At 32.9% G+C, this 72,089-nt stretch overlaps 2 protein-coding genes and 1 long non-coding RNA gene across 3 annotated transcripts in view; 1 reads left to right on the forward strand and 2 right to left on the reverse strand.

The window, feature by feature from the left end:
• Positions 1-41,385: 41,385 nt before the first annotated feature.
• Positions 41,386-44,120, reverse strand: LOC128235298 (acetylcholine receptor subunit delta-like). The gene is made up of 2 exons (XM_052950114.1): positions 43,428-44,120; positions 41,386-42,914 (listed from the first exon to the last, which is right to left on the reverse strand). Exons 1-2 carry the CDS (start codon positions 43,437-43,439, stop codon positions 42,288-42,290), a joined length of 639 nt encoding a protein of 212 aa, XP_052806074.1. The 5' UTR covers positions 43,440-44,120; the 3' UTR covers positions 41,386-42,287.
• A 2,035-nt stretch (positions 44,121-46,155) lies between these two features.
• LOC128235299 (uncharacterized) lies at positions 46,156-56,821 on the reverse strand. The gene is made up of 3 exons (XR_008261180.1): positions 56,626-56,821; positions 48,952-49,199; positions 46,156-46,712 (listed from the first exon to the last, which is right to left on the reverse strand). It is a non-coding gene; the product is annotated as an uncharacterized LOC128235299 (long non-coding RNA).
• Positions 56,822-71,475: 14,654 nt separating this feature from the next.
• The window catches only part of LOC128235094 (uncharacterized), a 1,603-nt gene continuing 989 nt past the window's right edge, over positions 71,476-72,089 (forward strand). The window contains exons 1-2 of the mRNA XM_052949824.1: positions 71,476-71,789; positions 72,046-72,089. The exon at positions 72,046-72,089 is cut by the window's right edge and continues 989 nt beyond it. Coding sequence (XP_052805784.1) covers positions 71,570-71,789; positions 72,046-72,089 — 264 coding nt within the window. The 5' untranslated portion in view covers positions 71,476-71,569. The remainder of the gene's footprint in view (positions 71,790-72,045) is intronic.

Here is a 72,089-nt window from a genome sequence, read left to right on the forward strand (position 1 = left end):
TTACACATATAAGGGAAATACTAGACATGAACTGACAAATACAACCTTTGGGTAACATCGTTGCGACCTTTGGGAGACATTGAAAATTTTCACCAGAAGGTCATTTCTTCTTCTCGCTTATAGTCAATGCGCGTTTAATAATAATATATTATTGTTAACGTATTTTTTATGTAACATGTTTTATTATCCCAGTTGTTATTTGATAAATATATTTGAGTTTTGTTTTGTTTTTGAACCAACGTTCTGATGAAGTGGCTACACGCGTTTTGATTCGGACGGAGAATTGATTTTTGCTTTTTTTAATTTGCTAGATATCACACCTTATTAATTCTTTACTTAGGACTTTTAAATAAGGCATCGTTTATTGTTACAAACAAATATGAATAGCATGGTACTTCAAATTAAATTTCTTTGACGCGTACCAAATAAGACGTTTTCAAATACATATACAATCGAAATCCGTTGTCTCGATATATCAGGGAAATATGATAATGATTATAATACCAATCAATCAAATTTAATCGATCAGCGCCTCGGCTTAGCCAAGCAAACAAATCAAGGTGTGAACACTGACATCGAGTAATACAAACAAAACAAAATGTTAAATGTTAACTAGAGACGGCAAAATGACATCGAGCGTTGAGAAATATTTAACCTCAAAATATCAAGCTAACCGATCGAATCTAACCGACGAGGATATCGAGCCTTGCGATATCGAGACACCGAGTTTCGACTGTAATCGAATATGAATTCATTGGCATCAGTGGCCGATCTGCCGAGATGAAAACCTATCATATTTATCATTTTGTCACTTCCGATTGCACTTAAGTTTGGGTCGCAATTTTTACACCTTACTTAATATATTGCTTAACGCTATGCCTCTATAATTTTTATATGCACTCGCGTTACCACGCGTTCTGTTATGTTATATATTGGTGTTATTATTACCCTCTCCTAATGACTCCGGGTATTCTGCGTTATCTAACACTATGTTTTACAATTTGAGCAAATTTGGCGGAACTAATTTCAAATGAATTCTTAAAATAAAACGCCATTAACATATTGATGCCGGGGCTCTTTCGATATAGAAGATATAAAATTCTTAAGTTCTGTTTCCGAGATTATCCCATCTAGCGACTCATACGCCTTAAAGGGCACTTTTTGTTTTAATTTTTCGCAGCACCAAAAGGTTTCAAAAATGCTTATACAACTCATCTATAGATAAGCCTTCTGAGCTGAGTATACTTTTCTTGTACTGAGTTTTCATTTTTTTCCCCAAACTGTTTTGTTTTTGTTATTGCCATGTTAGCAATTCTACACCCTCAATTTATGTTATTATTATTATTATTATTATTATTATTATTATTATTATTATTATTATTATTATTAAACGCGGTTAATCGTTACTGTGCGACTGAAGTAAATTTAAGAATGAATTACGTTTATCGTTATCACACGCAATGTGTATACTGGGGATATCCAATTGATCAAGTACTTGAATTCCTGTTTGTAAACAAATACCTTATAAACATATTGTTATTGCCGAGTGGTCATAGAATTGTGTGGAAGGAAGTATTTCAAAGTTGCTCAAAAGAGAGAAATATCGATAGTTAATGAAAATATAATCTACCGGGTTATTTGCTTTAGTTTTATTGAAAATAAAGTCGCTTATTTTACTATCCTTACTAGTAACGTTTTTACGTGGTTGTCTGAACATTTATCTTTATGTAGGAACATTTGTCAACATTTGTTCGAATTGCTCGTTGTCTATATTATTATCAGTTTCAGTTTCAGTTTATTGGCAATATCAGCAAATACATGCTTTTGGCCAAAATTAACATCAAATATCACATAGATGGCCACAAAAAAAAGAAATGAGAAAATTATCAACATACAAACATATGAGTATTTGATAACTATAATTTTAGGCTACACATGGTTACTCACACATGCTCACATTCACACATATAAAATACATACATATATTAATACAATCAAAAATCAAAAATGCAACTGTATGTAATCAAAACTTATGAAGCCAATTTCATCCGCCATGCGGCCGTTTAAATTGCAATTTAATGCAAGTATATAATCAGTGCTATATATTTCGATTTCCTGTTAAGTTTTACAATTTGTATGCCTTTCAATATTCGTAATATTATCTTTAACACTATCCTTAAAATAAATGGAGAAACATCCACTATAACGATTTTTGTTTGTATTTTTATTGGAGGTACACCATTTGTGATAAAATAGCAACAGATAAACATGTAAAAATGGAATATAAGACTGATTGTATGTTGTTTGTTTTAATCATATAACTTGCAGTGCGTTTTTCAATTAATTATTTGAATAAGACTTCTAAGCTTGTTCGGTCAGAAAACAATCAGAGTCAATTATTGATTAACAAAGACATCAAAACAATCTTGAAAAACTGCAAACTTTCCATTAGATTTTTTTTAACGAAGCCGGGCATTAATTTGTGTCATTATAACTTCTTTAATTATAAACAATGCGAGAGATTTGAGTAAAAACGCTTAAACCAAGCTGACTTAAAATAGACCGCTTGTGAAAATACCCATCACAAGACGATAGGCGGATTCGAAATAACAAGACCGACCAATCAACGATCCGAATCCGCTACAGAGATAAGCACCCTCTATTGAAAAATGTACTGGACGCGTGGCTTCTGTAAACACCAACGGGGTTTAATGGTCTTATCCGATAAATCAATACTCAACCATATGCTACAAATGCATTTGCGTTTACGTTTGGAGAGGAATTATAAGCAAGATATTAGTATGATTTTTTTTTCAATTGCTAAAGTGAATTTGATGTTATATTTAAGATATTTAGGACATTTGGTATATTTATAAATATAGACATAATTCAAAATAAAATCCTTAAACGTTGTTAATGTCATTTCTGCACACGTTTTTGTTTTTGATTCTAAAAATTGATATGGTTTCCGTTAATGTAGGTCTAATACATTTGACTTAAACATAAAATATTACAATGAGGCATTCATTTAGATAACGCTACAAAACAATTATGTTTTATTTAATATCATTGTAATGTCCCAAGGCCTATGTCAAGCCTTCTGTAAGTGACAATTGATCCCCGACCCGAAACTCGTGTGAATAACTTCTCGGTATTGATCTTTATTTCAATTGTCTTGTGTTCCCTATTTTTACATAACATTTATTCAGCATCAAATGGTGTAAAAATAAGCACTAGTAACTCTGCAATATATGGTGAACTAGGACGGTACCCTCTGTATTTTACTAGACATGTATTGAAAAATATAGAATTGTAAAATATTTTCTTAAACGGATTAATTTAAAACAGACAGTTCCTTTTTATACAAAACATTGCAAAGCCTTCGATACGATGCGGAAAATAACGCAAATTCAAACAAGTGGTGTTCTAATGTACGCACACATATCCGGAGTCGATTTATATTGATTATTTTATTCCTTTTTTAGAAGAAGATTAATCGACTCATTTATTGGACATTGGAAAACTTATATAAACTCATTAAGTTCATTAGTGTTATACAGAGAACTACAATTCACTATTCATATGTCATCGTATATAGATAAATTGTATAGCTATAGACTTAGGAATATTATTGCTAGATTTAGATTGTCTTCTCATATGTTAAATATTGAAAAAGGCAGATATGTTAATATTGAAAGAAATCAACGTAAATGTATTTTATGTGTTCATAATGATATCGAAGACGAATATCACTTTGTTTTGATTTGTCCGAAATATAATGGCATAAGGAAAAACAAATATAACTAAATTTTAATATGCAAGACCAAGCATGTTTAAATTCATTCAATTATTAAACTCGGAAAACGCTGCATGTCTACGAAAACTAGCTTTGTATTCCAAACATACTTTTAAGCTACGATATACTGCTTTGAATAATAATGCTTAATTTTTAACATGTTGAAATCATTGATAGTTTATATATGTATAATGCACTCTCGCATCTATCAACTATTGCCATGCAATGTGTTATATTGTTGTAACAACGATGAACTGTAAATGTTAAAGTTAACAATAAATGTTCTGTTCTGGTCAATGATATATAACGTTCAAAGACAAAATGCAAAAACATATGAAACAAATCATCGTGATATCATTATAACCATCATGCACGCTGAATTGTGTGATTAACTTGGTTGATATTTTCCTTTTACTCTTTTATTCTTTCGATTTTTGAGTAATTTCTAAAAATTCTGTCAATGATAAAAAATCATTTAAAACGTGTTATACATTAAACTATATATAGTTTGATTGTTTATGTGTGTGTATTCTATATTTCTGTTTTGTATTCATATAATATAACGATGAGCTTTTTATGTTTAAGTAAAAAATAAACTTTCTGTTCTGATCTTTTCTATCAATAGAGAAGTATACTATACATCATAGTATCAAATTCTTAACATAATAATGTTCTCGATCGTAACAAAGATGCATACTATAAATATTTACTAACTTGGCATATTTTTTTCCGCTGTCTGAGGAAAAAGGGTAATACATTTTGTTTTGTTGGCCAAAAGCAAAAATATGGTTTACAGCAATGATTTCGTAGATTATGATGTTTTTGACATACAAAATGATATTCATCTCGATGACATTCATATTACAAAAGCTACATATTCTATATTTTCTTGGAAAGTGATGCTGTCTTCCTGTTTCGATTAAAAGGTCATGTGAGGAAATGTTGTAACGACCGTTCTATATTTATTCATGTGCATACTATTTAGATATTTTCATGCTTGAGTTCATTTTTATACCAGCGATATGTTTCTAGTCTGTTCGATTACATTAATATTTGCATTCCATATATGTCAATTATTCTTTGTCGTATTATTTCGATCAAAATCATAATTGAATGTAAAATATAGGGATGGCAACGAGTAGTAAAGTTAATACTCGAGTACTCGGACGATCGTTCGATCTAGTACCCGGGTACTCGATTACTCGGAAAAATTGAATATGTGTTCGCAAAGACAAGATTGTGTATACATGTATCGTTAATGACGTATATTGCGCGTTGGTCGTATTATTGGTCATTTTCACCTTTAAAGTAAACTTTCATTACGTATTTTAACAAAAAATGATATAAAAAGAAAACAAATGTTGTTTCAGGCTTTTAATTTGTCTTATTCGTTTCATTTTATACAAGTATATGCACCGCAGAAATGAACAACAATCAGAATTACAATGAACGAAAATTAATAGCATACATAAAAATAGTGAACGAAATTCAATACGAAGTTCAGTTGTTTAGTTGTTCACTCTACAATTTTTTTTAAATGATAGTTTTTTGTACTGTGTCATTGTTGTTTACCTCATTAATATTCATAATTCTTGATTTAAAATATCAACCAATCAATTGTGATAATCATTGCAAAAATAGTTAAAATACGCCCATTAAGAAATCAATTCTCGTAACATTCGATACTCTTTCGCTCGTTAGCGTCCATTGTTTGGTGAAAGGTCTCTAATTGGTATACAATAGAATTGTGTAGGTGAAAGTACCTCTATCAAAACTTCGCTAATTGACATCAGTGCTAATTTGAAATAGAGGTCCTTTGTTAAAACTATCACAACAATTGTCAAATAATTGACTGAGGTCAATTGTGTACACAGCGGGGATTAGAGGGACCGTAAATTGTCCTCTTGGCAAATAACCAGATCTGATATTTTGTCTGTAAATCGTGAATTTGGTGATTTTTATAGATTTGTTCCCGAGTACTCGAGTAGTGATTTGGTACTCGAGTACTCGGACGTTCGATCGAGTACTCAAGTCCTCGGGTACTCGTTGCCATCCCTAGTAAAATATCAACAAATCGTAGACTTGCCTTTTTGAAATTGATTTTAAATAGTTTTATTAAGACTGCTCCAAGTCAATCTTTTAAGAAATATTTGAGAATTAAAGTTCGAAAAATAACAATGAGGGTTATTTCTCTATAGTTCTTTGGGTCGTCTTCATTGCTCCCTTTAAATGCAGGTACTAATAATCTTCCCTAAATGGATCTGGGATATTCTCCTGTGATAAAGATGCGATTTAATAGTTTCAATAGAAACGATGATATATCTGTAAATATGGTTTTATAGATTTCAGCATTACAGCTTCCTTAATCTGCCAAAATGACCTTTTTATCAAGATTGTCATCGCAAATGTTTGCTCTTAATTTTGAGTTGTTAGTATAATCTTAAGTACTATATAGTGTTTTGAAATTATCCTATAAATCAGACGCATTTTGATTCTCAGATTTTGGTTGACTTTTTTATATTCGTTTTGATTTAATTTCTAAAATTCGTTAAGGTTTATTTTGCTCAGGCTCTCACGGCTTCTTTTGAAAGCGATTTTCTAGAAGTTGTATCATTTTGTTTTTTGGCAAACCGACACAAAGATGAATTTGAATTATCTGCATGAACGAATTTGTTGAACCCTCAATGTTTAATTAGAATCTAATTGTTCTACAAATCAAGACAATTGGTTACATTTGAATGACAAACTACTTTTAAGTTCTTCAATTTTGGATGGATTCCATTAAATTGTATTATCTTTATTGATATTATTACTCTTACTATTATTTTTGGCATTATTTTTCCCCAGCTGCTTTTTACAAGCGAAAACGATCCATGATTGATTCGAAAATTCGGTTGGATCTTGTATTTGAAAGTCTGAAACAGAAAATATATTTTGAAGCTGAAGTATTTAATAATCCAATACGCCTGATTGATTCTTTTTGAATAAAATGTATATTTGCCCATACCTGATCGGTGTGCAGTCGACATATAACAAAAATATCAAATTTGGAATGACATTACTCGATGAAGCGTTTACCTTGTGTAACTAGCACATAATCTTTTGAATCACGTGGTGGAATATAAGCACAATCTGACAGCTGATTACCCGTCGAATGTTAGATAATCTATGATTTAGAGCTACTGCCATCCGCTGTAACCAAACATTTATTAAGTTGGTAATCCTTTTCAAAACCGAAAACAATCAAATTGATCATATCGTAATAGTTTACAGTTACTTTATCGGTTTTTTTCTCAGCAATTTCAAAATATTTGCTAAATGATTTGTGATGATAATATTCATTTCACGCGTTTCGTTAGTATAGCGTGAAATATTTGTCTTGGCGAAATGATAGTATTTGAATACAGTAGTGGTCAGTCTTGCACGAGGATTTCGTGCTATATTGGTATATTAGCGTGAAGAGTCATTCTACCAGTCGACTTCATTCAGTTCACTTCGTAGCCTAAATTTTCACTTCAATATTTTTAGTGATTTTGTTTCACTGTTTTATATCCATATTTGAAACCAGACAAATGAATGAGGTTCGACATTCATACGTTGTGGATGGACACTTGGCAAACGAACACAGGTTTCCAGAGTTAACCGTCTCTGGTTTTGCCTGGCCGGTCGGTTGTACTGCATAGGACTTTGCCAGTGAATTTTATTGTGTTGTGCTCTACATAAATACATGTGCTCGTTTTATACTTACTTAACCTGGCTTCACGTCATCTAATCGTAAATCGTAAATGATTCTCAAATTGACAAAATGTGGTCTACAATACAATGTTTACGTTTTCTAAAATAAAGACGGGAACCAAGATTAGCAGAGCGTATTCATAAGACGTCAAAATTACGCGGTGTACTTAAGTTATAATATAATATAACGTACTTTTCTTTATATTTCATCATAATAGTGTTAGAGGCTTTTATACATGTTAGCATATGCACAAACCCTTAAATCTCTGACTGGTAAATACCAGCTAACGTTTTACGGGCGTCAACATCACCTCTATCTAGTAGTTTAAGCTCCCAACAAAATTCCCCACACTGGTATAGAAACATCTGCGGTACAAGACCATTTATGTATTTTTATTCAAATAGTAAATCTACCCAAAGCGCCTTCATTGGTTGGGATCAGGTTTGAGCACTAGATTTCCGCTACGTGCCTTTGTCCGGTCTTCGGGTGCCACATCGCGTCTTTATAATAGCATGAAACCCATCCAGAGTCAACAAACTGGCTTATAATAGAAAAATACGTGGTTCTCTAAGCTGGCCCTTGTTTGCTGATATAAGATGGTAGTTCAAGTTGTCCCCTTCGTACCAGTATCCGGTCTTAAAAAGTCAAATCACATCGTTCTAGTATTATGAACCATATTATTCATAACATATACTATTATATTATATTAATAACGAATGTTAAGTAATTCACCATTCATCAGCCTTCATGAAATATTTCCTAATTTGCTGTTACGGTAATATTATTTATTAATACCTTGGATATATGTTATATTTCGACGTAACCCGCATAGTTATTTGTTTTAAGCTGCGTTATTTATTGTTTTCATTTTTATCCGTTATCCTTCGTTGGTTAAAATAGGGCCTATATAAGGTTCATGTCGCTCACACATGGAGTGAACCTCAGTTACAGTGATTTATAAGTTGACTGCATTTTTAAAAGTTTCTGTAGATGCCTCACTGTCATGCGATACACAATTAGTCATAACTGATATCGAAGAATGAATTTGAATTTAGCAACTAAGCACTCAAGTTGATGGAAAGAAGATATTAATTATAACTGTTTTTTAAGTATAGTCGACTCAGGTTATTGCAGATGTACGTGTATTACGTATTAAGTATGAGTAACTACGTTTATTGTCTTCGAATGAACATTTACATGTTAAAATATTATTTTGGGATACAATATTTGATCTTGAGGATTTGGGGAAAACTAGTTAGATATGCCGCTTGTAAACCATACACCATCAGATTAAAATGTTTGTTTTTGGTGAGGAGGTTTAACCCTGAACTGATTTTGGTTTATCAGTACATGATAACACATTTCGACGTATTTTATGATTTTTGCCGTCCATTTGAAAAATAGATTATATTTGCTTAACAGATTTCCGCTTTTATGTCGGAATAATTGATTACAAGACGTTTTTTCGGGTTATGTTTTATTTAAAGTGTTTCGTCTGAAATTTTTATCTAGTAGTAACCCAGAGCATTTTTATCTAGACATGAAGAAAACGTCTTGTTGTTATCGAAAACATGTACCTTACTTTAATATATGAACTCATAGTGGATTCGTCATTTTCATGTTATTCTAAAATGTAATCAATGCATCAATATAAATGTTAATCAATACAAATAAAACATTAAAACAATTCTATATCATTATCTGATATTCACTATCAACTAATGATAGATGACTTCTCTTAAATTCTAAATGTTGGTCAGTTATAAATAGGCAGGAAACTTGAAGCAGGAAACGACATGTAATATGTAAACCTATTTGTACCAGCATCTAAGGATTAAGGAGATATGGCGAAGTTACTGTTTAAACTGCATATATAGATAGCAGATATTTGTTTATCTACTTTGCAGAACATGTGTATCCCCTTGAGAACGAATTATTCTTAATAAGCTTAAAACAACCTTATCTATAAGAACAGAGTGATGGTTTTATGCGTTAGATTTTAATTGTTAAACCTTTGATGGATGAGAATAAATGAAACCCAAATTTCTAATTACATGACCAAAACAAATCCGATAATCCATTCAAATTATCGCAGAAAAAATATCATACGCCAAGAAATTGATTTTGTTGATCACTGAATACATGTATATATGTACTGTTATCACATAATTGCTTTATAAATCAATATACTTTTGTGTCTTAGCCATCATTAGATAGTTTGTAAATGGTCAAAGGCAAACATGCCGATTCGCCAATAAACTCTTGAAACTCTTAATCACGAAACTCTTAAACATCAATTAAAATTATAGAATTTTTGCTATAATCCCTTTAAACATTGATTTTGTTTTTGAACGACATTCATCAAATTGATATTTCATATTCAGGAAAATTTATAAACTCTTTAGTTGACCAAGGGTCCATTCTGGGACACCTCATGTTTTATATATATAAATATATATACATCATAGGCATTCCCTTTGAAATACAAAATCTGATTGTCTTGTATATGGATTGTGTCTTACCTTATCATAATAATTAACGTAAATGCACAAAAAATAAATGTACGTAGAAACTATTCTTGCACAGCATATCAGAGTGGTGCGTATCGGAAATAAAAGCTATCACGTGTGAATGAAAATAACTAGACTTTAACTAACAGGTCCAAACAAGTATATTGCTTAGCAGCACAGATTTAACGTTTTTTACAACCTTTTTTATTTTTTGTACAGAAATGAGCAGAATTTTTCGTAGTACTAAATATCTGCAAACCAGCGATAAAAGACTGCTGATAAAAGACCGCAGATTTTCATAGTTCCGTTCTTAAATTTATATTTAAAGCTAAAAGTGTTACTAACTGTTTACAACAAATGCATAAAACATCATACTTCGAACTTAAATAAAAAAAAATCTGGGACCAATTTCTGTCTGAATTCTTATATGCCTTGTTTACATGCATTTTCACATAATTTGGCTCGTTCTAAAACAGTTGTCACAACGTTCAATCTGTGAAATAACAGCTTTAAAACGCGAATAAGAATTGTTTGAAAAAATAAAACGGATTCAATATATAAACCATTGGTAGTATCAAACAGCTGCATTTGAATATTAATCCTTACTAAATCGTCACACTAGCTATTTTTGAGAAATCATTACTAGATCTTATACTGCAGCATAGGACATCGTCTCTAAACGAAGAAGAAATCGCTCATTTTAGGCATACAAAACGATAGAAGAAACACATGCTTGTAGAATAAACGTTTAGAACTTTTACGAATAGATAAACATAAATCTAAAAACATGTAAGAATTGCTTTACAACATCAGATGCAAATAAAAAATTGGATTTTTTGTGTAAATTATGTTAGATACATATTAACAGATAACCTTTAATTGTATTTACGATGTCATAGTTGTTTTAATTGATCGATATACTGTCTTAAATACATTGTATGTGTTCCTTAATTTACTGTAAATAGTTTATAAACATTTTTATGTGATAACATGATGGTATCGATGGATCGATACAAAATGGTGTAATCTGTGAGTGTGCATGTGCGCGTGTGCGAGCGTGTGATACACGCGGGCATTCATATTTCTTATAAATGATTGATTTGTTTAATTGAAGTAGCCGGGAAAGCTGCGTTATTGACCGATAGTATTGATAATTCTGATTTGGCGGTCACAATGGACTGCATATGCAACAAAATCAAGTATCAGTGTGACGTTATATCTATTTTTTAGAACTGCACAAGTTGAGCTCACTATGGCAGAACCAATTTTATATATACTACTCGTATCAGATGATGCTTAAAATTAAATATAAGTTAATTAAAATGTTCCTCATACAAAACGTATTGTCATTCAGGAACGGATGTTGTATATTGAGCAGAAATAATAGCCTAAAATCATAGTAAAACTTCAAAAAATCAATCTTTAAAAATGTATATTGATTGAGATAATGAAAAACGAATAATAAAACACTGTGTGCAACTGTTTGCAGTCTTTTGCAATGGAAAAGCTAAAGTATATTTTGTCAAACTATCTTTAATTGGTGCAATATTTAGGATATATTCAAGGAGCTTGAAATACCAAAACATATAGTCCTCGACGTTTTGCTGAACCAGTGTTGAATGGTCCATTGTGAAGAAATTAAAGTTTACTGATAAGTAAATTAACAGTTTTCGCAATCATTGTAAAATAAGTAAGACTCATATATTAAACAGTGAAGGCGTGTGACGTTGGAACTGAAATATACGGATTTCAAAACAATGTTTTAAGAAACGCAACATTTTGTGTTGTTTACCATTATTTTGATTCCTTTGATGATAAAATTTCAGCCAACTTATATACAAATCAAGAACACTACCAGGCGGTCGGTCTTAAAGCTAGTTCTGCATTAGCTAGACTTAGCTAACTTAATTTGTAGCCTAATTGTTTGTTTGATATTTTGTGTATATGTATTGTAAAACACATTTGAACATATATTGCCATATGACAAGAGTGCTATATAAATCAGGTATAATAATAATAATAATAATAATAATAATAATAATAATAATAATAATAATAATAATAATAATAATAATAATAGTTGACTATCAATCAACTAGTGATTGATGAAATCCGATCAGGCGTTAACGTTCAATGCTGCTCATCTCTTTAACACAAAAGTATGTTTGGTACCATTGTCGATAAAACATATATTAAGTAATTTAGTTTCATCCTAGATTTCTTACAGGTAACCAATGGTTTCTACAAAACTTTGAAATGATGTACTGACTACTGAATGTAATATAATTATGTGCTTACTATCATGATACGAAATTATGTTAAATAAAACCAGTATCTCTATACGATGTTGATCTTAATGTGCGATTGCCTGTAATTATACATTTGGCTTCATTTAGTAAGAAACCATAGGCATAAGTATTCGTATATATTTTTAAGATTAATGCCGTTTGACTTCACGAAACTGTATTCATTTTATTGCATGTAATATTTTGTTTATTCCATGTTATACACGATTGGTGTAAGAATAATATTTGTCAACATTTGTTCAAATTGCTCGTTGTTTATATAATTAACAAAATTTAAGAAGTCAATTTTATACGCCATGCGGCCGTTAAAATAGCCATTTAATGCAACTATGCCAGCAGTGCTATATATTTCGATTCCCTGTTCAATAAGATCGAATAAATATATTTAAAATTGTTTTAAAATAGTGGAATTACTTGGTGGTAAATATAGACTGCATATATATAAATCTTCGAATGCTGAAAGGACACCTAAACATATTTTAGTCTACAAAACAACATTTTTATGTATTTCAATAATTGTAATATGTTCTCTAAAACTATCCTTAAAATAATTGGAGATACCTCCCATTATAACGATATTTTCTTGTATTTTTATATTTAGTACCAAAGAAAGGCTCATAATGAAAATTTCCTATGTCTAAATTTATAGTATGTTTTTCTGATAGGCATGTCTCTGTTAAAATTACTATATCATATTCACATATAATGTTCACAAATTTAGTATCGCCAAGTTTTCTACGAAGTCCATTTATATTTCACGATCGACTGCAATTACAAGTACTACTAAATTGGGAGCTATGTTTTGTTATATTAACAATTACGGATAATCATTAAGTCGTAATTATATAAAAAAAATAACTTTTGAAATTATCACTTGACCTTTGAAACTGTGCAGATAATAAATGTTTTGCAAATCAATAATTAACTTACGACGTAAAGTAATCTTGAATAAGCATACACATAACGCACAATGACTATTGGTCGAAAGAAGATATGACCTTCTGGTGAAAATTTTCAATGTCTCCCAAAGGTCGCAAAGATGTTACCCAAAGGTCGGATTTGACCAAATACTTTGGACACTATTTACAAGCATTTTTAGTATTTTCTTACTGTGGCTCTACATCTGTTATTGAAAGTGTCATGTGGGTGATATTTCGTTTCTCATACATGCAAAATATTCACGTAATAAAAATATAAACCCATCCAGATGAAAACAATAAACAAGCAATCTTGATACTAATTTAGTACGAATATCTTAGGTTGTACCGAGTACTCTCGAGATTGCTCACCATTTGACATTTGTATTAATTCTTTTATTTGGAGAAACATTCAGCGCATTATTTTTATGTGATCATCAATACGCCTTATCAAAATACCTTCAGATTTATACCTGTCCATACAAGTAAAACGCTTATTAGATGAGTTTGACATACATATATGTAGCATAATGCAAATGTTACGAAAGCTGAATTGGAGATGTTAATCCAACGTGCTCATGATCAATGCGTATTATGTTGGTTTGAAGATGCTAATAATAGCAGAAAGTTAAAATCGTATGCAGTTATGAGGAAAAGTTATATATATATGAACCCAATCTTAACTATATTAATATTATGAAGTATAGAATAGCATTACCACGATTCAGGTGTTCTAAACATAAACTTATCATTAAAGAAGGTATATACAGAGGCATCGATTGAGCAGAAAGACTGTGCACAAAGTGTAATATGCGTACTTTATGAAATATGTGCTGAAATATTTGTATTTAAATGTGCTATGTAAACTTTTTATACGCAATAAGGCCAGAGTTTTTTTTATTTTTTTCAAAATTTTCAAAGAAAGTTTTCAAAGTTAAGCGCCATGAGGAGGGAATAAAATTAAGAAAAAGATGTCGAAAAATGAGCGTCGAGAAAAAATAAATAAAAAAAAGATTGATTTTTCGTATTTTTTTTCTTTTTTTCGGAAACATTTAAAGAATGTATGTTTTGAAGTTGTGCACTCTTGTTTCGCACTCCATACTGCCTGTTGTATAATAGATCTGTATAATAATGTCAAAACAAGAAGTCGTTTTCACAAGTAGCCTCAATCATGCACCATTGAATTGTAACCAGCCCCTCCCCCAACCCAGGTCTTGAGAATTGCGGAGACTTTGACTTTCAGTCCAGCTAATCCTTGGTAAAACCCTGTCCTGCGTAGAGACAGGCGACAATCTACTGGTCAAATCCACGCCAAATCCCCTGCACCCTGAGGTAAGGCCCATTCCCCCACTATTTTCGGCGCAAAATCAAAACCACCGCATTCTCTCAGCACTGCGGGGCCACCTGGAAGGTAAATAACCGCCCATTTCTCTCGTTATCCCCTTTATACCCCCGGACCTAGGGGCCGTGGTTACAATTGACTGGTGCATAACCTGGTTCATAATGCACGTTTAAGGAACTTATTTCAACATTAATTTTGGATATTCATTTTACTTCCTAAACGCCACAAGTCAACTGATTCACACCACATGTAAATATATTCTTCAACTGTAACTCCACAGTATTTAACACTGCACTTTTAAATAAAAATTAGTAAAATTACACAAATTATTATATATGCATGATTTTAATATGAGCATATATACTTTTGTCGTGCTTTTTATAGTCACTGAAACTGCACCGGCAAAACATAAGGCATCTGGCATATTGTTTGTGTCTAAAATGTTGATAAATATCATTGTGGGTACATATATTGAGATAAACAACACATCTGAACAAATTTAATGTCTTTGATATACAAGAAAAGAAACAAGGTATGTAACTCAAACTTACCAGATTTCACAGTAGAGTCCATTTATTTCAGTTTCTTAATCAACATACAAACAATCCATTTTAAAATGAGTAACATGAAAAGAGGAGCCAATGCCCATTAAAATGGTATGCGATATGTTGGTATAACTTAATTGTCTTTAGACAAACAAGCCAAATCCAATGTCACATTCTCGTCTTTTTCTGTAGTCGGAACATGTACAGCAAATTACAATTCTCAATGTTTCCCCGTGTAAACAGGTCTACACACAGAAATATTTTAGAGATCTTATGCTTTGGTATAAATATCACAAAATGACAAACGCACTGAATTTTATAAACAACAGTCTTCAAACTAAATCCACTTTAAAAATTTCGTAAAGGCGGCCACTTTCCTTGCAATCGCTTAGATGATGATAATAAGCAAGTTTCAAGTTTTATTTTCATCATCACATATAATATGCATGTGATATCACAAAACAATGAAACACATTTCAGTTAACATCATAAGCAAGAAGCGCCGGCTTCCGCCATCTTGGAAATTGTGCGCGATAATTTGTTGTTGTTGTGAAATTAGCAATAAGTTAAAAAAACACTAAATTTTATTTTCTATCGGAGATCAAAAAAACGGGCGGCGGAAAAAATAAAAATAAAGTTAGGAATTTGAATATTTTTCTTATTTGGGTTTTGCAATATTTAGGTACGGCGCTCCCGTAAAACGAAAAATAAAAAAAAATATGGCCTAAGATATGAGTAAACCAAACAGGCGGGTCCGTGTAGATGCGTACGTGCGTGGGTGCGTCAGTGTTTGCGTAAGTGCGTCCGTTCGGCTTATTAACACTATAAGTTGAACATGCAAGGAGGATAACGAGTGTCAAGATTATAGTCTTAGCTTTATAATAATGAACATTTCTAGAAATAGCGAAGACTGATAATTATTTTGGTTTAACAAGAAATATATATCTCATCACATTAACATAATTATAAGACAAAAAGAAAATAGTAGCTCGATTAGATAAAAGGTCTTCATTATTTATCACGTACATAAGTGCTGAAATAAGTTTATTTATGCAAAGATCTTGAATAGCTTAAACACCATAGTCATATGATTCTTTTAAAAATGATAAATTACACTTTAATCAACAAGTTATTTATTACAGCAGTACAAGTAAGTCCAGTATAAATGCGTACAAAAAAAACGCTATGGCGTATAAAAAAGGATAATTTCGAACAAAATATTACAAAAATGCTATTCAAAGTACATGCAAAATACAGATATAATTTGTTTAGTCTGTATAAGATTAAAACAACATCAATCTTATTTTGGTTACGATGTATGTGTAGTCTTAGGTGTCAATATATTTCCACCTTTTGTGTGGCGTCTCTTCTTGTGTTCTGGCTTTTAGTGACGTTAAAGCTTTACGATCACTTCTGATTTATCTCTTGCTAAAATCATTTTTCATACAACATTTAAGAAACATAGCAATAAGTCTTATAAAGAAATATGCAAAACATGTTTTGTGGCATACTTCTCACTAACTACATTCCCTGCTTTGGGAGGGTTTCTGCATGTTGCCTAAAAATACATCAAGGCAAAATCTGCATGTTTAGTAACGTAATAATACTGCCCTGTATCACAAATAAGTCTTATTTATTTCATTATATTTCATTATATTACTGACAATTTCTTATTTCAATATGAGATATTCATGAAAACACACACCTTCCCCACCATTATTTTGTTTTTGCTGCCCGACATTTTTTAAGGAACATTTTATGTGACTGCGCAAAACAACTTGAGCCAGCCAATTCTTTGAAGGTTTGTGTAATTTTCCGTCTTAGACTTATGCTTTATGGCTGGTTGTTGGTACATTCATGTTTTCTGTTCTTTTTGATAATAGTCAGTGTTCTCTGTGACATCTTGTTAGGAAGAGGCAGTGCATTTTTTCTTTAAATCATATAAATCTGACTTCCCAAACCTTTTCGGTCAGAAACGATCACAATCAATAATGAATTAACCAATATAAAATACTGCCATCTAACTGTTATGCTTTCATCAAGGCTTCAAATTATAAACAATGTGGAATATTTGAGTTATAAACGATTAAACCCAGCTGATTGTGAAAATGCCGATCACCAGACGGTAGGTGGAGTCGAGATAACAGGACTGACTAATCAACAACCGTATCCGCTAATGCGGTATGCATCTTCTTATAAAGAAATCTATGTAAACACCGTGAGAGGTATAAAGTCTTAACCGATAAATCAATATACAACCCCATAAAAATGCACTGAAGATAAGTATGAAAGTTATATTATGCAAGTTCACTTTTTATGCTTTATGGCATTCGAAATCATTTTTTTCTTTTGCTAATAAAAGTGAATTTGCTGTTATATGTATCTTTATAAATGTATATGTATTTTGAAATATAACTTGAACTTATTTTTTTTTTGCTTTTTCTTGTGAATAAAAGATATGGTTTCCCTATTCTTTATCTAATACATTTGACTTAATCATTAACCTAATAATAAGAATTTCAATGTATGAACGCTTCAAATATATGCTTATTTATTTGTATTTAAATGTTTCAAGCTTATTTAGATTGAACCCACTATAGGTGCTATAAAATGCTGTTTAAATAAAATAAAATTATATCGTCCGCATAACAATGTTTACAATTTCTAAAACGAAGTGGGTAACCAAATATAGCAGAGCGTACTCATAAGGGGTCGCTGTTTAATAATTACTTCCTATACGGACGTCAAAATCACACCAGGTTATAATATACTACTATTATGGCGTTTCCTCCATATTTTATCATACTAATAACAACCATCTTCTAACTAGTTTAAGAGGCATTTCTAGTTCTTCACATTTGCACAAATGCGATTGTTTCAACTGGTAAATGTTTAACCAATACTTTGAGCGAATAAGCCAGGACACGGTGCCTTTGGGTGCCATTATTCGCTTATACCAAGTATTAGCCCTAGATGTCCCATACGTACCGGTACCCAGTCTTTAGGCGTCACACCACCCCATCTAGTAGTATTTACCCCCAACAAAAATCCACACCCTGGCTTATAAAGGAAAACTCTGTGGTCCTTGACACTTAAAGTCATTTTGAGTAGACCTACCCGATCCTCCCTTATTGGTTCGGGTCCGGATGGTAAACTAAATGTCACCTACCTGCCTGTATCCAGTTTCCGGAAGTCACATTGCGCACTTATTATCCTCCCAGCCCAGAGTCCACATACTCGCGTATAATAGCAAATTCCGCGGTTCCTGACATTAAGACTCATTACTAGTCAACTTGACTCAAAGCTGGCCCTTATTGGCTTGTATCAGATGGTAGCCCTATATGTTCCCTACGTACCAGTACCCGGTCTTTGTGCGTCACATCACCTCCATCTAGTAGTTTCAATCTTAAAATTTGCATATATACCTATTTCGCTTAATTATGTAAAGGATAAATTTACACCGTTGCCCATATCGCTATTTCTGAAAAAGGGTATAGGCGTAGACAAGTTTAGTATATATATCTAATATTCACATGTTATTTAGCAATTCACCATTAATCAGTCTAAGTCATTTTTGTCTAACTGGCTCCTACGATGATATTATATGCTAATAACTTGGTTATACTTTTTATTTCGGCTTATCCAATCTAGTGATTGGCTTCTGGTTGTAGTTATTCTCTTTTTCATTTGTATCAGTTATAATCACTTGATCAAAATGGGGCCTATTGTTTCATGTGGCGCTTGTACCCCCTAAACCTTCAGCTCAGTTTGAGGTTTAAAGGTTTTTTCCTGAAATAATTAAGTTAAATCAATACAAAATGATAAATTCAGACGGTTGGCTTCCTTTTAGACAATAAATTATGCTTGGGAAATAAAAGGTGCAGGGGCTGCTGCCCAATTAAACTTCATGTTTAATTTAATTTAAAAAAAAAACAGAAACTTATTAAGTCATAAAATGTAATCGAATCAATTGCATGATTATTTAATTTCTGATACAAAAGTCAGCTTTAAAATTAAGCTATGCATGTAATTTTGAAAATCTTGTTGTTCAACTGTACGACTTGTTAGGGGGCATTTCTACATCTTAAATCAAGAAAAATCATTATAAATGAACTATATATGTATGTAAAAAATAAAATATAATATGCATGCAAAACTTGATTTTGAACACATTGATTTTACGATTCGATTTGTGAACAAAGATCTGTGCACTTAATTAAAACAATACCCGATTAGTTTTAGCAATATTCTAATGCATTCAATTAGACCACTTTTTTCTAATATAATAGTTAATCAATATAAATACAACATAATATTCTCGATTGTTATATCTAATATGCAATAACACCCTAATGATGGCTGACTTCACTTTAATTTGTAATGCTTATGTGTAAAACAGCTAGGCTGGAAACTCGAAGCAGGAAACTAACTGCTAAATGTATCAACTTATCTGTACCAGCATCTTAAGGATTGGGGGAAAATGGCGAAGTGTATGTTTATACAGTATATATCAATAACAGTGTTTGTTTATCTACCTTTGAGAACGTGTCAAACCATTTGAGAACGAACCATACTTAATCAGCTTAAACAACCTAATCTCTTTACCCAAGTGATGATGCTATGCGTTAGAAATACCGTTATCAAACCTCTGATGAATGAGAATGAATACTAATCCAATGTCTAAATACATGACCAAAACAACTCCAATAATCCTTTCGAATGCAGACAATTGATTTCCCCATCCGGATGAAAATATCATAGTATTTGAATAGGTTAATCACGAAATTCTTAAACATCAATTAAAATATAGAATTTTTAGCTATAAGTCCTTAAAACATTTAATTTTGTATTTGAACGATAGACATCAAATTATTAAGCTTGAAATGAATATTCACGAAGATTAATAAACTATGTAGTTCTCCATTCTAGGACTCATCATGTTTCTTATGCATGAATGTAAATAGCATTTCCTTTGAAATACAAAATATGATTATCCTGTATGCGGATGGTATAACAAGCAAGAATTTGAATGTTTGCAGAAAATAAACTTAAACAGATTGTCGGAGTGGAGCGATTGGGAAAAACAGTAACATGTGAATAAAAAATAAATAAATAAATAAATAAATAAATAAATAAATAAATAAATAAATAAATAAATAAATAAATAAATAAATAAATAAATAAATAAATAAATAAATAAATAAATAAATAAATAAATAAATAAATAAATAAATAAATAAATATACTTATTTACTTTTAAGCTGGGAAATATGAGGTCATATTGACCCAAAATAAATTATTGAACGAGACGATAGAATAGAGAATACTGATTTTGAGGTTAACAACAACTGTATATTATTTCACAAAAATAAGTTAATAGCTGTTTATCTACATGATAACGCATGACGTAGCATCACGTCATGATAACAGTATAGTTAATTGAGAATTCAACTGATATTAAACGCATTGTCAATCAGGTACGACAGTTGTATATTGATCAGAAAGAATAGCCTTTAATCATAGGTCAAATTAATCAATCTTAATACATGAATATTTATTGAGAAAATGAAATACAAACTATAAGATCTTAGTGTGCAAATGTTTGCTGTCTTTTTGCAATGGAAAACTAAAATATATTTTGTCAAACTATCTTATATGTATTGCTATGTTCATTATTCGGGAACTAAGGGACACATTCAGAACAGCCGCTCGCACTAACACTCCAACCACATTCCCGCAAGGGACACTGAAGTAACTTTAGTGGTACAAGGGGGATGACACTCAAGAGATATGTTCGTAATCACACGCCTCACTAACACTCCACTTCATCAAGTCACCAATACAATAACAAATACATGTACTTGTTCATGATCATTTCGGATTATGGTGGTGTTTTCAGTAAACATAAAAAATATGTTTATATAAGATTTGGGTACCTTATTGTTAGAAATGGTGTCAAATAAAAGACAATTACTATTATAATTTGAAATTAATATTTTAAAACAATCGCTTGAATAAACATTTTGGAAATAAACAAAATGATGCAAAACGCATTGAAATGCACGTGTGTGTGTGTTTTAATATGCAGCCGTTATGCAATGTATCACGTTAATTAATGTGTTTTCGTGTATAAATTTATTTTTTGTTTGTTTGCAAAAACTGTTTTTTAGCGTTTAAAAATACTAAATGTTAAGTCGAAAACACATGGAAAGAATAAGCAAATGAATCGGCTTCGGGTGTGAAAATAATACATCATAGTGAATAACAACTCAAGCGATGTAGGATATTTTTTATAATAATAAAAATGATAAGAAGAAGAAGAAGAAGAAGAAGAAGAAGAAGAAGAAGAAGAAGAAGAAGAAGAAGAAGAAGAAGAAGAAGAAGAAGAAGAAGAAGAAGAAGAAGAAAAAGAGCGATATTAATAATAATAATAATAACAATACTACTACTACTACTACTAATACTAATACTACTAATAATAATCCAACTGACTGGTTTTTGGGAAAGACATATTAATGCCCTGACCACGCTCTGTAATAAAAATCTTGCGTAAAACCTCAAAGCTGCAATGTACGTGATGTTAGCGGCCTATCGGCATGTCGGCCAAGCGGCGTGAAGTAAGCGGCCACCTAAAATTGCTTCCTAATTCAAAACATTATATATGCGCTTTCTTCTAAAACAATAATTAATCTTATGTTCCTATTCACAAATCAATATCCTTAAGCGAATACCGGCATTTTCCCTAAATGGATTGGTGATCAAATTTGTTTTATACTCGCTTTAGAGTGTTGATTGTTTCGTAAACAAGTATTGTTTAAGAAGCAAACACATATAAAAATGATTTGTGTTAATCTATGAATACATATGCTTTGATTAATCATTGTTTTCATAAAATGAAACGAATGTTCAATTGCATTGAAGTAGAGAAGTAGGACGCTAGGCCACCAACTTCACTCCGCAAGGCCGCTCGTTCCCAGATAATATTCAAGAGACCGGGATAATCCATTGAAGTACATTTTACTTCAATAACGTGGACTTCAAAAAAATTCAATTTTTCAAAAGGATGCAAAAATCACATATTTGTTTGTTTTTTGTGCTGATCTCAAACGCTCAGCAAACTTGATGGATGCAATTCAGATGGCTGCAATAAAAGGCAGCTTCATGTACGTGAATTAAGCGGCATAGCGGCGTGAGGTAAGCGGCCAAGCGACGTAAATTAGCGGCCTTGCGTCCTAGCGGCGTGAAGTTGGCATCCTAAAGTCCTAAATTTGTTCTCTATCTCAAAGAAATTGTGCATGTGTTTAATTGGAAACTAATGATAAATCAATGTTTTATTCACAATTATAGTATAATTGCGGCCTTATATCATTTCTTATTCAAAACATTTTTATATTAGTTTTTTCTAAAACAATGCTGAAACCATTGGTTTTTTTATGCGAAATGCAATACTCTGGAGCGATTATTAACATTTGTTTCAAAAACTTGATCGAGCAATCCAGCGCCATAGCAGCGTAAATCTTGGGGCCTAACGGCCTGATGGCCTAGCGGTCTAAAATTCCGATACCACTCAATCCAGCAGCCTAAAAAATAAGGAAAAATGCTTATATGTTCGTAAGAACATTGACCTTTGAATAGAAACATCTAATTTATCATTGTTGAAAAGAACGCATATTAAAAGTTTTGAAATACGGAACGTTGTTAGGCCGCTAGGAAGCGGGGCCGCCAGGCCTCAAACTTCATGCTGTTAGGCCGCTAACTTCGCGTACATGGTTTTACGCAACATGTTCATTTCAGACCTTGGTCAGAGAAATAATATGTATTTTCCAGCCTACATTCAGTTGGATTTATTCTATTATTATTATTATCATCATATAATGATATTATTATTATTATTATTATTATTATTATTATTATTATTATTATTATTATTATTATTATTGTTGTTGTTGTTGTTGTTGTTACCGTCATCATCATCCGATCATAGGCTCCCTACATTTCTTGATTTGCTTTCAGTCCGAGATGTAATTTTCTTTAAAAAGTAGATTCATTCGTTTATTATTTCCATATAATGTGCTTTTTTATAAAGTCTTAATTTATTTTCAAACTCTAAGACCTATTTAAAAAAAAAACAACAACAACAGAAAACGAATTTTAACGAATTTTGGAACTGTTATTTTAAATATTCACAATCCAAAACATATGTTAACATTAAATACTGTAAACACCACCATAGTGAAACAGATAATCCGATATGATCATGAAAACATACATGTATTTGTACTGAATTGGTCATTTGATGAGATGGAGTGTAAGCGAGGCGTTTGAAAACAGAAAGATCTTTTGAGTGTCACTCCATTCATTCAACTCAAGTGATCACTTGAGTGTCCCTAACGGGATAGTGGTTGGAGTGTGAGTGAGAGTGCATGTTCATTCGGCCCTAATTTTAAAGAAGATTTTTAAAATAAGACTAAAAAAGAACATGGAAATCCTTGTACCACACAGGGCCAGTCTAGAGAGCAAAAAACCTTAATTTGAACAAACTGTGTAAAGCACCATTACACCATGCTCAAAAACTTTATTTCAAGGGTCTGCGACTTGCGGTTTCAGGAAATTTTCTTTATTTTCTTTTTTTACTTCAGACGCTATTTACTAAGGCCAAGGCATGCTTTGGCCAAAGGAATATTATTTGATTTTTGTTAGTTAACAGCAAAAATATGAGGCTACATACAACTTATCAAAATTCTTGTCCTTGTGATTGAGAGACATCTTGGGCAGGCCAATTTTTGGCAACAAAGCAATCATTTTATGTTGTTGTTAAATTGGCATTGAAAAAAAAAATTGACGCACGGAAGAGTGAACACCGCCTCCCGCACTCATCCACCAATACTTGCACGTGTCTTCTAGGGGAAGGCCTTGATCTTAGGTAAAACCAAACACACGTTCAAAAGCATGTCAATACGAATATCTTAGTGTTTGGTTTACAGCCATAGTCAGGCGCGTAGCTAGCCCTCTATTGATGAATGTGCTTGCACCCCCTTCGGAACATTTGTAAACCACGGTGCAATCTGGTTCATTCTGGTCGTTCTGAGGTGCTTTATTAAGTATTTTGAAATAAACATCAGGTAGTCAAGTATGCGTATTGCAACGTTGTCTGTTTTGTGTCAATATCATATGGATTCAGCCGAGTACTCGTATATCTATATTTACGCGCCTGATAGTCCATTTAACTCTGAATTTTACTAACCTGTGACGGATATCGACCGACACTTGTATCCGAGAACAAGGTGCTGGAAGACAAATATATGTGTATAACGGCCCAAATAGACCTGCAGTACTACTGTGAACATTGCAGTGTAATGGGGATTTGAACGTATGTACAAGGTAATATTATGATGCACACCAATTGCTTGGTCCGGGGTTGTAAGAATCCAATTCAAGCAGATAATAAGTGTCATCTTCAATGTTTCGATATACACTTTTGCAAAGAATGGTTGTTATTGGGTTGATTGTTAAAACAAGAAGTGCAAAATGCATTGTTTGCACAATATCACAGACGGCGAATTTTGTCACCACATTTTCACAGCCCATTCCTGAACGTAGTAGTCTGGGTCTGTTTCAGCATTGATTCAAACCCGCCACTACTAAATAAAGTTGAAACATGCGAGAAATTTGAATTAGCTCGTGAGACAAAGACATTCTGCAGGTCACAACTATAATGGGTTGTACCTGCTATAACCCCGTTATTGCACTTTGGACACTTATTCATCAGAATTTTATGAGGATGTGTGTACTGTTGCATTAAAAATCATATTTTTTTATACTTTAAATGTTATATCTAATGTGCATGCCCTACTAAAACGGGCCAGTGTTTTTTGAGTGCCTATTTGACATGAACAATGATGACCTTAACCCTAAACTAAAAAAAAAACATGAAAGTTATTTATACGGCCGCTTTTTAGAGTCATGATCGCGCCATGGATTTAATAAAAATAAATACCCTGTTAAATACATCTGATAAGTTCAATTCAAATTGACGAAAGTTGTGCATTGATATATTAACGCAATTGCATGTATTCAGAAAGTCTCTGACGTGTGGCTGAACCAGTGTTAAAATGACCATAGTGAAGAAAGTGAAATTTACTGATTAGTTAATTAAGATATTTCGCGCTAATTGTACAATAAGTAAACAGTGAAGGCGTGTCACATTGGAACTGAAATATATGGATTTCAATACAACTTTTGAAGAAGCGCAACATTTGGATTTTTTTACTATTATTTTGGTCTTTGAAGATATTATTTTAGCAAACTTTTATACAATTATCTAAACGAAAAATAGCTCATTGTGATAAGCATACAGATAATTCCCTTTCGAATTCCCAAAACGCTTAAAAGGGTAAAATGGCACAAATTAAACCAAACAAAAAAATCGGCTGAACTTAATACTGTTTTAAGGGACTTAAGATGTATCGAGCAATTGGGGCCGGAGGTCTGTAAATGGTACATGATAAAGCTGACGTCACAGTAATCTTGGACCCTTTTTTATTATCGAAGATTTAATCGGCTGACAACGCGATCTGATTATTTTTGAAACTTATATATCGCCCATGTGCATTTTAGTCTTAGCAACAATAACTGTTTATTCGTCGTATTGTTTAAAATTCGAAAATCATATCACGAATAACGTTTGAAAAGTGAATTCTTCGACAGTGTATACTTTTGAAATTCTTTTTCGGGCGGATTCATCTTTCATAAAAACGTGGTTTGAAATATTCATTTCAATTTGAACATCATAACTATTGCATTGAAATTGTAAAAAATAAAATAAAAAAGTTCATTCAATAAGTTTTCATAGAAAACATTACCGATAAAAATAGGAAGATCAACCATAATTTATGTCCACTGCCTCATGGGTTTTAGACCTATTTGCGTCGAAATGAGAAATCCTGAGATGAATTGTGCGGCTTCTGCAGTCTGCTCAAAACTACATGTAATCATAACGAATGAGATTTCGGCGCATCACCTTCTGCTCTTAAGAAATGTTTTGATCAGTCCCACAGAAGTACCACAAAGGTTTAAAACAAGCTTTACACTGAAGAGCTGGCCGGAAGGATAAGTATTGAAAATGTATCTGTTCACAAACTTTGACATTGACTCATAGATGTGAGTGCGAGGTTGGTGCCACGACACTTGAAAGTGACGATAATGCAAATGGGGCAATTACCATAAAAATATAAAAATGAGTCATTATCACCATGCGGTTGTGCGGCATAGTTGTTTCGCAAGAGACCCTGCTTCGAATCCTAATCCCGAGTGGAACTATTGCTTATCTAGGAAACATAGTATACTGGATACTTAATATTGGCACCGTTTAGGGGCCATTTTGAGTTAACAGTTTTCGGTTTCTGACTTATATTGTCTGAAGGTTGCAACTAAGTTAATCTTATCACTTTCAGCTGTTAAATAAAGCTTAAAAAGGTCATTGCTTGGGTTCGCGTCTAGGTCCTCACACTAAGTGACCGATATTCTATACTGTAATAATTAAGAAAACCCAAATTATTTTTCTTATAAAGATTACACATAGTTGAGAACCTAAATGTTGAAAAAATGCATATATCAAGGTTATGAAAAAAATATCATTATATCGGTATAGAAGCTAGAAGCACATACTTGTACAATGCACAAACCCCCCTTGACCTGCAATCACGCCCACTGCTTTATTTTAAGAGATTCTATCGACATTTCAAGATATTTATGGTGTTTTTCACATTTCAATTTAAAAGTTAACTACTGTGTATTCCAAAGTAATAAAACACGACTTGCATGAACATATATCCTTATATACTCGGTTTTAAAGTCATGCTACAACACATTTAATTGTCAACATTTAAAAACAAGTATCTCTAAGACACAAGTATTATGCTATTCTTGAAAATGTTAACTCTTACTTACGCTTATATAAAGGCAATTAAGTATCCATGAGTTATTTACAGCGACTAAAACATACATGATATGAGTAAAGGGTCTGGCATTTACAGACTATTCATTTGCATATGGTAGACATATTTCATGCATTACTTGTGAAGTGGTAATGCAAACAACACAATGGAACAACTCAATGAAGTCCGAATTCCTCGGTTTAAGTGTCAGCGGCCAGTCATTGTCAGACGGGATACTAGTGTTGTCTCTACGTCGTTCAGTTCAGGATTCAAGCGATTGACTGTTGAATGTTCGCAAAAATCATATTTTAGTATTCTTAGAATTGGACTTTCTTTGGACATTAAGCAAGAGAGGACTTCTGTGACATTTCATGTGTTTCAAATTTAGTTGAAGAGTTACTGGTCAAAAGATCTCATTTAAAGATTCACTCTCACGCCCAAATTAGAGTAACCTCAATTGAAAGAAGTGTTTCAATTTATCAAAATTAAGAAATATAATTAAAAAATATAATGAAGGACACCGTCTTTAATATGAAACAAAGGAACATAAAACGGTATTTCTTTTATGAGACAATACTTGATGACTATTATTATCTTAGGACCCACCAGTCATTTATGTTTTGTACGGTTTTAGCTACTGAATACATGTTTATAATCTTGTTATAAGTAAGAAATATTTTCCATAAATGCATAATTTCGCAGTTCGTTTCGCCGATAATAGTTAACACATATAAATACACGGAAACAGCCAGTCATCTAATTATTCACTAATAACGCATCATTACGCGTTAAACAGTAAAGTAACAGAATTAAACTTGTGTTTTACTTTTTTAAACCGTTCTTTTTCTAAAGTAATATGCATATATGAACTGAACCTGTACCAATAAACAAGAAGTATAAATTGAAAATAAATAACCTATTACACTTGTTTTATTTCTAATGATTTCGGCAACATTTGTTGACAACGGAAATAGAAAAGGCTATTAATGGCCTGTATGATTTGAACACAATTTATGGAATGAATATCAGCAGCATTCACTCCTTACGCATTCCATAAAGAAAATCTTTTACCTTTGATTAATGTTTATGTAGATCCAGACCAGTTAAGTAGCATTAAAATATGACAGCTTTTGTATATATAAAATCACAGATTTCGTTGGCTTCAAGACAAACATATCAGTTTGCATGATAAAATAATACGTGCAGGTACATAAGTGTATATTTTTACTCTCAAATACAGATATTGTTAAATTAACCACCAAAACCTGTTTTAATATACTTGAATTCCGATTCAATGCTTTGTACAAGTAGTTAAGTGATAATCCTTTTAGATGTATCATAGTTTCTTAGCTTAAAAGAGTCATGTAAATAAGAGTAATTATCTTTTTTAGAATAGACTTAATTGTTTTTTATCCTTTATTAACAATGTCAAGATATGTTGTTGTATTTTTAGTCTCCTGTAATTCAATTTTATGAATGGATGTGCACTGAACTCTTAAATATTTGTAGTTTATGTTTTGTCATGTTGTGTACATATGATACATGAATAAACTATAAAACTGCAGTGAAAATCATTTATTATAGCACATTATAAAAAAATATCAGATAACTGTTGTGAGTCACAATTGTTCAATTACTAACTAAGATATAATATGTGCTTTATTTAGCTTGCAACTCCGAGCATATTCATTTTATCTGAAGTATTATATCCGAACGTATTTGTAAGTATATGTACCTTAAATGGTTTTGAAATGAACTGTTCCCATTTATATCAGTATATAAATATAGAACACGGTTTTCTGTAATATAGAGACGAAGCACATGCGACCATATTTGCCATTCGTTATTCGCAAATAGTTGCGTCAGGTCCGTCACCCTTGGTAGTGACTGTAGGCCAAATTGAAACTTCCTCGACGTTTGGTTCGAATGTCCAATTAAACATTTTAAAATACAACTATTATAAATTATATATTAGCACTTTTGTCATTTGTGTTTATTAAATTTTCAATAAAATAATTAATACAACTAAAAAGAACATGCCGTTCTTATAGTCTGCAAAGCATTGAATATACATCAACCTTTGGGCGACACGAAAACACGGAACGTACGCTTATTGCGAAAATATTTTTTTGAGGGAATTTCGGAATCTTTAAAATTGAACACAATTTACTTTTCTGTTAAAAAATATTATGTTCTTTACATTTATGAATTCTTATCTCAAACATATACCTATGACAAGAAAATTATTGATAAAAATTTAAATGTATCCCAAAGGTTGTTTTCAAAATATACACACTTTTTAAAAATTCATGATTTTTCCTTAAATGGTATTCCTGCTGATTAGTGCTTAATGACTGAACCTTTTTTAAAGCGTTCAAAATCGTTTGCAAAATTGTTTTATTATTTTAAAAAATAAATTGATAGAAAAAAACACAATTACTTTTGGGCGACACAACATATATCCTATGGGCGACACGAGTCTCCCAAAGGTTGCATCAAAGTTACCCAAAGGTTGGATTGGTCTAAATATATATATATATATATATATATATATATATATATATATATATATATATATATATATATATATATATATATATAATAATAATTTATTTTTACCTGAATTACCACCTGATGATGCAACATGGTCACAGAACGACCCCAAGGAATGGCCAAGGCTTGTATATGAAGACCTTCTTGACTACACGACACTGAAGAAGGCATACGATATTCGTTACAGTCATCCCTAATCAGAGGGTTTCTAAAATTACAAAGTGCTGACACTACCAATAAAGTTTTGTTTCCTTTTTAAAAGGACTTGATGGACATTTTCATATCAAGTATTCTATATGATTACATACGTATTATAGCTCGCTCTACATATGTTTGAAGCAATCCTTCTGGTGTCTCAACCTCATATTCTGAGAGCTGATCTCGCCCTTTCATAAAGCTGGTATGTTTAGCTTTACCAAATGGAAACACAATTCTCTCATGATAGTAAAACCACGGTCGGCAATGACCTCATCACCTGGTAAAAGTTACTCCAGGAAACCACTATTTTTGGTAATATAAACGTCACTAGCTCGACCAGCGTACAGCTTTAAAATAAACATTAATATGAACTAAGGCGCTGCCTCTACGGGCTTGAATTGTTATTGCCGGACACTTTAAAGTTTATTTAATGACTAAGTGAAACGTATTAGGAGTAAAAGGGAAACGTTTTCCGTAAATGTTAATGAAACTTTTTAAATAATAAGCAGTTCTGTTGCTGTTAGCAATTTATTTTGTATATACACAACCATCTACAGTAATAGTGTATACATTATATATAATGCATTACTATATATTTTATATCGAAGCTTGGAGATGTCATTCTTATTTAACTTAAATAAAGCTACTATGCATTTGAGATCAAGTACACAAACGCATTTGAAGAATATATTAAAAACAAAAAATAAATAAAAATGATCAAATACCAATAATGTTGCACTGAAGTTTATTACAATCAGGGGTAATTAAAATTTTACCTAGGGCAAATACAAATACTGTTTTCATTACAAAATTATCTAAACGATTCTTTCAATAAGCTTTTAAAATAATTTGTGTTTGAAATGACATATGAATCTAACAAACATCATGTCTAATGATCAAAATTATCTAAATTTCAAATAATTAATATTTTAAACAGCTTTACTAAAATCAGGTATACACTAAAAGAGATCTGTTTTAGACCTTTGACAGTTAAATATGCATGTACACATGTATTCTTTACAAATTTAGATCACCCACAGTGACCTTTTTGTCTTGCTTTTTGATAAAAAGGTTGTTGTTATTTTACATCTGGTGGGAAATAAAATTTTATGAATAAACTAATGTTAAGATTTTCTTGAATTTTAAAGGCCCAATATCTCATGACCTCTCTTAACATTTTTGACATGAAGTATATTCTGAATTAAGCGTGGAAATAGACAAAACCAAATTCCCATATCCATAGGTATTTCTTAAAGACCCAGTATGTAAGAGAAGCTTAAACTTATCAAAGTTAATTACAAACAAATGACTTCCAACCCTAAAATTATATTTTAACACACAGGATGATCTAAAAAGAAATGATAAATTGAAATTACAATTAGCTGAAAATATTTTCTAAATTTAGCGCCTATATAGCATATACAAAAAGGTAATCAAGTCAGTGATATTGTTGGAACACACCCAAATAAGAACCCAGTGAATAACTGTCAGCTGAGCTTACTAAGCTCTATTTCATATATATTTGTTGAGTGTACCAGCAAATAAAGCAAGCCCAAATTTCCTAAAATCATTTATATATGACAACAATTGAAACAATCAAAATGAGTATATTATATTATTAACACAGAATTCCATAATAAGGCTATTAAATTATCCACATACTGGATGTTAATATGCACATATTAAGGCTACAGTTATCTAATATTAATTTATATAGATTAATCTGAAACAATGCTTGCAATATGTACAATGTCAAATTATATGTTAATAAAATTCAGTGTTCTCAAAAGCACAATCAATGTTTTCTGAACTGACAGCTGGATCTTAAATATTTAACATATTAGTTCAACAACATACAAATAGTGATCTTGGACTCATTGACAGTCAAAACACCGTAACTACTATACATGTATACTGAACTGATTCCTTTTTGAAAAAAAATATTGCAATAAAAGAAACCGAACAAACAAGCAAAAATGGAAAGAATCTGGTTTTAGATGCTAAATTTGGCACAAAATTAAGATTTATAACAGAGATTTGAAATTGTCAATATGTTGCTCAATTATTACTAATTTGCCGTTAATGTCACACTTTGTATCATTTCACACATCAAGTTTGACACAGGTGACTAACAACTTCATCCTCTTGAAAGATGGGATTCTGTGCTGCATCCACTCCAAGTTTCAGATTGTTTGACCACGTCAGGCTGCTGGCACATCAGAATCTGCAAATAACATAAATGCAATGTTTTTAACAGAATAAAAGTACTACTGTGAAGGTATGCCAGTTAACAATCATTTGAGGCATACACACTTCTATATGTAGTCATGAATTTGATAAAGTCACATAGAGTAATTTCATGGATTCAAATATCAAGACAAAAAGATGAAATATATTGTGTTTGAATATTTTGCAACGAGTATTTAACAACTCCAAGGTAATTGACTACAAAGAAGCATTTTGGAGGAGTCAAAAATGCACTTACTTCGAATCTCTTCTCAGAATCTCTTCTTACTTAAAGACATTTTCCATTTTCTGGAGGCGGTATGGAATTCCAGATAGAAATATCATGAACAGCATTTTTTGTCCATATAAAACCTCTAGAGCTTCAGCAACGAGGTGGCTATAAAAAAAGAAACAAAACATTTGTGCTTTTACAGAATGTTGAAATGTATTAAGAAGTTTGAGGGATAAGTCAAAAACCTTGATGTAACAGAAAAACATTTTATCCCATTTGCCTTGAGAAATTTTGTTTACCTGCTTCTAGAATTAGTTCTTAATGTTGTGCTCAAATAAAAGAGCAAACAAAATAGTTTCACAAAATTGACAAACACCCAGAGGTTGTTTTGTTTCATTAGATAATGATTTAATCCCATTGCCGTGACCTTAAATAATTTACAACGGACATGAAACAAAGTCATTTAGGAATAAAACAAACACAAAAATAAACTTTAAAGAATCAAACCAGCTCAAACAATGCTACAGTTTGGAAACATTTTAGAAAAGTGATTGTGAAATACTAATAAATTACCGCATGATGTGTACTCCAATTTGAGTTTGGCTGGCTGGTCTGTCATCATCCCCATTTCCAACCTGTCGCAAACAATTACAAAGTTATATTAGGTTATTAAGGAATTGGATTACTAAAAAGATGCACTATACTTGGTTGATGGAATTACTAAAAGACTTATGTTCATAAGGACATTCACCAATGGCTTCGAGTTGGGTTGGTGAAGCTGGCGTTTACACCAAATTGTGTTGGGGGGATATCAAATGTTGAGGAGGGGCGTGGAAGCCGCAAGAACTATAAAAGGGTCTCAATAACTACTCGCATACCCGGAAAACACTTAAATTTTCACTATCATATTTATGAATATATTTTTGTGTGCAAGGGGGTGGAAGGCTTTGTGTTTCAGATTATGTTTCCAGTGCTGAAAAAACCCTTCCTACACTCCCAAACGATAGATGAGTCAGGTGCAACAACGCACCACTTTTTATCTAAATTGTAAATAAATTATTGTAAAAACGCAGTTTTAGAGGAACTATTTGATGTCATTAGTGATTTAAAATTACTGCCATTTATGACGTCAGTAATCAAAGTTGCACGTGCTTTTTGGTGAAATGTACAAAAGTGAATTATCTACGTCAATTTTTCCACAAATTTCAGTTTTTAGATATGCAAGGAAGAATTCATCAATCATGTTTTTCTGGTCAGAATATAAAATTCCAACCCTTGGAAACGGTGTATGGCAAGCCTAATTACTGGCTTACGCGCGTGCCTTCAGGTCGGATTTTTTCTATCCGTACCAGAAACACATGAAATAAACGTCCAATTTAATGACCTAGCTGCCTTACTCCATGTCCGAGGAGATAAGCAAGATATAATTATTTTTTGTTCAGAAGTTAATCGTTATTATCCCTAATGACCCTATGTTCACTATAAGTCAAATACAGTTCTTACCAGGGTTTATTTGTACAGTAAAACTGCTATTGTTCGAGGACCCCATTGACCGAGCTAAAACCTTGAGTGATCTGTTGTTTTGAATGACCGAAAAGTCTCATTTTAGTCTGCTATGAAATGTCGTAAAATGTATTTTCAAAATTGTTAGTTTAGTTCGGCACCGATTATGTATTGCGTTGTAGAAATCTTCCCAAATGCCCTTATCAAGTAAGTAGTTAAATATAAACGGTGAAAATCGGTTTTTAACACCATTTCAATTTTCTAAAACTTTGAAAACTTGTCAACATCTGCCGTTTGATTGTTTATTTGGGAATTGCTTTCAGGAATTTGTTGAAATAATGATCTTGAGTTAATCATAAGGTTTCGCGCATGATTTTTGAATTTGGGACAGGCAACGTTGCCCATCTCCTCGACTTTGAATCCAGTATCAATATATTTAACTGAGCTTATCCTCCAATGACAGCTGGTTTTCGAACGACCAACTGTTCAAATGACCGCAGTTTTACTGTATATGTTTACTTGTTAATGCAACATTGAATCATTTATATTTATTGTATCTGTGTTTTTTTATGTCAAACAGCTGAAATTTCACACAATTGTGAACCATAATCATTTATGTCATGTGTTTGTTTAATACAATGTAGCAGAAACTTATATGATATTTATTTTTGTTTTTTTGAAATAGCTAGTAACATGTACATTTTGGGGAATTTTCCACTAAGAACTCAACCATGTGCTGTGAACTTTGAACGCCTGTTCGAACCGAGTCAGACCCCAGTCAGACTTTTAATTGAGATTTGCAAAGCCTGTAATAGTGACATAGCCGGTTTCTGGTGTTAAGTATTTATTAATGTTATTTAAATAAAATGCCATTACTCAGTCACGATATAATCAAAGGTTATAAACATGAGCAAGTTACTTTCTGATATCTATTGGCGAATAAAACGTTTATTGTGGTAAGCTTACTTCATGCAAGCGTAATGTTTTATAGATAGAAAGTTGATCTGAACACCAATAACAGCTATTTAGTGTAATCATCAAACTCACTTGAAATTTTAAATCAAACAATTATCAATTTAAGCCAAAATAGTATGTGTCTGCAGAGTTAATCCCTCCAAGGAACGTGCCCTTGCCTTTCTACAGTTGACTGATTACTCTCTAAGGACCTAGAATCCAAACTCCATTGAACGAATAAACTATACATTCATTGTGTTGGCAGAATTAGCGAAATTTTGGTGGGGAAAGAAATAGATATTACTTATCGAATGTACAGTTGTACTGACTATTGTGTGCGTGAAAGGATGGGGCAGGATTCGGAGAGTAATGCAACAGTCAATTGTTACCACGGCTCCCCTGGATCCAGGGGTAAGTCCACTTAAATGGTGGTCAACGAGTCTTTTGACGATTTTTTATACAGAAGACTCGAGACTGAGATAACAGGCAACAGTTAGTCACAGCAGGGCAGGGATGTTGCCTGGTTTTGGCGGGACCGACAGTTAAAGTCCCGGTATTCCACAGACCTGGGGGGAGGGGGCAGCGGTTACGATTGACTTGTCCATGAATTGTTTATATATGATCAAAACGACACATGCGTATTTAATAAATACGACATATATTAGGTATATGAACGCTGAAAAATTTCTCTTTCACAATTTGCGATGTTTACATGTCAATTAAAAACAATACAGCAATAAATAAGACTAGCCCAATCACTGTTCATTTATTTTATTCAATCTTAAAAAAAATAAAGCATTGTGACTCACGTATTTGGAAAGTAAAGAAAGTAACGTTTCTGGTTTGTTTTGTGTGTAATGGGTCATAATGCAGATCGTTCAGAATATTCAAAATGGCCGCAGTCGTCGGCATGACATCAACAAATTATTTCACCAACATTAAGATCTTGTTTAGCAGCTTAATATCCCAGTCAGTGTAAAACCGATACTTCACCGTTTAATCTGATGCTAACAAACAAAAAATGAGAAAACCCTGTGAAATAAAAGTAGAAAATGGCAAACTTTACATTGTGTCAGAAGCGTATTGGAAGCGGATGTCGGAGAATTCGTACCAATTCAATATCGTACCACTGTTTTACATTCTTACCAGCCGAATTATAGGAGAATGCTCATGAAGCAATAGTGTAGTTACTGGTACAAATCTCCGCACATCCGGGAAAGCCCGTACATTGGAACGCGAAAATGGATAAAACGTTTTTAGCGAAAAGTTTCCAAAATATGTAGTTTAATAAAAAATAAAAACATGCATCTCAGATAAACTCACCTTTACTGAATTTAAACAGACTTAGTTGCTCTGTTTCCAAACTGGGAGTAGGATTGTTATGAATCAAGTTCCATTTAAACAAAATGGCGTTAAGTGCTCGCTTGAAGTCTTCATCAAGTCCATTGTAGCGTGAAATGCGGATTGATATATTCAAGTTTTATTTTATAAGCATTTAGTTTCAGCGATACTTAGCGATTTTTTCGGATGTAATAACTGCTTCAATGACAAAGACCATTTTGCTACACATTGTATTGCACATAAGTTGAACACGCTTTCCTATTAAATGCAGTACTATTTTTAACGCATATCCATATATGGATGTTCCGATCTAAAAAGTACATGTACCTGTGGTGTTTCCGTAATGAATTTTCATTGGTTTACGGAGGTCAAACCCCGCCCAAAACATGTACAATTTGCTTGCCGGCATGCACGCGCTTTATATGAACAATGTATAACAAGATTTTCTGGTTCTCATTTTCATGGTTCAGTGGTGCCCAAATTTGTTCATCACTCCGGCAAAAGAAATAGTCCATTGCATACACGTACAAACCGTAAGAAGGCTTGTACAGACAAAACGCTCTCAAGCCCGTATAAATCCATTTGGTGCAATGACCACTAAAAGTTTTGCTGTGCTGAGTTGTTATTTGTATATGTACTCCAAGCCTGGGCACGTGCCTTTAAGTTAAACATGCGTTGGATAAAGATTTCAGAACAATCGATGATGGACGTTGTTTGTGGGAAAGAGTCTTTAGAAGATGATTGAATTGTTCTTTGAATAGCCGCACATGGTTACCATACTACGCATTTTAACAGGTGTTTTGCCATAATGTTCAGCCATGAATTGCAAATGCCACTCATCAGTTGTGCCGATACATTCAGTCTTGGGACAAGATCCTAGTATGTGCATCCGAGTCTAAGTCTAACAAGCACAGAAAAAACTTGGTCAGCAACTTGTATGGTAACCTAGACCCAAAATGAGATAATGTAGCAATCAGTCAAATTCAGTCCAGTATAAAACCGTTAATCTGAGTCAGTCGTGACATTTTTTGCACTAAATTTAGAAACAGAATGCTGGTTAGCGGCATTTTTTGTTATTTTTCTATACACATAATTATGGTCAAGTTCCACAATGTCAATCTTTTGTGTTAAATAATCGATCATTTTAGGACGATTTTTGCACATATGTGCAAACTTACTGCAACAAGTTGATTCGCATTCTTTAGCCTCGGGCCATTGACACTCTGTTTCGACTAATTTTGTTGCTATAAACTTATAAGCTGCCAAGTCAACACAGTTTTCGTTATCTTTGACGGCCTTTGATTCCGAAGATGCTGTCTTCCTTTCTGATGCCAAATTTAGTGATCTTCTTACAAGAGGCCTTCGTCTCGAAGTAGCTTCTACAACTGCATACCGCATGTTCAGAACAGGAAACGGATGTTCTTTTGTTGGTTTTCCATCAATTAAGTGTTTTGAGCAAACCTGTGAATGATAAATTGTGCTTTGCTAAAAATGATTTTTATGCCATCGATGTGAGATAACATATATGGATAGTTTACATTAATGGTGAGGTTATGTGTTTGTATTGTATGAATTCAGGCGATTGGTATAGATTTTTAAGTGAAAGAAAATTTAACGATATTTCACTGTTTCAAAGAGTGACTTAACAGTGTTTTTTCTTCATTTTTATGAAATTTTAGCCAGCTCTAACGTTACAATCAAAGGTGATATCCAACTCGATAAAATATTACCCCTGTCGAAATTTAAAACACTCTGTTTGGCTGTCAATGGTTTACGTTAAATCCAGAATGCAAGTGTAAGTAATGTCCCATATACCGTGGGTACATGCAATTACTCCAATTATTTACGACAGATTGCTTTTAAACTTGCACGGAATACTTTTTGATTATTTAGTTCTACAATAAATGTCATTCATCGCTTCGATAATTTTCATTTAGTAATCACTGATGTCGGGACAAGAGTGAGATTATGGTGAAATAAGCTAGTTCCAGTGAACGGGATATTCCAAGGCGGTTATCATGTGTCCGTAAATTTATTTTTATTTCTTATGTAATCTATAATAAAGATGCATTCGTATTTAATAGTTACATGTTTAAATATTAATCAGATTTAACAAACATCATGCATACTGATCAGTACAAAACCATTTTGATTCAGAAAAGTATCAATTTGTATGATCTCGACTTTAGATATTTTACTGTATCTATATAATTGATTGATAAAATGCCTTAACCATGGACTTGGCAATCCACTGGAATGAGAGTGAATGCTTAGAATCTCACTTGGGGAGTAATGTCAACCCGTTTTTCACATACTTTTACTTTGTTCGATAGTGTTTCCCTGATGTCGTCTATACATGAAGCTCCCCAAACATCGGAGCCGCTACAACCAGGCGGACTTTAACCGTTGAATAACTAGCGTGCGAATAAATAACATCTCCTTCAGTTTAAACACACTCTAGCTATTGATAGTTGTCCTTTAAAACATGGTCCAAATCAGCTACCCCACCCACTACGTTAGTGACTGTTATAATAACTTGTTTTGTGCGTGCTGTAACTATTATCAAATATATACGATACTGTCGTTTTGATCAGAAGTTCTGCAGGGATGGGCAAAATAAGTTTATTTTCAATAAAATCGTTGACATAATGTCGCATGTAAGCAAATAGATGGGGCAAACATTTAACTGAAATTGGAATTGGTTGGTTTTTTAATATTTTATAAAATAAAATGCAATTGACACAGTTTGATATTAGCACGCACGCATGCACACACACACATACACACACAAACACGATCCATTCGAAAATCAATAAATGTAACATAGTAAAAAACTGACGTATGTAAAATGGCGTGTAAGGGACTCAAGCGTATAAGTAGAATCAATCACGTTTTTGTGATACTCAGCGCGTAACAAGCTGAGGTGTTGCATCAGTAAAGAAGCTGTAAATTACTTGAATAAGTAAGTTCAAAAATGTAATTTCACCCAAATATAATGCATTATATGTCACTTCTAAAACATATAGACGTCTGAGTCAATGTATATACAAACGGTTTGTATAACTAAGTGCCAACTGCAGTGCGTGTATTAATCTTGTCACTGTTTAAAGGCTTTATCATTATCTACTAGTAGTTGTTTTCCCGACGTTTCGTTGGATAAAGCCAAGTTTAAATTGACTTTTTCAATATTATTTTATATATTTGAAATATAACGTTATTTGATTTTGTATTTTGTTCTGGTTCCATATGTATTCTTTTGATATTACAACTCTCTTATATATGTTTGGTGATCATGATTGTATATAGACATATATATATATTAAAAATGTTTTACTATTTGGTTTTGCAGTGTGGCCAAATTGTGTGGTATTGTTTATTTTACAATATTATGATATTGACCCACGCAGTACGGTCCCCAGCGTCTGTTTTGCAAAAACTGTTTTTATCAAATTCCATGTGCTTGAAGTGCGGGGGGAAATCCTGCCGGAATATATAAGAAAACAATTATCAATCAATTAAGGGGGGAGGGGGAAATCCTGCCGGAGTGTATAAGAAAACAATTATCAATCTATTGGGAAGAGTAACATGCTTAGATACTGGAGGTGAATATTTTTGTTACGATGTGTGTGCGCATGTATGCGCCTCCATGCGTGGGTTTTACAGTCGCCTTTTAGTTAAAACCCGTGTGTTTGTTTGTTCGGTGATATTCACATGAATTGCTTACTCGTACTATAGTGTATGTCATTCCAAACGTGTATAAAAAACTTATGACGTACTGCATAAAATGGTATTTTGCCGTGACTAATACGCCCAATAGTCCCGGTAATATTGTCAATATGTTAGAATCATCGTTATACGATATATTATTTGCAATGCCTAAGGTCAAATTTCACCAATTTAAATGTGACTATTCGGTGTTACAATCTGTTTTCATTCATTTACACATGACAGTTTGAACTCCTACACCGGAAGTGGTGACTTTTTTCTTTCTTTTTTTAATTTGTAGTACACAAGTTGAAATTTCTCCCCTTATATGGTGTTGGGGGTCGTGATATTTAGGAAATTTACTGTGTGGTATCTGGCCTTTGATGCACACGCCACGTTAATAAACTATTATTGCAATTGCATACTAATTTGTTTTTCTTGCTTGCGTACTTACTTCCTTAAAAAAATTAAAACATAAATAACTATCTGTTTGTTTTAAGAAAAACATGTATTTTAATGACTCAATTAAGAATCAAATGTATTATTCTGATTATGCAAGGAGATATTTTGAAATAAAAATGCACGCAAACCAGTTTTGGATGGAAATAAGGATGATGAAGCGTGTCGTCGCTTAAAACAATGAGTTTTCAAATGATACAAGCATTATAGAAAACACGATTTAGTTGAGAAATTGAGCGGTTAGAAATATGACTCGGAAACCGTCGTGACGTGGTTTAGGTTTAGGACAAAAAACTAATCGTGAATAATGAGTGTACGTGCATTTGTTCGATCCGTTTTCAACAGACAAATTAAGAAGATGTTAGCATTAACTACAATAAATATGTATATGTTGGTTGTGTTCATGTGTTAACACCGTCGGAGTCTTTGTTATCTATGTATAAAGGGTGTGGGCGATAAAATATATATAATAAATAATGTGTTACCCATTATTACGTTGAATCTATAGAATCATCGTAAATTATTCCTTTTTTCACATTGCAAAGTGCAGTTTAGAGAATCGAAAAGACCCTGAATATTCCAGATTCAATATCAGTTTGACAAAAGGAAGTCAATCAGGCCTTTAGTGGTTGTAAATGGGACATTATTCGTGTTGACATATTGGATTCGCTTGGGTTTACTACATTCCTGTACACTTAATAACCAGGAATGTTTCGATGATGGAGTGAAAATGGGAGGTTGGTGTCAGTTTCAATATGGCGCCAAGATGCTTTTTTACAATGATTTCCTGCATACCCGTTAACCAGATTTATTTGTGTGTGTCCACTTGAGGAAAGTTTTAGGAAAGTAACGTTACGCGGAAAAATACTAGTATTACCACAATGATCTTGCCGTTTACGGAACGTGCACTGGCGGACAACCCGTGACCTTCGTATACGGGACTCTTAAACACGTCTTGTTTTACGACATTAAATTGTTATGCCACAGCAAATGCGAAAATGACAGCGTCTTTACAAGTCACAGTCACAACACTAAACCAACAATACAACAAGCACATCCCAAATACGAACTACAAACTGCAATATAACAACAAATGTCACTGGTGATACCATTTATATTTCAAGCTATTAATATTGTGGTGAGAATACAAAATAGTATATATGCAGAGAGGGATATATAATGAAAATAAGGGGAAAAAACTCATGTAAACCAAAGATACATCTGTCCACAATTTCATTGCGCAACACTTTATTTGTTCATTCCAAATTTTTTCGTCTATTTCTTTCTACGTTAGTTAAAGTATCAAATCGATAAAACTAGTCTCTGTGTTAGACAATTGCAAGCACATGGGTTCCCAAACATGTTTCAATACTATTTCGTTTAAGCTTACGTCATGAACCAACTTTCATCCGCTTGACGTCAGTGCACACCATTGCTTTTCATTATCGACTGCCGGTTAGGAATTAATCGTAGCTTAAATTGATTTCATTTTAATTTAATGAAAGCAAATCCGCATATACTAGAATTGATATTCTAAAGGACAACTGACTTCATTGAAAAACACTCAATTTCAACTGCTCGAGTCCTCTCATGCTCATTTGGAAATATAGTTAATATCGACCCTTGCTTGATCCATATCCAACATTTGATTGTATTTTTCACATTTGTCTTGTTGGTATATCAAGAGAAAGGAATGCTATGAACACAGTTTAAAAGTGAGGTCCTTCGGTCGTCGAAACTATATCCAAGACTGAAAAAAGCAGTTTCGGTTTAGGTGGAGATGTTGTTTGACAGAAATTAAAGATTCAAAACTGCGAATGTCATCTAGCATCGGCTAAAACGGTTTTCTATTTTCAAGAAATTATTATATAAGGCATTATTTTGTATTGAATATTTCCTTGTTATGAACGTACATAAGTTAGCTTATTATCCTGTGGCATACAGTAAGTATAACGAGTACGTTAAACCATTCTCAAATCGAAATCGGTACAACATTTCGATGCCTTAACAACCATATATAATTAAGTTTTAAATTATTGCGAGTTTTGTTCCGCTGGTTGGTTCGTAGTACAGACAACAAAATAGTATGTAGTGACAGCCACAGTAAAGAGGAGAAAAAAACCAGAATAACAGATAATCAAGAGCATTAACAACTTCTTTCCATGATATGCTGTTGGCCTTTACGTCAACTCCCTTGCTTTCTATGTTGAAACTGTGCTTTCTTTTTCTTCCTCCCATTTTGCACCGTATTGCCATGGTAATGTTGTATATGACCTTAAAACATCCGCCGACAGGCTGGTCGATTTCATCTCTTGTGAGAAGTCTCAGTTGAAACAATGATACAACAACAATAGCAGTAGTATCAACACACAAGATTGCCAGGAATATCGAAAGTATTGGAACATCATCAGAACTACTCGGTAGTTCGGACGAAACAATAGTCAGAAAAACTGCTATTGACAGAAAAATGGTGACTGCGTACGAGGCACGCTCTCCCGACGAGATAGGCAGCACGAACGTGAGAATTGCCAAGAACGAAAGAAGCAAAAGAGGGGTAATTATATTGATGACGAAGTGGCTCGGCTTTCTCTTCATTTTTATTTTGAAGATAATTGAAGAATCCCCTGTCTTTTCTTGTTCAACGGAAGAACCAATCTGGAATTATAAATTAAAATAAAGTCCTTCTTAGCAATAAATTGTTTCATACACTTTTCAAATAAACAGCTGTCACTATCTAAACCTTAAGTATACATCTAAGGATTATTAGTACAATTGGCCAAAATTTCGAATTATTTATGATTTTACAAAGAATAATTAGTAGAAATTATACCTTTTTTATTACTTTAATTATCATCAATAATAATAGAAATAATAATCATGATAATAACAATAATAATAATATTACTACTAATACTACTACTACTACTACTACTACTACTACTACTGCTGCTGCTGCTGCTGCTGCTGCTGCTGCTGCTGCTACTACTACTACTACTACTACCTACTACTACTACTACTACTACTACTACTACTACTACTACTACTGCTACTACTACTACTACTACTACTACTACTACTACTACTACTACTACTACTACTACTACTTCGTCTACCACATTAAGTATAATATGTACACCGCTTGGATTCGGCACTATATCAGTAACCTACCAGAGTCCACATAGCGTTTTCCTCGTACTCGCGTTGACCTATCTGATCCTTTTCCTTGAGGATCTTCACGTCGTTTTCGGAGAAGCTCCAGGCTGTGATCTTTATGGGGCATTCCTGTACGTCGAACGGGAAATACGTAATGTCAACGTCACAGGTAGACTCAAGAATCTGAAAAAATGTGTTTAACTTAAAACAAACGCGAACTAGAAGTGCAAATACGGAAAACCCAATCTGAGAGTAGCAAGAAGATAATTAAAATACATGTTGATGTTTTGTTCTTGCATTAAAATGGTTCTTTTATTGTCCTACTCGAAATGCAAATATGCTACAATGCATTTTATTTTAACACCGTTTTTGACTGATGGTAATGTCGGAGGCCGCGGATGGTTTTCTTGGGGGATGAATCATGATTTTCAAACAGTTTTCAGCAAGTCAATTGCAATATCACAGAATAAAGCAACTGATTCTTAATGCCAATATTTTAACAGAAGGATACATTTAACATGACAAACTACAAAAAAAGCACAGTAAAAAATCAAATATAAATGGCAACTGGTCAAAGACAAAGACAAAGAACACAAACAACAAAACAATCACAGACCAGAAACATAGAACAACAGCATAAAACTCCACAAAAAACAACAACAATTTTTATCAAGGCTTATTAGGTACCGCCTTTGAACGGTCAGTAAATGTAATTTACTCCGGGTTTAAACTAGTTTATGTGCAAAGCCTAAATCGTATCCCATCAATCCCGAATGAAATAAAAACGTAAATGGTAAGTCTTATCAAAGTTTGCATTAATTTGAGGAACTTTAATAATAAAACAAATAATTATAAAAACATCTATTAGGTAAACCAAAAACACAAAGACATAGCTGCTTTGGTCAGTGCGATAACTTCCTTAAATTGGCTAGTTTTATGGACACTTTATGAAGCTGACTCTCAACTTATTTTTATTTTATAGTCAATTCTAAAAGATCTAATACATTTGAATAATGTTTTGGCAACTATCTACAAAACAGGTTAAGGCTGTAGAGATTTACCATCAATTAAATACATCAGGTACTTTGTTTGTGCCGTACGCAAATAGAGGAAAGTGATTTGTTTCGAAAGGAGCAATCTTTTTCATCATGTGAATCCATAAAATAATTTTTGACGAGTGTTTTTTTTTTGTTTGATGCAACTAAACACAGTAGGAAATGTTTTTCATTCAATGCTTACTTTGTTTCTTATTACACTTACTTTTAATTTACATTAAATGGAAAATGTACAACATTTTAGCCGAATGGGTCTTGGCGGAAATGACGTCATATATTGTGTTTTACCACCAATCATTTCTGCAAAGTTTGGTTATGCCTGATTACCGCCACTGTTACTCGGCAAGCCTCGCCTCTGTCACTGTCACTTGGATTCAACAAGTTTAGTGTTTGGCTGGTCACCACCGCTTAGACTCGGCAAGAATTGGGTCTAGCAGGTCAACATTACTCGGACTCGAGCATCGGGTGTGCCAAGTCACCGCCTCTCGGACTCTGCAAATTAGGTCGGTCCGGTTCCTGCTAATCGGCTTAGGCCTTGTATGTTTACAGCCACTCGGACTATCAACCTTAGGTTTGCATGATCACCACCACTTGGCCACGGTAATTCTCTGGTCCGCCTGGTTACCGCCACTTGCCACGGTAATTTTCATGTCTGCATATTTACAGCCACTCGGACAATTACAACCTCAGGTTTGCCTGGTCACCGCCACTTGGCCACATAAATTGTCGGGTCTGCCTGGTCACCACCATTTGGTCTAGGAAATCCTCAGGTATGCCTGGTCACCGCTACTTGGCCACGGTAATTTTCGGGTCTGCCTGGTGACCGCCACTTGGCCACGGTAATTCTCGGGTCTGTCTGGTCACCGCCACCTGGCCACGGTAGTTCTCGGGTCTGCCTTGTCACAGCTACATAATTCAAGCTCATAATATATACATATACATATATATCTGCAACAAAACATTAATGTGTATGTTGCCGTTTACGATGTCCATCCGATTAACGATTTCCCTTTCATTCACAATGCTCTTCCCAATAATGATGGCCATTCTGTTAACAATTTCCATATCGTTATCGATGTCCTTTCCGTTCAGGTTTATCGCGATGACTTCTCAGTTCAGGTTGCCTTCAGTTGTCCGTTTTTGCTCCCTTTCCATTCGCTTTGTCCTTCCCTAAACGTAGTGCCCTCCGCACAGTATTCAAGCTACAGCTCTTGTAAGCAGAATGCTCTTTAGTTCCATATTAAAGTTTATTTGATGATGTGCATACAGTTGTCATATTATTCAGTAAGTATCGTTCGGATAAAGTGCAACGATATTCACATCATTGCAAGCTACTCATTGAATGCTGTCCTTAATAAAATGGTACAACTACCTTCGTGTTTCAAATACATTTACTTGCTCAGCGCGCTCGCGTACAATTTCAATAACTTGGATAGAAGGTGCAATAAATATTACTAATATTTTTAAGTTTCAAAATCCCCATAGATCCTCACCTGAAAGGGGTACCATTACACAATGCCAGAAGAAGAGATATATACTTTCAGGTATGAAGACCCAAGTGCTTTAAACTTTTTGAATGCATTCTGCAACGCAGCATCAGGTCACCATATGTCATCTTGTGGCTGTAAAACGTTACGAGGTGATGTTGTGAATGTAACGTTGTTAAGTGGTGTGATAACAAGTACTACTACTACTACTACTACTACTACTACTACTACTACTAGTACCACTACTCCAACCTTTGAATTAATAAGCATAATATACACACATAAGTGCTGCACGTCCGGCAAATAATGCCAAAAAATCTACTTTTTTCCAATAACATTATCAAGGTGTCATATAAAGTCGATTAAATAATAGTATTATCTTATCATTTGGTGAGGAAGGTACTAAAGTATAAATAACTGCAGTTAAATCAGCTAGTGAATTTATTTTCTTGACATTGTGACAAATCATCGAGATGTGCAGAAAGTACATAGGCAGTTATCATTTTTATTGCTTAATTATATTGGAACAAAATTCGTTTCTTTTTAAAGCCGATTCAAACATTTCAATATTCGTTTGCACGCCAAATTCTGATGGCATGGTAAAGTTTGCATGTATTCAGTTTTATAATTTACCAGAAAAGTATAGTTCTGGCCTCCGTAATCCGCCTGATTCCACTTAAGGAAAGCGTCAGTCCAAGTTAGAATCAGATATCCAGACAGCTTTATGCTTTCTTCTTGATCATTGAAGTCGATGATTGCTGTGGGTTTACAAGCATGTTGAAATATAAATGATGACAATACAACCATGTGAAACTGCGAAAATCATTATCGATTACTGAAGCTGTTTACTGAAACACGGTTATAATCTTATCATCATTATTTACTTTTTTCCAAACATGCATTATTTAAAAAAAAGGTAAATGTTTATCACTCATTTTTTTATGTTTTACATGTTATGTTTTTATGTTATGTCATGCATGTGTACGTATTGATTTTGAATAAAAGTGTCACTTTATCACATAAGATATTCTGAATCATAAACGGAATAAATTTTCATGTAGAACTTCGATAGTATGATTACAGTTAAAGAAGGAAAACACAGAGAGGTCAATTAAATATAACTTATTGAATTTAGGAAATCCATTTCGATTTGAAACACTTGCTTTACTTGTTTATGCTTGGAATAGGGTTACTTAATATATTGATATATTTTGTTTGTTCCTATCAAAACGGACAGATATGATAACAAAAGTATTTTGGTCAGTTTTCTTCTAATATATCATGGTTCGTTAATTTGAACATGATCAGGAGTTACTGCTTGATAAAATATCATATTAATTCAAAAGTCAATTAAGATGAGATGTTGGCAGATTTTGAGCATCAAATTTTACCATTTCATTGGATACACTTGCCGTCCTTGATAATGTGCAATTCACATAACTATTAGAATATGCGTACATACATTACTAATACACACTAACATGGACATTTTAATGTGTCTGGACACCAGATGATGCAATTGCAGAAACAAAAGAAAAGTGTCAACAACTCACACAAATTTGATATCGTTGTGTATAATGCATTTAATGTTACCTGCTTATGCATAACATCGCTTACGTTATAGTTATCTTTCGCATTGCTAACGTATTTTTTTCAATTCGAAGACAGTTAGGTTTGTTAACACGAGAGTATTCAAATATAGGGCCGGTATATGTATAATCACTATTCACGTGACTTTCACATGTTAAATATGCATACTGCATGTCTTCTTTATAGTTCGATCAATGCCAAGAAATGGAAACCTGATGTGAAACAACGTCGACACAGAGCCAGGCATATTACTGCAATAGATACTTTATACGTTATAGGTACATTCTTAACCAATATGAGGACCATCTCGTGTCCAATTCCTTTATATACACACATTGCAATTTAGTAGTTTCACCATGATACGCATAATTTCGATGAAAAATATGATCCTAAAAATAGAATCCGTAAACGTTTAGGATACGTTCTTATTAAAATGATTTCAAGCTATTCTAGATACTCTCTTAATACCTGCATTGGATTTTTTTCTCTAAAATAACGCATTTTAATTTAATTCAATCCCGTGCCCATTTCACTATTTAATTGCCTTAATTTTATTCTGAATACGGGTACTACGTTAAAGTATTCAGTGGGCAAGTACGCTCATGATATTCCCTGGTATATGTTTGTAACGACAAAGTTTTAAAAGTGAATTCCAAAAAAAACAGCTGAATTGTGGTAGTGATAACCAAATTATCATTACCATCTTTGTGATCTTCAACAGAAAGATTAAGTTTAAGCTTGATAATTGTCCACATTATCACGAGTAGCTTTATTATAATTTTAATTAACGCATTATGGAAAAGCATTTCATATAATCATTTAAAATATGGCCTGTTTTTCTTAATCAAATTACCAAACATGATGTTTCAAAAACTACTTAAATACGTGCAATAGCACGATAACGAATTTCTTAAACCCACCCTTCAAAAAGGCAGCTGCAGAAACTCGTCGTTATCGAAATACCACGAAGCAACGCTACGTTGTTATGATTTGTGACATCCATATGAAGAGTTTTGAATAAAATGGTGACTACTTTGTAAGCTGATTTAAACATTGTAATGATATTGTGAAGTACATACTATCTCTGAACATATTGCGAAGCATAAATTATTTTGGAGACATAAGTAATACGAAGAATTCAAAATTGTTAATCCGTTAATAAACAAAACAACAAAGAAACTAAAGAATATGGCTTCAAGACATCCATTAAATAGTTTTTCCAACGTTTTCTAAATGCTACTTCATGATCGCTCTCTATGGGTGTTAAATGCTCTTTCATAAAAACGCTCTAAATTGCTGCTATATCGCCCAGTTAGTTTTAGACAAAAATGCCCAAATTCCATATCCGTACTACGTGAATGGATTTAATGATTTTTTTATATATATGTTTACAGATTAACGACTCACAATATCAATGATAGGAACAATTCACTTCGATGACATCTGTCTGATTGAAAACCGGCTTCACATTTTTGTTGTAGCCATCTAACAGCTTGCTTTGCAAGGCCTTGGCATCGTCAGCAGTCTGTGCTTCTACTAGGGCTGTAAATCCAATCGCCAGCAGGCACGCATGGAACAAAATGCGCGTCTTCATGCTCAAATGTCTCACTAAGATTCAAACGATTTTTTTCCTAAGGAAGATTTTTGACCATCACCTGGAATAGATGGACACATAGTTATGTATACCTGTGAACTTAAGAAAAGTTTCTTTTGATTGCTGTGTTGCATCTGAAAACAGTGTGGTTCTTGAAAACGGACCGCTTAAGCCGTTGCGAAGGGATGGAGCGATGGCCGTTCCAATTTAATGTTCGTACGCTTCATAATTAATGTATTTAATACTTTCTAAACATCTCTTCAACAATGTATACTTGTTAACGGTACGCGCTGCTCATACGGTAATAATCGAAAGTAGTATTATTTAAAAAGCATTCTTGATTTTTTACCACAACTAACGTGTCATAGGAATCAGAAATCCTAGTGCGATTGTTTTATACGAAGGAAATATGAAAGCGTTAAGTGGACAGCATTCTTAAAGTTTACATAGCGTGTTGAACTATATGGGTCAATCTTATCAAAGTATATTTGTCTTCTTTCTGTTATTTATTATATACAATATTAACTAATTTCAAAGTCTCATTTTCAGATGGCCCTCGTAACTACTGCACCAAGCAGTATAACACCAGTTACACAGCACAAAGCATCACTGAGACCGGGTTTATTGAACTATATTTAAGCCAAGTACACAAATATTGCAATGATTTATGTACCCCGACAAAGGTAACTTGTTATTTGCTTGGATCTTAGGTTTTGCTTAAGGAAACGGGTTTCATAATTTAGCCCCTATACTATCGCAATGATTGCGAGGAAATCCCCAAATACCACCAGTATATTTGCTCCAACCACGTTTATCATCAGCCCACACACAACAAAGAGGTTCAACCATTCCCCACCACAGTCCAATTTCAGACTACCCAAAGTAAAGTCTCTTCTACGAGCTCAATTAAACACTAATTTATTGAATACCTATTGATTTCCTATTTACAAACTTAATAACTTCTCTTTGTCCAATCCCTAATAAGCATTGGGCAATTAACATATCCCGACTGAAATAGCTAAATACAATCTCATTCTTAAATTTATCTACTCATTCCATGAACTTTTCTCATAAAAACAACTGTTCCAAATTGCATTCCCCATTATAAACAATTAACTGCTATGACGAAATCAATGAATGAGACATTGAATTGATTTGAAATGCCGTTAATTGCTGTTTTAACGATGTTATTATAATCTCATTATATACGAAAAGTCTAACGAAATCATCTGAAATATATATATGTGTATTAACTGTTCAGGCTTTACCAAAGCAAAGGAAAGTCACAAACGACGGAGGATACATTCGACTTATAACTTGGGACCTTGGTATATTGCTATGTTGGCAAACTACGAAATAACGCTGCCTTATGGAAGCAAACAAAATACGACAACAAATCTATGTTGTAAGCAAGCCTGGAACTAAATCACTAATCTGAATATACGATTAACGTTTGATGTAACGTATATGTTACCATATATATCTGTTTAAGAAGTGTCATTTAATGCTTGTTCTTTCATATAATTTTGTTTACATAAATTATTGAAATATAGCACGATATAATGTACTTGACCTTGAGCACGGTTTGTAAAGAGTTGGATGAACTCAAGAAGTCATCACACTTAAATCAGATTAAGCATTTTACCCAAGTCCATTCAAACTTTGTTATGAAATATTGCCCTACAACTAAGCACATTCCCACAAATGGTTATCAGCTGTGTGCTTCTTTGATAAAACAAAATACACAGTTACCATATGCGCACGAGACAATGTAGAAAGACGCCATAGTTTTCATGGTTCAGAAGCAAATAATTTAAGCTGATAAAATACTTCACGATTTGGTTAGACATGTACTTTAAGGATATAACACTCCGGGCAATATCATTGGCATGCCGTTTGGAACGAGCACAAAAACAATAAAAAAATACCACATACACATGTAATTCAAACTGACAGTACGTATGGATATCCCTTTCCTGTAAATATGTTGTTATATTTTGCATCTTAAAGATTAAATGGTTCACGTTGAAAGGGAGACAACCAGGGTTTAAAGAGTAATAAATGCTTTCCATTTCAAGGTACTACTCTCTTGTGCACAACTCCATATAGGGGATATTGTCAATTTAAAACGTATATCGGTAATATGCGTTCTTGGATTGAAACCAGGACCTACCGCACCCGAGCCGGACGCTCTACCATCAACATGATCAAACAATTATGCCTTTTTATCCACTCTTAGCACTCTAGTGGACCGTGTTCGTGTTTTGTCAAAGACTAATGAAATCCTAGCATCTTCATAGACATATGGCCGTTGAAAAGGATAAACACAGTAATCCATGTGGACCCAGAAGTTGTCAAACTATTGGCTAAGGCCCCTGTAGTGACGCCTCTGTGAAGTCATAGTTTACTGCTTGATTACAGTCGAAACCCGTTGGCCCGAAATCGCTTGGTTCGAATTATACCTTGGCTCTAAATGGACGTAAAGGACTTAAAGGACCGATTTCTTGAAACTTAATTTAAGTATTTAAGCTTTGATGTTATTCTAACTTGTATCTCTTATTATTTCTTTGCTTTGCCTTTAAAAGGAACATCACCTCAGCTTACCTAATAATAAACAGCAATTGAAACAGGAGTTTGTCTTAAATGCATCATGACTACAACAGATATATTGACATATACATTCGCAAGCAGTGTACAAAATGCATGTGTTTACAGATTGTTTACCGGAACGAAATTCAACGGTCCAAATGCTACAATATATCAAATTGTTAATGGGCCAGTCATTCGTAATGATGAAATATAAACGAAAGATCATTATTGCCAACAATAAAGTACATACTTGTGATTGAAATGACAGTTGATATGAAATATCCTCCCTGTAAATGATGCAAACATGATACATGATACAAAAATTGCATGTCGATCAAAGGTTTGAAAACATAATTAATATTACCTATGCCACAAGCACAAATATAAACGCTGTTGAAGGATGTGGAAATAAAACAAAAAACTTTTTCATGTTTCTAGTTAATTTACATACAGTTTTAGCTAATAAGTTGATGAACGGAAACATAATTGCATTATTAACGGTTTACGTTTTATTTTAAGGAAAAGAAATATCACTTATGCCTATATTTTAGTAAATATCGTCGAAACCTTGCTAGCAAATGTAGTCCCCCATGGCAACTAGGCATTGTTCACTCTAAGCACAGTTGCTTTTTACCTCAAGTTGCTTTTACAGTATAATTCACCCACGGCTTTTAAGCCTCTTTTAAGCCTTTGCACATATGTATATTTATTAAACTATGGTATTGCTGCACAAAGCATGAATGAATGCAATGGTTTGTGAAAGGATTTCGTATAGATTCAATGGTGATAAACAAACTTGTCAGTTAAATAGACTTTCTACTCTCTTCTGTATTCTTTTGCACTCATGTCATGTATTTGTATCCCGACCGTCCTTAATTGTTTGAGGCTGTTGTATATAAAACTTATTAAATCATTTGAGATAAATCAGATATTACCTTCAAGAAAAAAAATACAAAAAAATAAACAGAAATGCAGTTAAAAGATACGACTTATCCGAAAAAAAAATGATATAAAGTTCATGAAAATGGCAACAATATAGTTTTCATCTGCCTCCGGGTATAATATAGGGCTTGCTATTTGTAGGTTACAACAAATATTGATAACACTTTCATTAGGCGTTGAATATTGGCTGGAAAAGAAACAGTTGTATCTATCAAAGCTCGGCGGGTAATACTAGGTAAACCCGGATAATAAATTAAGATTTTCGGTCAAAACAGGGTATATGCGCTTCCGTAAGTTTCTTTCTAATCATACGTTTACTCAAATAGTATGCTATTACAAAATACGAACAGCTTTCATGGTAATAGTATACGTAAGGAATGAATTGCGGGATCGATGCCATCATCGGGGTATGAACGCAATTGGGCTTGACAAAGTGTGTGGTGTCCATGCGAACTTTGACCATCCCAATTGCGTTCATATCCCCGATAATGGCATTAATCCCGCATTTCATTACTTATATTTACATCAACACTTCATTAGTTCGTTCAAGAATTGTTAAAATAATACTTTATTTCATTAAGAAAACCTTTCAGTAATCCTTTTTTACCCATTCTAAAAAATGGAACGACCCGACAGTAACCAGATTTTTCTTTAAATGACGTCACAATAATGCGGGGATAGATCAACCACTTGAAATCACTTTTAAACGTATAATTGAAACACTTATGGTAGCAATACATTTGACATGTCATAAATTTAAAAAAATCAAAAATGATGATTTTTATTTTTCGCGACCTGCTGACACAATAGTTACAATAACAACCTCAACAGTTTTAACGTAATTATATTGTTATCCGAACATATCCGAAGATGTTACGACTATCGTGTGATAACCGCAATTGCCGAAAGGCAGCTCATTTAAGGAATTGAAGACGTGTTAATATTCTGAAATAACAAAAATGCCACACTTATATATAAACTAACTGTAAAAGCACACAACACGTATCGTCATTCTGCAGTCTTACATGTAATTCATTTGAAAGATTATCTCATACCAGAATGTATGTTATTGAATGCATTTGTGATGATAAGGTTAACAATGAATGCAAAAGCCCTGATTATGAATTACATGAGAATGCTAGATCCAAGATGAAATGAGATGAGCGTTGTGTATTCTTACTTAAACTATACCAATATATATATATATATATATGAGAGAGAGAGAGAGAGAGAGAGAGAGAGAGAGAGCGAGAGAGAGAGACAGAGAGAGAGAGAGACAGAGAGGGCTTGTGCAGTCTTAAATTATAACAGCTTTTATAGTGAGTATTGTTAATATGAACTTTTCCTTAATGTTATTTTGACCACAGCTAGGGTATTACATTTATTTTTGTATTTCTTAATCAATTTACCATTCATGCATTTATTTTATTATTTAATTTTCTACCCATGGCGATTGTCCAAAAAAAATGCTGTTTCCAAGAGGTTTAAATATTATACTGTTTAACTCTGAAGTATATTGTTACGTTTATAGAGCGAGATTTACACTCAGGGCAAATTTACCCCTGTGAGACACTGAACCCAATGCGGGAATATGTTCATATGGAGGCAAATACACACGGGGGTAAATTTATCCAAGGTTCAACCTTGCTTGAAGTCTAGATGTAACTTAAATCTTACCCGTGGTATTGAATGTCAGATAAGCACAACCATTGATTTTCGGGTATTGTTTCTAATTTGGCAAGGCTTCATAATGAAAAAAGTAAAAAAAAAGTTTATATTCCAACATATTTTTTTTTTCATTTTTAAAACTTTTTGAAATGTATTCAAGACTGCTTCTTCAAAGGACTGAAATATCATGCCAGTTCTTGATATATATATATATATATATATATATATATATATATACTTCTAACACGTGTTGCTATTTTGTATTTCTTTACGACACAATCAGCTACCAAAATAAAATGCTAAACCTTTAAAACATTTATATATCAACGCTTTTGAACACATATTTCAGCTGACAGTTGTGATGTTATCATCTCACCCGAATCTTATTTGGGGGTTTTCGTAATTAAATAAACGTGAATGCGTGCATTTAAATTGCTTTATTAAAGAATAACATGTCCCTTTTGATAGACAGATTTCTGTTTTACTTACACTTATAATTCTTAATTAATGCAAAATAATATCGCTCAGTTAATAAGATTATTTGCTTGATTTAATACGAAAATTGAAATATTGCGTTAGTTATATTAGCTTTCTAGCTGCCAAATGTTCTTTTTAACGCAATCTATTTGCATCTTATTATATAAAGTTAATGCTATGCATTACCATTTGAACGCGTCTTAAGAAAACCCCAAGTGTAAATGTTTCCCACGTCGCGTTTAAACATTTATCATTATGGATATATGATACAACTGTTTAAAATAAATCAACAAAGCATTCAGTTTCATATTGCTTTTTTATTATTTGGGTATATAGGCTCACGGTACAACTATTAAAGGCAGAGAAGTACATAAAATATAACCTATATTCAAATTCCAGTGTCAATCTGATGTTTAAACTTGCATCAAAATCTGTGTCAAAATCTTAATGTATATGACAGCATTATACACTCAAAGTAAAAAATTGTGTTTTTTGCTCATTTGACATGACTTTGATCTTTCACATCAGGTTCAATATATGTGCCAGGGAATATGAAGATTCAGATTTCATCCACTTGAACTCTAAAGCAATCACCTGAATCAAATGTAAATCAGTTAGCATCGAACCTACTAGATATGTTGATTGTTAGTTTTCACCATCCAGTTAAAATATTCACATGTTGCACATAAGTAACGAAAATATATACACATACGTATGTATCTAATTATGCATTCTCTATACATAGCAAACTGAGTATCTGCGCAAAGAATGTTGTAATATGTTTTAGGTTTAAGTTCACTGTGTATCACATACATAATTACCAACATTGATACTCTTTTTAATCCATTATAGAGGTATATCCCGTCGGTTTTGCAAATCTGTATTTAGGGACGTTTAATGAGTATTCAGGGTTAATAGGTTGTTACGTATAAAGCAGCAAAGCTAAGCATAATTTAACAAACATTTTATCAATATAGTTTCAGAGGTTTTTGTTATACAATATTTCGGTAAAACAAAACAAACAAAATATATTTTATATAAATACTTATATATTATACAAACTCAAATTCACAGAATACATCTTTATTCAGTTTCAAATGATTTCAATTATACTTATTGACATTTTCCCCTTAAATCTCTGTTCGAGAGAAAGGGCACTTATGCAAACGGATGCTGCTGTTTGAGGAATATAAAGTACAAATGATGAAATTGACGATGGTATGAGGGTGTTGGAGTTCTCCCCCAAAGTAAATTTTAATAACTTCTAGTCAAAACTTTTGAGCGAATAGTATGACTTTCTTTATCTATTATTAACATAGTCAGGTCAACATATAGCATTGTCCATGAGTATGCTGTAAAAGATTGGTATGAGGCTTGTTGACGCTACTGATTCGCAATTTTTAATATCGCTCACTAAAAGGTCGGTCACAGATGCGATATGGATATAGGGGTGTGGATGCGGTGCTTTCTACTTCAGCAATATTAAGTTTAACGGACACGTTTGCGGATACATATGCAACTTCGAATTTGCATACTTAAGCGTCTTAATCGACAATGTTAAATACATACAATTGAAATTATCAAAACTGATTGTTGTAATTGCTGCAGTCAACCTATACCTTTGGGTGTTCAAGTAACGATTTAAATACCTTCAATATCATCGAAATATTCGACCTGTAATTGATGCTGATTTAAGACAAACATTAAAGACAATCAATGGTTTGAAACACATATTTTAATAAAAAACTTCGTCACAAACACAAACATGGATGCTGTTATACTTTTTATCATAATTAAAAAATATGACTTACTTCTCAATAATCCAGCAACAATCACCGAAACCTTGCGGGCAAATACATTGCCTATCGACCAGTAGACATTGTTCACTGGTTCTTATCCGATCACAGGTACATATGTTTTATTTAACTCAAGTTAAATATACTTTCCTTTCACACAGGTTTTCAGTAGCTATTGTATTACAGTAAAATTCACCCACCGCTTTAAACTTCTTTTAAGCCATTGCACATTCGCTTATTTAACCACGGTATTGCCTGTCAAGTTCGTATAAAATCAATGAATGCAATGGTTTGTAAAATGGCTCTCATAGGGTTTCAATGGTGATGTACAGTCATGTCAGTGCATCTAGAAATGCGACTATAGTCTTTGTTCTGTTTTCTTTTGCGCTCAAGTTATGTCATTGTATCTCGACCATCTTTAAATGTTTAAGGCATCTGGATATTAAGCTTACTGGAATATCATATATTAAATGAGCGGTGTGTATACTTCAACGCATACTAAATCGTTAAAGCAGTCTCAAATTTAAACAGCCTTTCTTGGGATTTTGGAGATTATTGTAAAAACCCTTAATATGATTTTGACCAGCGGATGGTATTACAATTTTCTTTGTAGTACTTATTCTCATACATAACCATTCATACATGGATTTTTTTCTCATTGCCATATTAAGATTCCTTGCTATTTTAAGAAGAAATTCACACACTAATATATCTTAACGAGTAGAAAAAGATTTCCGTTCGGCAAAGGATGGTTTAAAACCTTAAAATATGCAGCACTTATTTTGAAAACTGCAAAGCGTTGTTTGTTTCGTGATTTCTAAATTGTTAATTTGTGCAAGGTCATTCAGTGGTAAAACCTCCATTTTTCTGCAGAACAATCATACTTTGCCATTCAGTTATTGAATGTATGGAAAATATGGCATAGTTTTCCATAGCATGGCGTGGATCGATAAATTCACGATAGTGTCCAAAATGGCTGTCATATAATGATAATCTCACAAAAACAATTTTGTTTAAATTGGGCATATTCCTTACCTAAGATAAAGATAAATATTCACATGGATATTATGTCTCTTATATTGTACCTCAAATATATATATCCAATTTTCCACTTCCAAGTTATTTGTCAGTTATAGGTTCGAGTAGAACAATACCCTTCAATAATCTACACATCCTTTTCTTCTGTTTTAGTCTATTTATTTTTTGTCAAACAATTGTGATTTGAAAACTGTTTTTTCCTTCAATTATGATAACATTTAGCGTAAAGTTTTCATATTTTTGTTTTAAAAAGGCCAACATTTCATAGAATAACTGCATGTCTATGGTGGTAACAACGTTGATATTGATGTAAGAGTGTTGAATAAATAATGATAGTGTCAATTAAAATCATATATTAATGTATGGCAGATATCTATGTTATACTGTCTTCATTCTAACCTTAATAACTGTTCACTTCAATATCAAAGCCAATGCCAATACAAACAAGGTAAAGAAATAAAAGAAAGGCATAGTTGCTTACATAAGGGTATATTAAAACTGGCAATTTATTAAATCTCTATTTTTTCTATATTTGGATACTTTTTGATGAACTGTTTTTAATATTTCATGAAAATACCTTAGTGTTATCTAAATAAATACTACCCAAAGCGATTGCCAAGAAAGTGCTGTTTTTAACAGGTTTTAAATTTCATACTGTAGTATAGTGTTACTTTTATATAACGATAGGTGGCAGCAATTGGCCCCTATTGAACAAGAAACCCCATGGGCAAATGTGTGCATATTATTGCAAATACCAAAAGAATTAAATTAACCCATTGGTACAAATTTGCCCAAAGTCAGGAGGTGAAAGGAAGTGGAATGAATATCACCCGTGGTATTTAATTTCAGATAAGCAAAACAATTGATTTGGCAGACTTTACCTTAAATCATTACATTGATTTTTATGGATTTATTTCGGTAAAACCTTTTTGAAATGGCTCGAAAGACAGTTTCTACAAACGGCTGAACTATCATGTTAAATTTTGATTTAAATATTTTGGTATTTACTTTAGCTATTTCGTCTTTTTCGATACGCATCAGCTACCAAAATGAAATGCTTGACATGCAAATACATTTAATTATCAACGCTATCATTCACCTACTTCAGCTGACACTTTAGATGTTATCATTAGACTACATTATTAATGTGTTTTGTAATAAAATAAACGTGAATACCCGCAGTTAAAATGCTTTATGACATAAGTGCGTATCTGTTTTGTAGGAAAATATCTTTATGACTTACCTTATATTACTGCAACAGAGTATCGCTCAGTGTTCAAGGTATATCATCGGAATAAATACAGAAATTAAATTTTTGCGTTAGTAATATTAGCTTTATAATTGCTAAATGTACTTTTCACCACTAATATTTTGCGTTGTATTAATAAATCAAATGTTCTGAATTACCATATGAACGCGTTGAAGGAATACCTCAAGTGCAAACCTACCAACGTTGCATGACAACTTATATATTATGGATAAATGGTATAACTGTTTTTAAATGCACTTAATCATTACGAATCAAATTCGTTTGAAATCAACATGCAAATATGACAACTATCGACAACGTTATTACTTATTTCGTCACTTTTTTGTAAAAGTCGTAACATTAATCATTTACTTAAAACACATTATATTTCATCCCTTTTTTCAAAATGTGTATTAAAAGTCAAGGTAACCATAGAATATCCATACTAAAGCGCATCCAGTGCTAAACAAGCTTAATATCAATATTTGTGCAAGATACCTGTTGAACTATCCAGCCTGAACGTATCCCTTTTAAATTGTCCAGTTTTTTTTTAAACCTTGTATGTTATTTTTCCAGTCACAAACAACTCCAAAACAAAAACTTTGCAGTTGTAATAAGTATTAAGAAATGCGTATCGTCAAATCAGTGCCTTCAACCTCATACGGGGGCAAATTCAAAGTGTCTTCTCTAGACACTATTGGTCCAAAGCAGCCCTCTGTATTACTGTGATAACCGTGAAGTTAAATTTATATTATCATTATCGGTGTTTACATAATGCTAAACTAGATCTTATTTGGCCTCGTTCTGGCTACCCTCTTCAAAACTGCAATATAGCTACCATAAACTGACTGTTCTCACGTCAACAGTATGTAAACAAAACCTTTTCCAGTCCAAATTGTGCCAAACGTAAAGTTAAGAGGTTAAGAGGCTCTATTAAATGCCAAATAAACATCAGTTTTGCAATACGTGGGACCATTAAGTGAATAGAAGTCCATTATAGGTTCTCAAGTCAATTAAGTGCCCAGTTAATCAAATGTCTGCTGAATTCATTAAACAATCAAGTGTCAGACATATCACATGAGGGCTCATTTGCTTCAGTTCCAAATAAACACAAATGCAGCTACAGTTTAGTCCATCATATGTCAAAAAACACGAAAACATTACAATCGGAATTTTAAACAAAGAAGGCTTCTAACCAAATCCTTCGTTCATTTAGTAATTTCGGTAAAAGCATTTACATATATATCAACAAATCTCAGAGGGTCTATACTACTATAAACCACAGTAAATGCATATGTTGCTCAACAGGGACAAATTTACCAAATTTTCGCAACAAAATTGCAGATTCCGACCAAACTATGTTTTTTATAAAACATTTAAATACCACAAAGATTACATGTTGCATCCATAAGGTCAATAGGGCTAAACACATCCATGCGATGCACGTATTAAGTATACTTAGTACTAAAAAAGGTAACATGCAGGCAGCCTTACACCACATACAGAAACATGAGTAACAAATTTTCCATATGAGTAACCAATTATGCATGCTTCATTCCTTAAAAAGTGAGTGATTCTCACACACAAAAGTACCAAAAATAATTTTCTTTCGTATCCACAAAAGCGATTCAAACCTCAAGTTTTGTAAAGCAATGTTTATGGACTTTTAATAGATACTCTTAAGGCTTATACGCAGAAAGCAAAAGAGCTTTGCTCACTTTTAAAAACTGATTTACTTAATAGTTTCATAGTTTTTGTAAAACAGGATCTCGATAGAATATGCATACATATAAGTATATATCTGACGCAGAGAGGGTTTCCGGCTCTAAAACAGTATCAACACTATAACACCGGACAGCGGGCAGTCAATACTAGCAAACCCCCGATAACATATTGGGTTATTCAGTCAGAGTTTGATATTTGGTTTCATCTTTCTTAAGTAACTTAAAATTTACGTTAACGGAAATTGTATTATGTTAAAATTTAGATCGACTTTCATGGAATGAAAAAAAAACAGTAAATTAACAAAAAATGCCAATAAAACACATCTTTAAAATAGCACACAGCACTTTTGCTCATTATGCGATGTGACAAGTTATTCATTTGACCAGCATGTATGTCCTTAAATGCATCTGTGATAATAAGGTTAACAATGAATGCATTAGCAAGTCTATGAATTGCATGAAAATACATGCTGTATTACGAAATGAGATTATCGGTTCGTATACTTAGACGTATACTAAATCTATAATGCAGTCTCAAGTTATAAAAGCCTTTATATGGCTTTTCAGGATTACTGTAAATATCAATTTAGCCTGTTCTTTAATTGTGACGACACCGGAACGGATTTCAATTTTTCTCTATATTGCTTATTCTCAGACATTACCCTATCAATGCATTGATTTCTTTATAATACCATTTTTAAGATTCATTGTTTTCTTGAAACAACTTGATATTCACACACTAATTGATCTTGGCAAAAAGATAAGGTTTCCGTAGGACAAAGAATAGTTTTATGAACTTAAAATACGCATTAGTCTTATTGAAGATTGCCAAACATTGTAAATTGTATATCTGGATTGCTTCATCGATCCTTCTTGCGTGGTAAACAACAAAGGATTCCTGCAGAACAAGTAGTTTGATATGTTTGCAATGTTGAATTGATCACTTAACATATCTAAGATAAATAACATGATAAATCGTCAACTACTTAAACATTGACAGAAACATAAAACCTTCGTAACCAACCTGTGACGAAGGTTTAATGCTATCTATTTTCAGTTTCATTGCGAAACGTGGCTGCGTTTTTTGTGCAATAGTATTCCATAGGAAACTGAAAGACTGTATTAAGGGGAATAATTCCCCTGTTGAAAAAGGTGAACACTACTGCGAACATAAGGTAGCATATATATATATATATTATTAAAATATGTATGCATGGGTAGAATGTATATTAAAAACACCCTCTTATTTTCTTTAATCGGTGCAAGCTACGGTCCTTGGTGATGTAAGGGAAGGCAACCCTGACTGGAGACATAAATATGTAAAGCTATTACTGAAATCATGTAATAAATGAAAAGGTCGCAAGTTTATTTAAGTGACAAAAGTTCCTTTTCAAGATAAATATAGTGAGTTTTTATAACTGATAATGGCAAATCGTGTTAAAATTCGCAATAGTGATTAAATACTTACAACTAGCTCCAATACTAACAGCCAATATAATTTGCTTAAACATGTGCTTTCAGGGAAAGTTAATGGTAACTTAAGTTTAACCAATTTGATTAACTAAAGGTACTTAATTAAATTGAGGTAACTTTCGTCTGACCAAACATACCTAAATGTGTGCTTCGGATTAAAAAATGATGTTTGAAACATTGATTTTAGCTTATAGTAAACAATAATCATTATGTAAACAAGTCGTATACCTAATATGTTGGTAACGAAGGTTTATCTTTATATGCTACTCTCGGCGACATCACTTTCTAACTGATAGGAAAGGTAAGCAAGACATGTTCATTAAAAGTATTTTCATTCGAAGTAATATATCGCTTGAGAAGAAGATTACTATGGACGATGAAATATTGGTTTAAACTATTTTTAAAGTCTTTAAGACGGGAAAAGTGTGGAGACGACAGTAACGAAGGTTTGAATAGTGCATGTTGGCTTATAAGTCATTTAATAATTGATCGGAAAGTTTAATCACAGAGACTATGGTTAGCTTAACTTTATAGATTTTAAAAGACATGAAATATAATTAAAATTGTATAGAGATTTTATTTATGTTAATAATTGTTCAAGTAACGTGAAGAAATGAGTTTAAGCGCGGTCTATATTAGTCATACTTGCATTTGACATTTAAATAATTTTAAAATTGATTTTGCAATGCTTAAGTGCAATTTAAAACGGTATACCCCCGTTTATGTTATGGGGTTAAAATGTCCAAAGCGGTACATCTGCGAGTACTTCTCGTCATATTTAAACGTAACAATATATATTAGAGTCAAACAGTATAGTATTTAAACCTTTTGTAAACATCACTTATTGGCAATCGTCTTTGGATGCATTTATTCATTATAGCATTTATTGGCCTTCATATTGAAGAGAGCAGTTATTTTGTTTCAACTGGAGAACAGTATGAAATTTATAACTTATATACATTAAGATATGATTATTGTGATTGTGTAAAATTGATGTTGTTACAAGCTTAGGCATGCAATGATGAAATGATACGTAGGCCTTTTAAAAGCAGATCTGAAAACTTCCCGTATTGCTATTTTAGTTGAAAAAGGTACTGTTTTCAAATCACAACCTTTTGATAAAACACAGCTTGTTTTCTCTCTCACAGATTTCTTTTTAAACATTAGAGCACCTCAAAAATTAATAGCCTTTTATTCAGGATTCTAAGTAATGGCAAGTGTATCATAATGAGCAAAGGCTGTTCTTTGACGTATTCACGCTGTTTAGAATTGTTATATAGTTAGGTGTTCATAACCATGACATAGCGTTTCGCCTATGTATTACATAATAGCATCTGTATATTACAATGATGTGAATATATATTTCTGTCAAGAAACTTTAAGTTAAATGTTTCTTGATAACATTAAGTTAAATAACTCATAATAAAAAGAAAGTTTAAGCAAATATGCGAACATAAAATTAATAAGTGAGTCCCTGTTAGAATAACATGTAATACTGATGGATTTATCTTTAAATTTCGCTACGGTTAAATTGAACAGTACTCAAGAAACTAATTTATGGACCTTAACCATTTAACATTCAGGCGTACGAAATATTTCTGATATAAAATGATAATATCACTCACTTTGCCCTTTGAATTAAACTCTGTATGTGTAAAGAGAACATGTATTTATGTACCAACATTTCACATCTGCATCATAGTATTTAAATAAGCACAATTAAACCCATTGATTTTCGGCCTCTAAGGTAGCCAGTACTTCACACTGACCTGATGATAATTCTGAATCGTTTTCCCATTATGGTCAAATATTGGAGGAAAGTTTAAGAATTGGAGGAACTAGGTGTGATTGTATGGTGGCTAACGTTATATGTAAATTTGAGTTCAATATTAGAGCAATAATATCCATATTAATTATTCATACTCATTTGAATCATATTTAATCTTATTTAAGTCAAGAGATTTGTCCTATTTAAACATAATATTTTTACTGAATTGCTATTACATTGCAGCTATTTTGGACACCATCTTGGATTAAGCAATAAAAAGAAAAATTAAAATATCTTCCGCTGTGGTCAAAATATTATGGGCCTAGTTGTTATTTACAATAATCCGAGAAAGCCGTAGAAAGGCTGTTACAATTTGAGACTGCAATAGCAGAGAGCAGCATACCCATGCAATTATAGCAGAGAGCAGCATACCCATGCAATTATAGCAGAGAGCAGCATACCCATGCAATTATAGCAGAGAGCAGCATACCCATGCAATTATAGCAGAGAGCAGCATACCCATGCAATTGTTGAACTGGAAAAGTACATTCATTGTTCACCTCATTGCAAAAGCATTTAATACCATATTCTGGTATGAGGTAATCTGGTCGCATGAATAACATGCCAGTTTGCAGAAGAAGGACAAGTGCTGTGCGCTTTTACACCTATTTTTTATAAATGTGCAATTTTTGTTGATAAATTTACATTATACTGATACAGTGAAAAGCCTACCATTATTTATCGTTACCTACAAAAAAGCAACCCATTGTCATGGACTTAAACATAATTATTTCGGACTGGTCGTATCCTGTAACTACATTTATAAGATTGTTTAGGTAAAAGCTGTCAATAATTAATTCATTATCCGTTTGTAGACGCGAAATTTACTGAATAACTGATTTTTATCAAATGATATAGTAAGTATAATATCCATTGGCTGTAAAAGCTCACGGATGGTGGAGATGCAATTACAAAACTTGAGTGTAAAATCAAATAGAACAAAGCCTAAAATCATATTTCACTGACATACGTGTACACCACATTTGTAAGGGTCTTTTCTTTTTCAAAAATCTAGGTATTTAAGAAATGATATATCATATTTATATATCCAGTGGCCTTAAAACAGATGGTCGACATACAATTACATAACTTGAGCGCAAACGGCAACATAACAAAGCCTATAGGTGCATTGCTAGATTCACTGACATGAGTGTACATTACTATTGAACCCCTATGAAAGGCCTTTTACAAACCATTGCATTCATTGATGTGTTATGCACTTGAAAGGTAATACCTAAGTTTGATAATGTGCAAATGTGCAATGGCGTAAAAGATCCTTACAAAGCGATGGGTGAATTATACAGTAAAACAATATTTACTGAAAACATTTGTGTAAAAGGAAGGAATAGTTAACTTGAGATATATAGTAACTATGTGCATGTGGTCGGGGAGGAAGCATCAATCAATGCCTAGTGGCCGATATGCAATATATTTGTTGGCAAGGTTTTGTCGTTTTTTGCTGAAATATTGAGAAGAACGAAATATTTGCTTCATAATAAAAAAAGTAAACCATGAATAATGCAAATGGTGTTTTCGTTAATCAAGTAATTAAAAAACCCTGTATGCAAACCATTAAGAAACATGAACACTTGTTTTTTTTATTAATTTCAACATCCTTCAACAGCATTCATATTTGTGTTTTTTATATAGTTTACATAAATAAATATGTGTTTCAATCCATTTATTTCTACTAATGTTTAAGCATCATTTAAAGGAAAACTATTTCAATGATATTGAAACTATTTACTTCGTTATTTGAACACCGCCAGGTATCGGTTGACTGCAGCAGTTGCAGTAACCATGCTTGATAATTTCATTTGAATTCATTAAACATTGACGATTGGGCCGCTTATTTAAATCGATGATGCTAAATTGATAGATTACAAGGATGCTGATGTAGTGGGTAACGCCTAGTTATTCATTGCAAACGCTACCATATCAGACGACATTACCAGTGTTAGTGTACCAATATATCAAAGATTTGTTTTGACAAATATTTGTAGAACAACATGTTATTTGGGGTAGTCAAAGCGGACATCTTGTTACATATGTTGAATCAGGTGCGTTATCGCAAACATTCTTATGGAAAAACCTTTTGCGGTTATTCGCACATGCGTTTACAATTGTGAATGAATTAACTGATACATGTTTAAAGATGTTAACGAAGAGCGACCTCTCTGTGCCAATTTAACATTTAGGCCACAACAAATTGATCATTTGTTCGTCAGATTTGCCGCACCTAAAATTCGAAAAACGAAAAAAAAATAAAAAAACTTTTTTTTTTGCGTCCGCACTTACTATTTGGCCGCGCATATTATTTATTTTTTTTACTTCTGAATTTCCTCTATTTTCTGAAGTTTTTTTACTTAAAATTTAAACCTGCAACGTCGCCTTTTTTAAAGGTATTTCCATGCTTTACATTCTCCGCGAGCAAACTTTCCTCGTGTCAGGACAAAATCAGGTCCGGGTAACCGCAAAACAGCCGATATTTGTTGACAGTCTTTTTTGTCGGGAATATTTTGCAGGACGCACCGTTGTTATCTATTTCCGGTATTAATTTGCAGGATACTTTCAGTTTTCGTTAATGTAAAATACACATTTTTAATTGAAAATCAGTGTCATAGTCAATGGATTATAGTCTTCAGTAAACAACAACAGTTTCACAGCGTCGAAGGCAATAATTATTTATGTGTGTTTTAAGTAATTCACTGTTTTGTACTCAAAATTTAGTGTTAAATAATAACTAAATCAGATTTTGAGTGCAAAACTTATATTAAAATACACGGACACTCGACTTACAACAAATGAACATGTTTTCGTGAGTTATTTTTTAAATTCTAAAATGCATTTCTCAGTTTTATACTCGTAATTGATAAAAATAGAAGGACTTGTAAATGTTTCAGAAACAGTCTGTATTTATGCACCATTCAATTGTAACCATGCCCCCCCCCCCCCCCCCCCCAGGACCGGGGGTATACCGGAGATAGCCGGTGAAATGGGCCGTGTTTTCACCTTCCAGGAGGCCCTGCAGTGCCGTTGGTTTTACCTGGGGTTGGCTGGACGGGATGTCAAAGTCCCCGCTATTCCCCGGACCATGGGGGTCGTGGTTACAATTGACTAGTGCATTACACATACATGTACATGTACAGTATAAAAATAACATCAGTAAAATCAGAAAATAAAACCTTTTATCAGTAAAATGACTGTTTTAATTTTCTCAATTCTTTGTTCTTATCCATTTGTTTTCTTTGATCGATTTGTAGTAAAGTGGCCTGTTATTAAAGTGGCCTGTTTCTTACGGGCATTGAAGCTATGGAGGGTGTCATGATTTTTTTTTCAAGGCACGGACCTATAAACAATTGGTTCGTGGTGAAGGCGAGGTCTTGAAAGGGAAACATCTTTATTCCACCACCTGCTCTAATATAATGACCGGTGCCACATTTGCAGATTTGTTTAATACTGCTTCAATTGTGTTGTCCCGCAATTTAATCGGCAGTGTCTTAAGTAATAGTAAAGCACTGGATCTTATTGCCATTTGTTACATGTATATATTGGGACAGATTTTCATGTGATACAATCAAAACCGTTTCATTTATATTAAAACTTGATTTATATTTAAACTAAGAACCTATGTTTGCAATTAAAAAACATTTCTTGACATATTGCATGATAAATTAGTAAGAAATAAACTTTTTAATTTTTATTTTATTTTTCGCCTTGCGCTCGCCTCTGAATTGTCTTAAATTTAAAAAAAAGTATTTTAATTTTTTTTTCGCTCGCTCGCTCCTACATTATCATCATTTGTACTGTTTGGCAAAAAGGTTGGTAAAACCTCTCTTATATATTTGAACGCGTATCAATCCTGGTACGTATGTATATGATACACAGTGATCTAAAACTAAAAGTTAAAACATATAACAACATTTTGTACGCACACACTCAGTTTTATAAAGGATAAGGCATAAATATGGAGTATTCGTTACTCATGTGGATATTTTAGCTAGCGGACGAAAACTAACTGATCAACATGTCTAGTAGGTGCGATGTTTACTGATTTACAATTGATTCATATGATTGCCTTAAAGTTGAAGGGGAGGGATCTAAATTTCATTTTACCTGACACATATATGAAACATAATGTCATGAAAGATCAAGGTCAGGTCATATGCAAGTTTTTACAAAAGGATGGGAATGAAAGGATTGGATTTTAAAAATAGGTTATATTTAATGTAATTCTATGCCTTTAATAGTTGTACTTTGAGTATACAGACACAAAAGGGCAATGAAAAACTGAATGCTTTGTTGATTTATTTCAAACTGTTATATCATATTTCCATAATGATAAATGTTTAAATAAAGAAAAGGATATGTAGATACTTGTAGGGTTTTGTCCAACTCGAAACTATAGCTGACAACTAACTTAAAGTGGAACAATTTAATACGTACATTTGAGGTACAATATCAGATAAATAATATCCAAGTGAATGTTCATTTTATCACAATTATGATCTTCTTATCAAAATGAAGAGCGGAGGCATATTATCCTATATTATCCTATGAATTTAAATGGAAAGCGGAGAAATAATTTGTTTGACAGACTGAATATGTTCATGACAGGAGCAAGAACTTATGTGTGACAGCCAGGTGCGTATGTAAAGAAACATCCTTCATCTGTGCATTATTCATAAAAATGGCTGGATATCATTGTTTGTTTATCTTTCGAGAGAAATCAAAAGCCTTTGATTTCACTGAAATTAAAGAAACAAGCCAACGTTCTACACAGGTATGAATCGTTGCTTAGTCGTCATAAAGTAGACCTGCTGAAGCAATATGGTCATCAACAATAATGGTAAAGGCTGAATTATCAGAAAAAATGCGAATTGGAGCCTTAATATCCTACACAATATCATTTATATATACTAGAAAAAGAAGCTGAGCACGAAAAGAGCCTTGTGGAACTCATGCTGTTACTGATAGGGTATCAGATTTAGTATCCGAAATAACCAATACTTTGTTGTTTTTAGCTAACATAGTCAATGTGCCATTCAAGTTATGCTTCTAAAATGTCACATTCACAGGTTAAAAAAGACATTTGTATCAACATCAATCAAAAGTTTCACAAAATGAGTGACATATAGAAACCAGTTGGTTCACAGTGAAATGAAACCAGACTGAAAATGTGTAAGATATTTAGTTGTTCTAAAGAAATTAAAGTTATACTTATGCATGATATGTTCAAGAGCTGACAACACTTAGTAGGGAAATTGAACGATCAGTTCACACCTCTAGTGGATCCGACTTCTTATGTATATCACAAACGCTTGCTAGTTTCCAAAGACGGGGTAATTAACCTGAGCAGAGAGAATAGTTGAATAGTTAAGAACGGGATGAGCTATTTCCGCAGCAACTTCCTGAATTAAATTATATTCGAAGAATCAGGTTCTGTCATCTGAGAACTTGATTGCATATTACCTGCCATTATAAATAAACATTACGTCATGAAAGATCAAGCTCATGTTAAAGGTCATCAACGTTAAAATCATTCACATAATTTATGTGTTCTTGTCATATATATCAAACTTTTGAAACATAGTTTATTGTTAGATATGACTAACGATTCAGTTGTAGCCCAAAAATGATTAATACAAAACAATAAGTAACAGTGCTTGATTTGATGTAGTGGACTCTCAAAACAATTGCAGACATTTCGGTTAGCGCAATGGTTTGCACACACGATTGCACCTAGGCGACCCGGGTTAGATTCTCGGCCTGGACGCATGCTACTTAGGTTTGTGGTCACCATGTCTGACAAGTAGGTTTCCTCCGGGTAACTTAATTCCGCCACAACACAAGACCGCAACCTCGCGTAATAACATGCCAACGAGAGTGAAAAATATAATATTGTAATAATTTGTTTCACAATCCTGGTAAAATAAATAGGTTTTAAATAAACTAAAGACAGGCATAATTTCTTTCAAATTTCTATTGGAAAACCATTCAACGAAGAAGGAAAATATACCAGGACACACGTTTCATTATATTTTAAATAAATGCTTCTGGTGGGGTTGACTAACTCGCCACAATAGCAGTTTAATTTGTTTCGTCTATGCGTGCATGCATGCGTACGTCCGCCCTTTTTGCCTTGTTCAAGCTTTAACTTGACCATGCATAGGGTTATTTATAAGCAACAAGACAGAAGTCTTCTCTAGAAGTAAAAGTTGTTATATTACAGGACCCATGCAAGTTTTAGATTAGCGTCACACTTCAACCACAACTTATTTGAAACATTTTTAAAATTTCGATTACATCAGGAATGGCAATGTTTTCGTTTTGCTGAAGCATTTAGTTTTCTTTAAGGAATGAATTGCGGGATTGATGTCATTATCGGGGAATGAACTCAATTGGAGTGGTCAAAGTGTTCGGAGTCCACAAAAGACTCCACGCGTACTTTGACTAGCCCAAATGCGTTCATATCCCCGAAAATGACATCGAGCGTGATATTCATTACTTATATTTACACCAATAGTTCATTATTTCATTCAATAAATGTTAATACTTTATTTCATTTAAGAAAGCCTTACATAAATTCTTTCTCGCCCATTCCGTAAATAGAACGATCCGCCTGTAACCGGAAACATTTTAATCACATAGCGTTACAATAACGCGAGAAAAGATCAAGTTCTTGAAAATACTTCAAAACATAAAATTGAAACACTAATGACAACAATACTTTTAACATATCATAAATGAACACTTTATAAAATGTCCATTTATCTTGTATGGGACCTTATTACACAATGCAAACAATAAAAAGGTCAACAATTTTCATAAATATTGTTATGCGATGATTCGCCATCAGAATATATCAGAAAATGTTGCTTACATCGGATGATACCCGCAATTGCCGCAAGGCAGTTCATTTAAGGAATGTGAGTCAAGGTGTAAACATTTAGTATTATCATTTTAAAAAAGATATTAATTATTAACGTTAAATGAAGTGTTATACTTGTCTGCCCAACCAATGTTGGAATACAATATTCTTTTTAACTAATATTTAACAAAGATACATACATACTGACTAGTAACGTGTATAATATTGCTCTTAGTAACCATACAAAATTCATACTGATCAGTTGAAAACTATTAAAGTTAAGAAAAAATCGATTCGATGTCCTTTCTGGGAGTTATTACGTCTTATTTTAATTTTACATCCTGTAAAAGAACGCAGTATACCGTTCATATTTTTACTTAATTGTATGGATAAGAAATACATACTCGTAAAAGTAACTAACTACAATAGGTTAATATATTTCAGAACAGAAATATAACGTTTAAATGGATTGTATATTATCATATCTTGGTTGAAGGGTACTTGAGTTTACGAAATCAGAATTGCAAGCACAAAGTGGATTAAAAATATGTTCGATGCATTAAGGAATCATTTTTTAAACATTCCGGACGCAAGCCTCCTAGTTTTGAGTATGTGCCGGACATAAATACTTAATTTACTCACACTTATGATTAAAAGTGCATTGCTATTGCATATAGCAACATTCAAGTGCGTCAATTATGCTTTGATGATCAAGCCTGTGGAAGTAAAACAACAGAGTAGGTGACGAACACATACGGGACAGATACTGTAATACAATGGTGATCATTTTTATAGTGTGTTTTCTAGGGCTATGTTTTGCGCAAAATCCTTCAAGGAGTCAAGGGACGGAGCCTTCGTGCTACATAAAAAACAGGTTCGAGTACGAGTTTGGGGTGCTGGAAAAGCTAGAAAACCTACAGAGGGACAAAAACGAACTGGTTGCTAATGTAACAGCTCTTACAGCTTTCGTTGAGACGCTCACCAGAAAGATTAAAGGTATGTTCAATTTTATATTGACAATTTGTTTCTCTATTACCATTCTTTAACAAAAAAGTATCTCCTACCCTTGATGTTTGCATATATACCTTCACGCTTTGTTTCGGACACAAACTACCAACAGAACGAGCACATATGTTTATGAACAAGAACGTTGTTCTTCTGTTTCACATTGAATTGTTGTTTGTAGTATATTGTAATGATTAATTATAACATTGAATATTCACAAAAGTACAGTGTATTGCACACTTTACAGGACTCAATGACCCCGGTGGTAACACTTACATCCGCTGGGGAAAA

This window comes from Mya arenaria, chromosome 5 (assembly GCF_026914265.1).
Source record: "Mya arenaria isolate MELC-2E11 chromosome 5, ASM2691426v1".
NCBI classification, from domain to species: domain Eukaryota; kingdom Metazoa; phylum Mollusca; class Bivalvia; order Myida; family Myidae; genus Mya; species Mya arenaria.